This window comes from Pseudonaja textilis, chromosome 8, assembly GCF_049901715.1.
Source record: "Pseudonaja textilis isolate UNSWEBS1 chromosome 8, rPseTex1.2, whole genome shotgun sequence".
In the NCBI taxonomy this organism is placed as follows: domain Eukaryota; kingdom Metazoa; phylum Chordata; class Lepidosauria; order Squamata; family Elapidae; genus Pseudonaja; species Pseudonaja textilis.
Genome location: NC_141997.1, coordinates 38,110,308 through 38,182,396, shown reverse-complemented (window position 1 = coordinate 38,182,396; position 72,089 = coordinate 38,110,308).

The window sequence follows — 72,089 nt, the reverse complement described above, 5'->3', positions numbered from 1 at the left end:
TTGACAATATATAGTAGAGTACCCGTATATTTAATTCATAGCAATTCTTTTTCTTCAATATGTACTTATGCAGAAGATCTGTGATTTGGATGGTATTAGTTTAATCCACTGTCTCACAGAGACTCTTTGGGGTTAAATTTCACCCAAACAAGGACTGAGTTAAGTTCAGTACAATCCATTAATTTAGGCCACATTTTTCTTGCTAGGTTTCAGCATGGATTCATACTTCTTAGCTGAATTGGGTTATTGTGTATAATCCCCTAAATGCATTAAATGTTATCACAACTGACCTGATGAAAATGAGGAATTAGAGCTGCTGGTGTCATATCCTTGGGCTGGACATTTAAGACATAATTACAAATCTATAGGTTTTTCTATTTTTTTAAAAAAAAATACAACCCATTTCTTGCAATATTTGAAAGCACAATTTTATGCTTCATTCAAATTGTTCTCTGAGTGTCTCATTTTCCCATGACTGAAATCAACTATCTTTTTGTCGGAGAAAATCTTTTTAAATATATATCATTAAGTATATCCTGGGATTATTTTAATGTCTATGTAAAATCATTTAATAAATTTTAAACTGGATTTTCTCCAATATGATAGTCCTCAAATAATGATCCCAGCTGAGCCCAGAATTTCTGTTGCTAAGTGAGACATTTATTAAGTGAATTTTGCCCCATTTTATGACTTTCCTTGCCATGGCTGTTAAGTTGTTCACTTAGTGAGTAGTTGTTAAGTTAGTAACATAGTTGTTAAGTGAACCTGGATTTCCCATTGACTTTGCTTGTTAGAAGGTTGCAAAAGGTGATCACATCATGGGGGTGTTGCAATGGTCATAAGTGTGAAAAACAGTCATAAGTCACTTTTTTTCAGCACCGTTGTAACTTCAAATGGTCACTAAATGAACTGTTGTAAATTGAGGACTACCTGCACTCTGTTCAGTTTAACAATGTGCTGGTATTAATAGAAGGATAGTAACTATTGATACCAACATTGCCTGTGAATGATTTGAATTGCAGTTAAATATTATGTCCTTTAATGCTTGGCAAGCCAGAAAATTGATAATTAATTTATTCTGTATGAGTCTAAAAATAAACCAAAAAAGGTCACTTATCAAGTAATATTTTTAAAAACCAGTGGAAAAAAAGGATTTCTAAAACATGGTCCATGAAAACTCTGTCCATCACCAGAATAGCAAAAGTTGGGAAAAAAAAAACTTTTTTATACTGAAACTGCTGTGATAGTTGATTATGATGTGAAGTAACTTGTTTTGCCTTCAGAAACCTCCTCCTTCATCTCCTTCTTAAATTCTATGAAGTCATAAAAAACCAAATCAAAGCTATATTGTACTTATGAATACTTTGGTCAGGTACCTACAAACCAGTAAGCCATAACATGGTTGTAGGTCCTTATATTGCTTTTAGAATCATACAATTAGATCTAGTAGGCAAAAGTTCAGTATTTTAGGATTACTAGTTGTCTCCATCATTCAGAGATCCCTCATTTACCCTAAGCCAAGAGGCTAGAAGTATACAAGCAAAACATTGTTATAGCACTTTTTTCATTAGCTAGGCAAGGAGATGAGACAGGGTTCTTGAAGCCAATTTACATGTGGGTTATAAATTTACTAGAGCCAGTGACAGATTTTTGTCTGAATTCTTTGTATCCATGCAATGTCAGGAACTATAATGCATAAAAATGACCAATACACCAATGTAAAAAAAAGACTCTCTTTTTTGGAAGATAGTGGCCTACTTAAATCACTTTGTCCAGATCTGTTTGTGAAAGTTCAACATTCTTCCAGAGTAATAAAGAAATGTCTTCTGGCGTGACACTCAAACTCATTCCATAATAGTGGGTTCAAAGCCTTTATCCCTACGCATCTGAGTTTCATCCTGGCCATAGGAATAAAATTACTCATTCCATCAGTTTAACATAGATGATTTAAGGTCAAGAATTGAACAGAAAAATGGCTTTCATTGCAGATGCAAAAGAATTCTGATAAAAACCAGCTACTGGAGAATCTTCAGGATTTAAGCCCAGGTCTCATTCTTCAACTTCCCCATGGTAAGAGACACTTTGCCATCAATTTCTTAGTTTTAATCACTGAAGGGAATTACATATTCTGGTCTTGCTGGTTTAAACTTTCCTACTGAAACATTAAACACAGCCAGACACACTAACACTGTCGATTTTCACTCTCAGTCAATTGAATCTGATCTCAGTTACTACAAATGACTTGACTTCTTCCAAAGGAACACTTTCCGAAGCTGTAAAAGATGTAAGGAGGTCAAGCAGTCTTTGGATAATGGGCTGCAAGAAATATTTGGTTCAACACTTCTTTTTAACTCTGTTGCAGTCTGATCTTCATTTTCAGAAATACTACTTTGGGGGGGTGGGGGTGTTGTAATGTAAGTACACGTAGTCCTCGATTTATGGCAGTAATTAATCCAGGAATTACGGATGTAAATCATGTCGATTGTTAAGTTGTCCCTCATGTGATTGATCTAATTTTACAACTCTTTTTTGTAAGTCATGAAGTGAAGTGGTGGTTGTAATAGCAATACCAGTAGCACCTAGACTTATCTACTGCTTCATAGTGCTTTACAGACTTCTCTAAGCAGTTTACAGAGTCAGCATATATTGCCCCCAACAATATGGGTCCTCATTTTATTTACAGAAGGATGGAAGACTGAGTCAACCTTGAGCTGTTCAGAATTGAATTCCTGGCAGTGGAAAGAGTTAGCCTGCAATACTACATTCTAACCACTGGGCTGCCTCAAACATGACAGTCAATAAGCAAACACCATGATCGTTAAGCAAACAGATTGTCTGCAATGGGAGTTTTTGTTTTGGCTGCAACCCAGAAGCAAGAGAAGTAAACACTGATTTCTGACCTCCCCAAAACCCCACCTTTGTAAATCATGTTCATATAACTTCAGGACGCTGCAAAAATTGCCAAAATTTCTTACCAAGTGCTAAGTGCCCAAAATGTGGTTTGGTGACTCTGAGGGTGGGATGGTGATTGTCAGAACTTCAAATCCAGATTGTAAATAGCTTTTTGAGATCAGTTATAACTTTGGACAGTCCCTAAGAAACTGGGCATTAAGCAAGGATTAAGTGAAATTTTGCAACTCTTTAAAGACTAGCAAATATTCTAAAACTCTTAAAAAGAATAACTACACATCAATCAGCCTGACAACCATGCCTAGAGAAGTTTCTAAAACAGATCATTAATAGATCAATTTGAATAAATTGTAAGAGCAATGAAGAAATTATAAGAACTCAGCAGGGATTTGTCAAGAAAAATATCCTCACATTAAAAAAAAAAAAATCAGGTAAGCCCCTGAGTACATTGTGGGAATGATGTAGTAAAACATTTACAAGGTTCACCATGACATGCTAATTAAGAATTTGTTAAGTGTGAGCTAGAGGCCATGACAATTAAATGGGCACAGAGATATTTCAAAAAATATACTACAGCAAACCAGAGGGATATATTGAATGGGGTGCTACAAGGTTCAGACACGAATTCAGTGTTCTTCAATACTTTTTCTTAATAACTTGGATGAAGAGGTAAAGAAAATGTCTATCAGATTTTCTGAAAATACATATTTGAGTATAATTCCCCAGAAAAAATTCAAATAATCTTGACAGGTTAGAGAAATGTGATTAAATCAGCAGAATGAAATTTAACACAGAAATGTAAATATCCTTATTTAAGAAACAATACAGTTTAATGGAATATTGGCTTGGGAATAGTACTTTGGGAAAAGAAATTTAAATAATAGCTAATTGCAGATTGAATTGGCAGCATGATATGTCTAGAAAACAAGCAAATATAATCTTGGGCTGCATAAGTTATAAATATATTTTTCAAAATCTTATAATGTACTGATTTATTCTGCATTGTTCAGATGTCATGTCACGTGTTGAGTCCAGTTTTCATAGCACAGTTTTAAACAGACATACTGAAACAGGTAGAGGTAATGTACAGGAACTAGAAGCAAGATTCTATGAAGAGAGATTGAATGATTTGGTTATATTTATTCTTGATGAGAAAAGGATGAAAGGTTTTAAATAAATGGAAGGTCAAGATCTATTATCTATCATTCCAGTGTGTGTGTGTGTGTGTGTGTGTGTGAAACTATGGCATACCTCTAACCTTTCATTTCATTGACTTATCTCTCCTCCACAACAAAAGAGTTTCAAACATAGAAGGTCTCAAGGTAAGACAAAGGAGTGGAAGAAAGAATTAGATAACTCCTGTGCTAAGCAATATAAAGAGATAAAATTATTTAAAATTCAGAGGGATGGCCACAGGGGTGGAATTCAAAATTTTTAACTGGTTCTGTGGGTGTGGCTTAGGTGGTGGATGTGGCTTGGTGGTCATGTGACTGGGTGGACATGGCTTGGTGGTCATGTTATTAGCTGGATGTGGCCAACTCAATATCACTCACATCGAGGCACGCATCTCCTCCCCTGGCCTCTCATGACTGTGGGGATGCTGCAACAGTCATAAGTGTGAAAAATGGTCATAAGTCACGTTTTTCAGTGCCATTGTAACTTTGAATGGTCACTCCACACAATCAAAGTACCAGCAAAGGAGGGAAAAAACTCCAGAGAAGTTCCTGAGACAGGAAGTCCAATCCTGCCAAGAATGTAATAAGGGTTAATGGAGAGGCAGTTTCTGTAAGCAACACCAAAATGTTTCCTTCCTTCCTTCCTTACAGGATTAGGTCAGTAATTTCTTCTAAAAACTGGTTCTCCAAACTGCTCAGAATGTTAACAATCGGTTCTAGTGAATAGGTGCGAACTGGTAGAATCCAACCCCTGGACAGCCATTATATTAAAAGTCATTTTGTGTATTTTTTACACAGAAAATTTGGGGAAATTATTTTAAATGGCTGAATGAAAATGAATGAATGAATGAATGAATGAATGAATGAATGAATGAATGAATATGGTTGTACAATTTTATTCAAGTATGGAACAATATTCAGCTTATTAAGTTTGTCCATATGATTTCTTTAGGCCTTTCATAGTTAGTCAATTATAGTGCTAGAAGAAAAATAAAACTTGTTAATGGGCAATCTTGTCAATTGAAGGCAGTCAATAGGGAAATAGGTTTTCAGAGAAATGCCTTAATGTCTCTATTTTCCTTAAACTGCAAATCTGATTTTAAATTTTAAATTAAAAATGGAAAATGGAGAAATGAAAATATATAATTTTGCAATGTTGACTACTTTCATTTGTTTTCCTTTGTTAATAATGAAGTGATAAAAGTGTATTGTATCACAGTAATGGAACACTGCTTAATAGTAAGTACAATGTTAGGTTATTAATCCTTTGTTGAAAGATATGAAATAATGTTCTCTTTTATGCAAATGTTATCCATATTTTACATCCCCTCAAATTTAGAAGCAAGTAAACTAGTCATCATAGTTTATAGTCATCAATAACATGTTTATACATAAGGTGTTCAAGAGAAAGAATTATGTTGTATCACGCAGACAGCTAATTCTTCAGTAGCAATGGTTATTTAACAAGGTTATTTCTTGTTAAAATCTTTCCTAAAGCAAAGAGGAAAATTAACTCCCCTTTGAGCCAGATATTAGCTGACTTTCAACTAAGAACAATATTGATTAGTTGACGGTAGAGAAGAGAACATCTTGAATATTTCGGAGGTCATTATAGTCAGTAGACCTCAACCTAGTCCATTTTCTTTCATTTATCTGCATTTGAATTTCTATTTGAAATGTAAATTACTCCTCCCTCTAATCTAAAGAAAATAGAAAATAAGATGATTCTAGAGAGAGAGAGAAAAAATTGGGGGATCAATATGTTAAGAGGCTGATAACTACCGTATTATAAAAAAATATTCTTAACACTGAAAATCCACATGTGGAATATGGTGGGTAGAAGATCTCTAATATCCAATTGTTTTAAATACAATTAGTAACTATTACACTGGAATCTCAGGTTCTAACTTATTACTAATGTTGTGTGAACAGAAAATATCCCTGCACACCGTTTATTTTAGTACTACCCAGCTCTGCCTTATTTTTCTGTCAGAATGACATTCCTATCTAGAAAGTAATGTGTTAAAAAAACAGGAAGAGATAGCTTTTGTTAGACAAGCCCTTGCAAAATTTCTTCTCCAGAGGCTAAAGATAACCATACCTTTTCTTATTCAGCCATGTGGAAAATTAGCAGTCAGACTGTCAGACAAAAGTCAAATGTGCCCATTGAAGTAGCACTACTTATGGTTTTAAAAATATTCAGAAGTTTTGGGGGTGGGCTTGAGGGCAAGGGATACCCATAGAGATGGCAGTATTGCTGCTGGGAAAGATAGCAAAGAAATGTGACACTGTCTCTGATTTAAATTCCAGGTTGTAAGAACAAGGTCATTGTGCAAGAGAGTTAGACCAAGTAAGCACAAGCAAAAAGCATCTTAAGATGTCTCACTCAATTTTCAAAAGCTGCAATGTGTTACACGAGCAATGACTGTCATTTTCCCATGGCTAAACATGAATAATAGAAAGTTTAAAATGAATTCTTGGTAGTGTTATGATTTCTGATGACTGTATGTAGATTAATTCTTGCCCTTGAACAGGATGGAATATGCTGGAGAAAAAAAAAAAAAAACCCAAAGGGCTGTAGAATATCTCCTCTATTTCTTATAATCAGAAATGATGGCAAGAAACTTCATTAGCCCTATATACATGGCTAGTATATAGGGAAGATTGGATTGGTGGCCCAACAATATTTGAAGCAATCAGATTCCCTACCCTATTGTAGAATATTGCCTAGGAAAAATGGAATGAACAGCAGATACTGTATTTTTGGGTGTGTAAGATGCACTCCCCCCCCAAAAAAAAAATAAATAAATAAAAGTGGGTAGAAATGTCTGTGCATCTTATACAGCGAATATGGCTGAAGCCCTGCCCACCCACTGGCCCCCACCCTTCTCCTCTGCTTCCCAGCAATTTACCTCCTTGCAGCAAACAGCAAAAAACCTGGTCAGTTTCAGCACAGCCTGATTTAGCACAAGCAGTTGATTGTCAGTTGGATCTGTCTCCCGACGATTAGCTGTTTCAGGATTCAGGGATCATTGCCTATGGCTGCCTCCCTGTGCCCCATTTTTGGCCTCCATATCCCATTTTCAGCCTCTGCGTGCCCCATTTTTGCCCCATTCTGATCCTCACCACCTGGAATAGGCCAAAAATGGGGCGCATGGAGACCAAAAACAGGATACAGAGGCTGAAAGTGTGGTGCACAGAGAGGGTGGTGATCCATGCAGACTGAAATAGCTGATCGTCGGGAGGCCGATCCAGCCAACAATCAGCTGCTTGTGCCAGTCAGGCTGTGTTGAAGCTGACCAGACTGTTTACTGTTTGCCGCAAGGAGGCAAATTGCTGGTAGAAGCAGATTTTTTTTCCTTGTTAGAAACGCTAGGTGCATCTTATACTTTGGAGTGTCTTATAATCCTAAAAATATGCTATTTGATTCTAACTCCTCTTGATCCGCATTGCTAAGTTTTTGATAATTGGCTTGGACATGATTACCAATATTTAAAAAATCCAACTTCCAACTGAAATGATATGTTGAACTACATTAGATGCTGTTACATGGCCAGCTATGGAAGGTGCCATTCCTTTTCTGTGTTAAACAGAGATCCACAAATCAGCTGAACTAGGGACATAAAGAACCATCATTCTGCACCTGAGGTTTACCTATGGAAATGCCTATTTCCTGGCAGTCTACTGATCAGGTGACGGTAGAGCTGTTTTGGAAGCTGAGGAGCATGGCTTTTTTTTTTTTTTTGTAGCAAAGAAGGTCGCTGTGATGAAAGACAAAGTAGGAAAGCTTAGAGCAATTCTCTTAAGCATTGTTTGAAGCAGGAAAAACAATATTGTGGCTAATAAGTCCATCTGGAAACTGGTGTAGAATTCAGAAGCTTTGCAGTTTACATGGTTTTCTCATAGTACACTGCTACTGAGTAAGTTTCACTGGTTTTCACTTTCCTTACAGGTGGTGAAAAGGTGCCAGTTATCATATTAAAAGCCCCAAATGGCATGGATACAGGTTATTTGTGTGATTAAGTCTTTTTGAAGGTATCTGCCCCAATTGACCAGGTCAAATAGCTTGGATGCATTCCAGGTTCTTTCCCTTAAGGATAATCATCTTATGGGACTTAGGAAGCACAACTTCACAGTGGCCCCTGCCCTGTGGAATAGGCTTCTCCCTGAGATCAGGCTCTTAACTTTCCAGCAGACCTGAAGGTGCTGGCTTTTCCACAAGCATTCTTGGAATTGACCCATAGGGCAGAGAGATAGGGGAGAAAAGAGGGAGAGGGAGAAAGGGAGAGGGAGGGAGGAAGGAATTGGGAAAGAGAAAGGGAAAAGGAGGGAGAGGGAGAGAGTGTGTGGTATTTTAATATTTACTTTTTTGATGCATTTTATTTAAAAAAAACAGCTCTTTTTCATTCACATTGACTCCCTGTCTTCCATCAATTAAAAAAAAGATTAAAATAAAATGCTGCTAGTATATCATTAGAGGGAAGTAAATTTTCATTTGAGAACCAGGCCAGGACAATAAAATCTACTGCTTAAGTTCAGTACCTTCTCTCATTATGCTGCATTTCACACTCCATATACAGTTTTGCTTCAATTGAGCTGGAAATGCCCTTTTAGTCTTACTACTGTCATCTCAATTGCCACATTCTTGAGTAAGTTGTCTTCTGGGCAGATCTCTGAATCTCTTGCTTGGCAAAGGAACAGAAGTGCTATAGAAAAGAGGATAAAATATAGCCTACATAACACTCCAATATTTGGGAGGGAAGTTAGAATGTCTCCAAGTTTCCACAACACTCTTCACCATTTTGACATCTAAGTGACAAAGTTTACATCTATCGCTCTACTCAACTCTGACAAAATTGGTGTCATTTCAAATACCTTTATGGTATTAGGAATCTTCAGAGTCTGGTCAAACATGCTTGACCATGAATCTTTGGGAAGGACCTCAAGTACATGGTTGATAAAGATTATATAGATGATTTACATGCAAGGAAATATATAAAAAAGTGCATTAGATATTAGAAACGTCTAATCAATTTCATTTATTCCTGTATTACTGAGAAACCAAGAAGACTTATATTTGTGGTTGCAGCTGCTAACACTTAGTTTTTGAGAAATTGAACTAATGGCTAGTGCTTGGTTCTAATAGCAATAGCACTTAGACTTATATACAGCTTCACAGCCCTCTCTGAGTGGTTTACAAAGTCAGCATATTGCCCCCAAGAATCTGGGTCCTCATTTTACTGACCTCAGAAGGATAGAAGGCTGAGTCAACCTTGAGCCTGGTGAGATTTGAACTGCCAAATTGCAGGCAGCTGGCAGGCAGCAGAAGTAGCCAGCATTACTGCACTCTAACCATTGCACCACTGTGGCTCCTAATATTAGCTACATCCTGCCATAGCATGGATAGATAGTTTCTACTAGTGGGTTAAGGCACCAGGCTAGAAGAAGATCATGAATTCAAGTCTTTAGCCATGAAAACCTGCTGGGTGACCTCTCTCATCTCAACCCACCTCACAGAACACTTGTAGGGGAGGAATAGGAGGAGGAATGTGTGTTGAACATGTTTGCACCTTGAGCTATTTGTAAACATTGTAAAGGTGGAACATAAATAAACAAATAAATCTTAACCTTGTACTGTGCCTGTAAGTAATCAACTTCTTCATCTGCAGAAGAAATTGAATCGGTATAGTTAACTAGGATTCTATCTGTGACTTAACCCCATACATGTCCCAAAGATACTTTTCCAAAAAGCAACTGGACTTTCTTTGTTTTTCCTTGAAAACATTTAAGCTTCTCATCCAAGAAGCTTCTGTGGTGGAGAATGGAAGGATTTACAGTATATGCCTTGCAGTCATCTTCCTGAGAGTTGTTGAGGCTGCTTGGAAGTGTATATGTGCCCTCAGGGTCACCTGAATTAGAGTGCAAACTGGTGTGGAATCTTCTTGGAACTGCTGAAAGGATTGTCTTGTAAGCAGGAGATAAGTGGTGTCATGCCCCTCCCCCTTGAAGAAACATCTTCAAGGAAAAACAAAGAAAGTCCAGTTGCCTTTTGAAAAAACACATTTGGGACAACCATGACCTAGATGATTGAAAATCTCCATACACATAACCCCATACATCTTTCATATTCCCAAATCAGGTGTGGGATACAATTTTTTAAACATCTGGTTCTGTGGACGTGGCTAGGTGGTGTGGTCATGTGACTGGGTGGGCATGGCTTCTTCTTCTTCTTCTTCTTCTTCTTCTTCTTCTTCTTCTTCTTCTTCTTCTTCTTCTTCTTCTTCTTCTTCTTCTTCTTCTTCTTCTTCTTCTTCTTCTTCTTCTTCTTCTTCTTCTTCTTCCTCTACCTCTACCTCTACCTCTACCTCTACCTCTACCTCTACCTCTACTTCTTCTTTTGCAGCATCCCTCTGTGCTCCATTTTTGGGCCTCCTAGGCCTCAGGGAAGCCTTCCAGAGGGGTGTTTTTGCTCCCAGAAATCTTCCCTGGGGCCCAGGAAGGCAAAACATGGAGCACAGGGGGGTGCAGCACCCCCCCCCCGCATGCCCCTTTTTGCCTCCTGGGCCTCAGGGAAGCCTGCTGGGCAAAGCAGTAAGACAGCAAGGGGGATCCCGGCACAGCTGATCATCAGAAAAAGCTGATCATCAGGAGGGAAAGAAAAAGATATACCTTAAGGAGTGATTGGGCATGGGGCAATGTCGCACATGTACGATAAGAACTGACTGGACAGGGCGGAGAGGGGAGGAATGGGCAGAGAGGGGCAGGGCCAGCCAGAACTGCACAGAATCATAACAACCAATTCTACAGAACTGGTCTGAATTGGTAGACTCCCACCCCTGTCCCAAATGAAAATCAACTTCTAAATTACCTCATTGGCTGCCTCATAATTTAGCAAAGCCCCATTGTAATAATTTTGTGGGATTTTTTTTAAAAAATCAATGAAATATCTGGCTTAGAATTCCTAAAAAAATAAATCTAAGAGATGTAAGTGATAATCCCTGTTGTATTTAACATTCACAAATCAGATAAAGGTCCTACCACAATAGGGGAAAAATGACACCGTCATGAATAACACGTGAAAATACATACATAACCAATTCAGTTTCTTCCATTCTTTCTTCCATCCTATTGTGAGGATGTTATTTCAGAAAATCTCACATGATGGTCATAAAGGCAGGAACCCTGGGAAAACTTAATAAGTCATTCCTGAAAATCAAGTGATACAACAAATCAGACAATAAGGATTGATACCTTTAATACACCTTACCACTACAGTCAGGCTTTGAGCAATCACTGTGGTCATTGACCCTTGACCTTAGCCATACATGTAGTCCTTGACTTACAACCAGAGGTGGTATTCAGCAGGTTCTGACCAGTTCCGGAAAACTGGTAGTGGAAATTTTGAGTAGTTCAAAGAACTGGCAAATACCACCTCCGACTGGCCCCGCCCCCATCTATTCTCTGCCTCCCAAATCCCAGCTGATCATCTGGGTCTTCTTTGGTTACCCTGCACAAGAGAACAGAGCTGGAAAGCAGGTTAGTGGGATGGAGAGGGAATGGGATTTTGCAGTAAATGGGATGGGGGTGGGGATGGGATTTTCCCCCAGGAGTGGGAATGGAGATTTTGCAATATCCTTCACTGCCATGGCCACCAAGCCACACCCACCAAGCCACATCACACCCACCAAGTCACACCCACAGAACCCGTAGTATTTTTTTTTTAATACCACTGCTTACAACAGTTTGTTTAATAAATGTTCAAAATTAGAATGGTACTGGAGGGAAATTCAATTAAAATGTCTCATTCCACAACATAAATGTTAGGCTCCTGTGTGGTCATAAGTCAAGGACTACCTGTATTCATGAACTTTGGTGGGTCTACTTTGGTTGAGCTGCAGGAAAAAAACTAGCACTTTACTAAATGTTAGCACCTTTTCAATATTTTTTTTCTCAAGTGAATAATTCTTGTTTGCTTGGAGCTGTGGTGTGAAGAATAAACACAACTAGCAAGATGTCTCAGCAAGAGATGTAGTTTTGCTTTTGAGCATTGCAAAATTAGTTACTATTAAAGGTGTAAATTATTGACTGTGTGTGATTTCATTCTATCGTCTCTAGGGGTTGTGACAATTTTCAGTAAAGCTCTCTTGCTACAGTATTGATGCAGAATATTTCAGTTGTAAGATAGGTGTGCATTTGGTGAAAATGGCACATCTTGCTCGTTTGTTCTGTTCAGAGCATCCAGCTTCATAAATCTTAAAATATTGATTTGAAATGATAGTGAAAGCTTTATATTGATCTTGGTTTTCTTTTTTTAAAAAAATCTGAACCATGTAATAGCAAAGGAGACAATCTGGAAATAGAGATCTGTGCAAAACACACACACGCAAACAGACACATTTATAAATATTACATGACTATTTTTAGCAGCACTGAAAACTCCTTTAGCATTTATTTATTTGCAAAATGTATGTCCCTCCCCTATCTACGACTCTGGGTGGCCAATTTTCCTAATCAAAAAGCAACTCTTATTCCAAAATTGCCTTTTCTGTCTTTAAGTAGTGTCAGCATATAAATAGGTTTCACTGATTACTTAGCATAAATGAGTCCTCTTCTTCACTGTTCATTCACTCTAATCATTCATGTAAATAGACCAGGAAGCAGTGATGGTTCAAATGGCTTTGTTTGCTCCTATGAGTTTTGGGAATTGGATGTAACTTATGAATGCATAATAGGGCTATGCAGAGCTTCAAATGAGGGATTTACTTTGATGGAACTTTGAATAAATTCTTCCAGCCAAATGTCTGCTTTACCTCTTTGAAACAGTTTGCTTTTTTTCTAACTGAGAAGTAGCTAACTGAGAAGTTAGCTGTGCTAACTTCACAGGTTTGTACTATGATATAAAATTAAGAGGAGTGAGAAATAGAGAAATCTCTAGCTGTAGAGAAATTTGAACAAACATTTCTCCTAAGGCCCAAATGAAACGATTTCTTAGGCCGGACATCAGCCATAACATGTAACAGCTCCAGCATGGATGGTGGGATTTCTGAAGTAATCCCAAAGATACTGGGACATAATATACTTAGATTTCAGCAAGGCATTCAGCAAAGTAGATGACAACCTACTTTTTGGTAAGCTAGAAAAAAGTGGGATGGATAGCATCACCACCAGATGGATTTACAACTGGCTGACAAACCATACTCAATTAATAGTCCTTAATGGGTCTAAGTCTACAAGGAGGGAAGTAAGCAGTGGGGTGCCACAAGGTTCTGTCTTAGGCCCAGTACTCTTCAATATCTTCATTAATGGGGTCTCCAACCTTTTGGACTTCAGGGACCACCAAACTCATAATTTTAAATCCTGGGAACCACTAATATGAATTTTGACTGATGATGGCTTGCTGATGTTGGTGGGAGAGAGAGAGAGAGAGAGAGAGAGAGAGAGAGAGAGAGAGAGAGATCTGATCTATCATCTCTCTCCCCCATCTCTCTCTCATACACACACACAGAGGCAGGGATGGGATTCAAATTTCTTAACAAACAGTTCTTAGGCGTGGCCTAATTTGTGGGTGTGGCTTGTTGGTCTTGTGACAGGCTGGGCATGGTTTGTATGTAAATATTATAAATATTTATGTAAATATTAAATTTTATAATAAAACAAGAACAACTTTTACCCCAAATCAGGCAAAGCAGGCAGGCAGATTGAGTTGATCACAGAATCATACATTCATTCAGAGATCTGTGTTTCTGCCATCGGTTACCAGATGAAGGAATAGAAGGGGAACTTACCAAATTTGCAGATAACAGACAGATAACAGATAATCAGTTGGAAGGGACCTTGTAGGTCATCTAGTCCAACCCCCCACCCTAGGAAGTTTTGGGAGCATCATCATTTGAGTCTTTGAAGAAGAGATTGGACTACCATTTGTCAGAAATGGTGCAGGGTTTACCACTTGGGTGGGGGGTTGGACAAGATGACCTACAAGGTCCCTTCCGATTCTGATTATCTGTTATCTGTTATCAAAGTGCTCTTTCAAGAGGCTACTGGACTTACTTTGGTTTTCCTTAAAGATGCTTTGTTTCTCATCCAAGAAGCTTCTTCAGTTCTGAAGCACCTTTAGGACAATCATGATCTGGATGATTGAGAGTCTCCCTAGACCTTCTGGAGTCATATCACTCAAATTCTGGCTATGCAGCTGCAGAATCCATAAGATGACACAAATTTGGGAATAACAGGCCCTGTATGGAAATATTTATCAGGTACTTTGCTGGTGTTCATGAGAAAACAAGTAATGTCAAAGGATTTTCAGCTGCTTGAACTGAAGTTGGTCAGCTCGAGTTTTTCCCTGTGCATGTTAAGGGACCCTTGTGAATCTCTCCCCTGAAAGATGCTATCTGTGCGGAAATCTTCAATTTCATCTCTTTATTATGATTGCCTCATCATCTATTGCATTTTGGCATGTGATGGATACATCTTGCTTGACACCCTGGCTACATTATAGCTGCAGGGTGGGCTCTAAAAGCCTGCAGCTGAAGCAGCAAGACAGGAACAGCAAGACAAAGCAGCAAGACAGGAACATCAAAATACTCATTTCACACTCTCCCAACCAGTGGCAGCTGACATGCAGTAGAGAAGAGTCAAGAGGTATGAAACAAACCCAACTTTCTGCTTTTATCAGTTGAGAAATGATGCCAAGTGAAACCTTCTGCAACAGTGGTTCAAAATGATTCAAAGCCACATGACTCGGTTTGTCAAAACAAATCAGGTGTGTTTCTTTGCTTCGGTGAAGTGAATAAAGTTATCCCCAAAGTTTAAATAATTTTATGAAAAAGAAACCACTAAGCATATCATGTGGCTAATGTTATTTTTTTTATCTCCCTAGCATTTTCCCTGAAAGTTCAGGTACACTTTTTTTCTTTGTTCAACAGTGTTGATCCATTGGCTGTGACAAGAATTGACTGAGTGGTTTGTCACCTGACTTTGATGAGAGAGAGAGAGAGAGAGAGAGAGAGATTTTCATGACTTAAATAACTAGCGTGTAGAAACCTCTTGAGAGAGAGACTGGCCTAAAATTACCCTGCTGGCTTTCAATCTATGAGAATTCTCAATGGTCTAGGTCATGATTGTCCCAAAGGTCCTTTTCCAAAAGTTGAGTGGATTTTTTTGTTTTCTTTTTTTCGTTGAAAACATTTTGCTTCTTATCCAAGAAGATTCTTCAGTTCTAACTGACTGGTGGTGAAGGGAAGGATTCTTTGTAGTCATCTGGTCATTAGCTCTCTGAGAATAGTTGAGGCCACATGAGGGTTTAATCTGTATCTTCAGAGTCACCTGAATCAGAGGACAAATGGGAAACAGTTTTGAAGACAGCTAAGTTCACATTTTGGACAGAGACGAAAAGAGGGGTAAAGGAAGCCATCAGTATTAAAATTGAACAGTTCTCTCTCAACTGAGTGGGGAGGGATATGACACCACCTTTCCCCTATCTATCTAAAAGGTGTTTTTTCAAGAGGCAACCAGACTTTCTGTTTTTTCTTTGAAGACGTTTTGCTTCTCATCCCTTCAGAGCTGAAGAAGCTTCAGGGATGAGTAGTGAAACATCTTCAGAGAAAAACTAGAAAGTCCAGTTGTCTTTTGAGAAAGCACATTTGGGACAACCATGATCTGGATGACTGAGAACCTCTATAGACATGTCTCCTGTGTATGACATAGTCTTTCAGCAGTCCCGAGAGAGTTCTACGCTTATTCGTACTATGATTCAAGTGACTTTGAAGACACAGATAAACCCAGTGTTGCAATTCAACCGGTGTAACAACCAGTTTGGTGAGTGCGCACTTTGCACGCATGCTCTACATTTTTTTAAAAAGGCCATTTTCAACTAAATTACTTACCCTCTGCTGCATTCCCAGTGAGTAAAACAGCTGATGCATGGCAAACTGCTCTGCTGTGAGAATAAGCTGTGCTAAGAAACCAAGAAATAAAGCACAGGAAACAACAGGGGCGAGTGGGCAGGGCCAAATGCTCACGGAGCTACCAGTTTGCTTGAACTGGTCCGAACTGGTAGAATCCCACCACTAGATAAACCCCTCCAAGTAGCCTCAATGACCCTCAGAGAGCTAACAGCTGACCTTCAGAGTGCTAATGACCAGATGACTACGAATAATATAAATCATTCCATTTCCTCATCGGTCATCTAGAACTGAAGAAGTTTCTTGAAGGAGAAGCAAAATGTTTTCAAGGAAAAAAATAACACCAAGAGAGTCCAGTTGTTTTCTGGAAAAGTACTCTGTGACCTGCTGGCTTTTGTGCCTAAGGCAGAACTAGAACACATTGTGACCTGATTTCCAACCTGATGCCTTAACCACCAAACCATACTCTCACATATGTGAACATGACTTATATCATTGTAATTATAGGAAAAGACCTGCTTTTTCAAAGCCATGTTAGTGTATGACAATGTTAGGAGTGGACATTTTAGAGATAGCTTCAGTGAGGTTAGAAAAATGTTATATGCAGAAAATGGCACAAGGAAAACAAAAACAAAAATAAAATGCAAGTTCAATGAAAAGAAACAGAAAGTGATTTCAAGCAATGTATAGAATGTCAACAAAATTTGATGAATATCTACACCAAATATCATGCTCTTGAAACAGTATACCAATAAGAAAACAGAACCAATCAAATTAAAGAGACAGCCACAATATAACAGGATGCCCTAGTTAGCAAATGCCATACTACGAAAGCTTGAAGTACCATGACTACAAAGGGAATGCAATTGTAAGCAACTTTTTAAATTATGAGATAAGCTAACAGTGAAAATATTGTAAATACAACATCATCATGTGACAATGACAAAGTATCCTAATTATAATAAATGAGGGTGGAGCATCACTTCTTCCTAAACATGAAACCCAAAAAGACAAAATGCATTTTTTTTTGGCAGAGGAAAGCATATGAGTGCAATAGCTAAACAGCCAAAATGTCACACTTTGCCACACTGCCAACAACACAAAAGGAAGGAAGGAAGGAGAGGAGAGGAGGAGAGGAGGAGAGGAGGGAGGAAAGCAAGAAAGCAAGAAAGCAAGCAAGCAAGAAAGCAAGAAAGAAAGAAAGAAAGAAAGAAAGAAAGAAAGAAAGAAAGAAAGAAAGAAAGAAAGAAAGAAAGAAAGACGGGCAAAAATCCAGCATGATTTTCCAGCATTTGGGGTGCCTTGTCTTTGTGAAAATTTAATTAGGAATAATATTGGTGGGACAACTCACCATGGCCAACTTACTGTGGGACAAGCTGGCCATGGCAAATTGTCATAGACCTGAAAGTGGATACTCCTGTCTTGTTCCTTTCTATATTTCAAAAGTCTTGATCAATGTTCCATTCACAATTATTTGTGCTTGTTTTGAAAAAAACATATTGATTGCATCCATGTCGTTCTTGCCAAAATCCATATCTTCCAAAGTTTGAATCAGATAAATTCAGTTTAAATTGTTAAAAGCTTTCTCTGTATCAAGAAATATTAAAACAAGCTATTGTGTGCTTCCAAGTACTCTAGTACATTCATAACATCTCTAATACTAATTATTAATTGTCTCTTAAGTAAAAATAAAACACATTAATCTTTGTGGATAAAAATTTGTAAAATATTTTCCAGCCTTCAATTTGAATCATTGTGAATACATTATAATCACTTTCAGTAATGATATTAGCCTATATTTTTTTTGCCAAAGTAAAACCCTTTTACTTTCTGTCATCTAAAATAGAGCTCATCTTTTTGTTACAAAGGTAACAAAAGCTCATCTTCAAAATAGTTATAGTAAGAATTTGATTAACCCACCTCATATAGTATCTCTATCTTTATTTGTTACTACACATTACTTTTTAATAGCATAAAAATGCTCTTGTTTTAATGATCCATTCTTCATTCATCTTTGAGCATCTGTTAACTTTGGTAGATTTTGTCTCTTTAAATGTTTATCTGCTCTCACTGGTCACTATAAATTCCTCATTTTGTAATTTTAATATCATTTTCTTTTTATTCTTTTTTCTCAGTCTATAAGCAAGCCATTTCCCTGGTCTATTTGCTGACACAAAGCTCCTTTGTTTAACAAATTCAATTTTATTTCCATTGCTCTCAACATTAGCACAGAAAGTTATGCTGTAGAAGTTTAATTTGCTATAAGATATTTTTCCTCCCCAGAGATCTCATTAGTTCCTCCTCTTTTATCTTTGTATCATTTAGAATATTTTGCATATTTTCTTTTCTTGTTCAATTTATTGTTCTGCTGAATAAATTGTCCTCACATGAGTACATTGCTGGCATTCCATATCATTTACTATCTGTAACTTTATTGGGATTATTCTAAAAAATTCTATAAGATTGTTTTTACATTCTTCCACTATTATTTCACATTGGAATAATATTTCATTTCAACTCATCTGCACATTTCAGCTTTCTTCTTGCATATGTATTAAAGTCTGGACTATGGACAGAGAAAGGCTTTGGCAGTATTCCAACTTTGTTAACACCATGGCCAAACTTTTGGAAGTCCAAAACGTATCTGTTCTGGAGTAAGATCTGTATCTTTCTGAAATATCAGTATAAGTAAGTAGCAATAGCAATAGCACTTAGGCTTATATACTGCTTCACAGTGCTTTCCAGCCCTCTCTAACTGGTTTACAAAGTCAGCATATTGCCCCCAACAATCTGGGTCCTCATTTTACCCACCTCAGAAAGATGGAAGGCTTGAGCCTTGTGAGAGTTGATCTGCCAAATTGCAGGCAGCCAGAAGTCAGTAGAAGTAGCCTGCAGTACTGCAGTCTAACCACTGCATCACCAAGGTGCAGTGTTACCAAGTAAATATAAGTATAAATTACCTTTCAATTCATTCAACTGACATATGGAAAAAATATTGATCATTTGAAGTATATTTTGGGTAACTTCTTTTTCATCATGTTAATCCCTTTTGCTGATGTTTTGTTCTGTTGCAGGCAAACTGTTCCATTTCAGTCTTGGGCACCACTTTTCATATGACAGCCCCATTAACTTTCTGATACGTCAAAAGAAAAGCACAATTTATTTTCACTTGGAGGATGATATAATCATTTTTGTTGCAATGGTGGTTTTATGTACAAACAACTCAATTTTGTTCTTTATTTAAAGCAGCAGACATAAATATTTTTCTTAACAAAAAATTGCAATGATGCCCAAGTGACAATGCATGTACAGTAACACAATCCCATAAATGCAGTGATTGGCTATTTGCATCTCTACCTGTAATAACATTACAGTAGGCTCTGAAATTTATAAGTTTATATCATTGCCTATGTTTCATCATTTGCCTTCTCTTGATCTCCTAGGAAACACTTATATAAACCAAATGTTGGTCCTTTGTGATGTATGCCATGCCCTAGTATATAACTTTATATACTGCTGTTGGTCTCTAGTCTCATATTGTGACTGGAGGGACAAATACACCCCAACATATGATCTTTATATACTGTTGTTACTCTTTAGCCCCATCTAGTGGCTGGAGAGACAAATAGCAAGTATATTATTTGAAGTTGACCCCACCTCTTTACCTATCAGCCTGCACTCTCAAAACAAGTGCACACTGGGAAGCCAGACTTCATTTCCTTTAGTATTTGGAGGAGGCAAAAGCGCAAAGAAGAATCAATCTTAATCTGTACTACATTGTCATCCAAGGACAAACCCATATCCCCCACACAAAGCATCACTGGTGAGATTTAAATTACTTGTATTTATTAATTGTTAGGTTTGCAGTAAATAAATACTGTCTATCTTGTATTTTGTCCTCATTGTATGCATCCCTATTTTCCACAGTTCAACCATATCCTGTTCTTTCAATAAAGCATTCAGATCTATGCACACAGTCTGTTTTAAGAGCTGCAGTGGCACAACGATAAGAATGCAGTACTGAGGGCTACTTCTGCTGACTGCTAGCTGGCTGCAATTTGGCAGTTCAAATCTCACCAGGCTCAAGGTTGACTCAGCCTTCCATTCTTCCAAGGTGGGTAAAATGAGGAGACAGATTGTTGGGGGGCAATATACTGACTCTGTAAACTGTTTAAAGAGGACTGTAAAGAATTGTGAAATGGCTTATAAGTCTAAATGCTATTTCTGTTGGAGGATTAGGTGGATTTAGCTGCATGTTGAGCTGCACAGAGACTAACATGTGGTGAGGACAGAAAAATGTATACATTTTCATTAATTTCAACTTGATGAAGGATATTTGTTTTCCAGTAGGAAATTAGAAATTATAGGAATTATAAAATCCACTGAATTTCTAAAGCAAAAGGATTCCTTGACTGAAACTTGATTCTCAGTTACCCCTCCAGAATTTTTTTGGGGAAATAATGTGATAATTTCTATTGTTCTATCTAGGTTTCTTTTTAAGTTATTACTCTACCCTATTGGAACTTTCATTTCTTCTGTTCAGCTGTGTCCAATTCTCAGAGATAGCCTACAAGAATTCCTGCAGTTTTCTTGACAAGGTTTTTCAGAAATGGTTTGCCATTGCTTTCTCCCTACGGCTGAGAAAAAGTGACCGAATCAAGGTCAGTCAGCTGGCTAAGATGGGACTAAAATGCATGGCCTTCAGGTTTTTAAAGGTAAAGGTTCCCCTTGCACATACATGCTAGTCATTCTCAACTCTAGGGAGTGGTGCTCATTTCCATTACAAAGCCGAAGAGCCAATGCTGTCCGAAGACATCTCCATAGTCATGTGGCTGGCATGACTAAACACCGAAGGCACACAGAACACTGTTATCTTCCCAGCAAAGGTGGTCCCTATTTTTCTACTTGCATTTTTTACATGCTTTCAAAATGCTAGGTTGGCAGAAGCTGGGACAAATAACGGGAGCTCACTCCGTTACGCAGTGCTAGGGATTCGAACCGCCAAACTGCTGACCTTTCCGATCGACAAGCTCAGCATCTTAGCCGCTGAACCACCACATCCCTGTTTCTAGCCTGTCTTAAACACTGCAGCAAATGGAATTTCTTGCCCTACTTAGTAGAGTCCATCAAAATGAACATCAGATGGATTTAGCTTTGCTTTTGTTTTTGAGAGATCAGGCAAAATTGTCTGTGGTTACTTTCATTCCTTTTTCTTTGACCGCTTCATGCTTTCTAAAACATCAGATGGTTTATAGGAGGAACTGGAGAGAGGCACTCTAAGTAAATTCCCCTTGCTTCTGTGTTCTTCATCATGCATGAGATGAAACATAAATGTTGGCTTGTCTTATGATGACCCTACGGGATGTATTACTCTGACACTTTAGGATTATAAATCATATCAAAAGTCCACAATAGCTGATTCTCTGTTGTCAACATTTGCTTTTCAATTCCTTGGGTGGGGGGAGGGGGTGATAATAAAATGAGACAAGGTTATTGCTCATCCCCTCCTTCTCCCCTGTGATTTTAATTGTTTGGGGGATTAGAATACTTGAATGGAACGCCTCTAGTAGGCTGAGGAGTTCTATAAAGGCATTGCAGTATATCAGCTTGTGTTAGATGAGCTGCCTTAAATAATAACAAGCTTTGTAGAACAGCTATCTCTATCTTTCTAGAATGTAGCTCTTTCCTTCTCCCACTCTCTTTCTTTCTCCTCCCCTCATGGAGGGGAGCATGAAGAATTTGCATTTTATAACTTAATTTAGGTGAATAATTATCTGAGGTTTAAATTGTCTAGATTTAATTATCTGAGATTATCTGAGATTTAAATTATTTGAAAGAAATCTGTTGAAAAGTGAATATGGTGGTTTTTGTAGCATTAATTTAAGAGGTAGATAGACAAACACACTGGAGAAATAGGATTGCATAGGTGCATTCCTTTCCTGATAAACTGAGCAATTTTAAACTTAGAATTAATTCTCTCAAGGATAATCAAAATCTGGAAACAGATATTATAACTTCAGCAAGATAACAGGGACATAGCCTTCCATCTGTGACTTTACTGATGAGATAGATAGCTGTATTTTATACAATGAGAAAGTTATACCATTCATATTGTGACTTGGTGCTTAAATAAGCTGTGAGAATGACTCTAATTTCAAGTGAGATAGTTGCTGGGCCTCTTTACTTGGACTTTGTGAGAAATGATGAATAATCTTCAAACATATTAGCAATTCTACATATAAAAAAGAGAGAGTGAAATGAAATTATAGTAGAAAGTCTCTATGAAAGATGCATTTTGCAATTACCTTAACAATAATATTCTATAGATGTAATCCTGAATTCATTTACAGTAATAAGTTCTACTGAACAAAATAAAATGTTTTTTTTTTTCTGGGCATAAAATATCAGAGAAACTTAATTTCAAGTTTTGAAGAAAATGAGGCACCACGATTCAGAAGGCAGAAAGCTATATGCTTTCATTAAGATTTCAGTTAATTAATCATTAATCTCTTCATTTTATGCATATTCCATTGAACTGCTAAGTTAGCTCTTGAGTCATTTATCATTTTGTAGAATAGAAAGAAAACTGCTAATCCCAGGCACAAGGAAAGATGCATTAGTGAAATCAGCCCATCACAAATACATCATGGTTCTGTAATTATGAATTCAAATGTTTCCATTCAAAACAAGATAATGATACTGGAAAGCCAAATTGCCATGCCCATACGTAGGTTTGACAAAGTGATTTCATTTTAAATTTATACAATGTCCTTTTTTTTTTTTTTTTGCAATGCCATTAAAGTGTCATTTTCTTTTTTGTAAGGTCAGTCAACCAGTTATTTTCTGTTCTTCCTTTTTTGAGTGGTATTTTTCTCATTCTGTTTTGAATAGAACCCAGCACCCGTCTGCTTTAACAGTTGAGTGGTTTTTTTTCTCTCTCTCTCCCTCAACAGAGATTAACCGGGATTAATATTAGTGGTATAGAGTTTAATAGTTTCTGCTCACTTCAGACATTTTAAAAGATTAAAGCAGCCACTAATGTATTTCCACTAATGTCTTGAAGCTAATGTTTTGATCAAAAATTGAAATGGGATTTGAAAAGTTTAAATGGATTGTGGATTTGGAGTTATATTCAGCATATGAATTTACCATCCATTCAGGACATAAAATGTGTAAAAAGCATATTACTTAGTATGCATGTAGTTATTTCTAGAAAATCATCATACATCATAAGTAAAAACATTAAAACTAAAGTTTTTCTCACAGTATGGAGACTTCTGGACAAGCGGTTCTGTGTCAGCAGTTCTGGAGAACCGGTAGAGGAGATTTTAAATAGTTCAAAGAACTGGCAAATACCACCTCTGACTGGCCCTGCCCCCTTCTATTCTTTGCTTCCCAAGTCCCAGATGATCGGCTGGGTCTTCTTTTGTTGCTCCGCACAGGAGAACAGAGCTGGAAAGCAGGTTAGTGGGGTGGGGAGGGAATAGGGATTTTACAGTATTCTTCCCCTGCCATGCCCCCAAGCCAGGCCCATAGAACCGGTAGTAAAAAAAAAAAAATGGAATCCCACCATTGTTTTGCTCTATTGTATGACCTTGCTGGCTACAGCTGTTAAATGAATCTGGCTTCCCCACTGACTTGGCTTATCTGTTAGTCGCAACAGGGGATCATGTGATCCTGGAATTATCATAAATATGAGCCAGCTGCCGAGCATCTGAATTTTGATTACGTGTTCATGGGGATGCTTCAATGGTCATAAGTGTGAAAAATGGTCCCATTTTTCAGTGACAGTTGTAATTTTGAAAGGCCCCGACACAAAGGATTGTCCCAAAAGTACATTTTCCAAAAGGCAACCGGACTTTCGTTTTTCCTTGAACACGTTTTGCTTCTCATCCCAGAAGCTTCTTTCCTTCTGAAGAAGAATGGAAGAGGCTTCTTCAGACAGAAATGAGGACACTCAGAAGAAGTATAAAGCAGTGACTAGTCAGATTTAAATTAGGATTAGAGTTCACTATTGCTATAATGTAGTACTGCTAATACAGAATGCACAAAGATGTTGCAATCAATGTAATAAGGTTAGGTGAGAATGAGACAGAGAAGCAATTAGTATAGATCAGTACTGGCATATGATTCTTTGATTCTTTGCAATTTTAATCTTGTTAATATATTCTTGACAATCTAAAAGCTTAATAAATTATCACAAATAACCCAGAAAACTTCTAGGAGGTCCTGATTTATCACCTGTTCATCTTTTGTCCTAATATATTCATACCTAATAATAGGGATTTTTCAAAAGTACAATAGTAAGACTAGAACTCAGAGTCATCGATAAGAACCAAATTCTAGGAAAAAGTTACAAAGAAATGTCTTTATGGAGTGAAGCCTTCCTCAATTAAACCAAGACTGGACCGCAATCACTAATTTAATTCTAGCTTTCTGACTTGATACAAGAATAGAAGCAAATATCCAGCACATCAGAGCAAGAAATTGAAAAGGTCAATCAATAGAACAAGCCCACTATTTAATATTGTGAATGAAGATGTACAAAATATTACAGGAAAGGTAACACTTTAAAAAAGTTACGTGCATCAACTGGTCTGTTCATCCAATCTGATTTGGCAAAATGGATCCACATCTAGACACTAGAAGCACATTTTCTCTATAGCATCCCCTGCTTTCTGGAATGAGCTTCCCCAAAACATCCAAGCAGCTGCATCCACCTGGTGTTTTGAAAAATCTGGCTATTCAGCAAGTAGTCTCTTCTTCCTCCTCCTCCCCTTTCCCTTCTTCCATTTATTTATTTATTTGTATCCAACCTATATTATTTTTTACAAATATTTTTTTTTACAAATTATTTTACAAATAATACAGAATCACCCACCTGTAGCTAAGGTGGAACTAAAACTCATCATCATCCTCTTTTAACAACCCCATAATTCCTTGAGGAATGGAGTCTGGGAAACTGAATGGAGCTGAGTTTTACTGGCTGGATGCCCTTCCTGTCACCAACGTAGAGTTTTTTTTTAAGCAGATATATTCCCAGCTTGCCCAGAGAGAGAAATATCTGCCTCTACCTAGGATCAAACTTACAGCCTCCTGATTGTGAGGCGAGAGCTCCACCTCTTGGGACTAGAACTCATGATCTCCTATATTCTAGCCTATTGTCTTAATCATTAGTCCAAACTGCCTCTCTGTCCAGGCAATAAATCATCCTAACTCTCTGTAACCCAATCCTATTGTCTATATTTGGAGAAGTGCAATGGTAAAATGATTGCGAGTAACAACAACTTCAGTAAATAAATGAAAATAAAGTAGATAGGGGAATGTGATATATTGGAGAGGGAGAATTGTCTTCATGTCATTTCACATCTTTCTAATGCATATAAAACTCCTAGGAAATCTTTCAGGTCTGAATGAGGGGATCCAAATCATTCAGTGAAATATTCATCTCTTTCAAGCAGAAATAAACATGTTTTACATTTAATCTCCCATGGCAAGAATCAGATTAATTAAACATTGTTTTTCCCTGCAGCTGCATGAAGAGTATCAGGTAGGAAATTATCAGAATTTTTTTATTAGCTTACTAGTTTTGGCAAAAGTGGTTCCTCGACACTCATCCATCAGTTTCTGAAACTTCACAAACCAGCTGAAGGAATGACATTCAGAGGAAAGTACAAACTGGAGACTCTATTAAGGTGGAAATTAAAGAAAAACAAAGAATGCATACATTTTTAAAATCACATTGTCATACTCTTGACACATAATCCATCCTTAAGTCGGCAGAATGCAAAGTGTAGTTATGTTCAGCAGAGTTTCAATCTCCCAGCAAATGCAGGAATAATCATGATTTGATAACATGAGGAGTTCTAGCAAACATAACATATTGTTGGAAGAAATGTCCACCTGCGTTCAGTTCCAAGTGGGAAGAAAGACACTGTAAACATGGAGGCTGATTGGAAACATAGTTTAATGGTGGACAGGACCACATGGTTTGAAGTCCTGGGTAGCGGACCACATGGAGTGGAGAGCAAGATAGATTCTGTTGGGCTTTGAACTTGTCCCGTTTTCAGCCTCCGCACATCCTGTGGGGCACATGGAGGCCAGAAAAGGGGCATGTGGAGGCAGCAATAGGTGGTGCAGACTGGAACAGCTGATTGTCGGTATTATGGGAGGCACATCCAACCGATGATCATCTGCTCATGTTAAATCAGGCTGTGCTGAAGCTGACCAGGCTGTTTGCTGTTTGCTGCAAGGAGGCAATTGCTGGGAGGCAGAGACCGAAGGGTGAGCAGAGCTTCAGCAACGTTCGTTGTATAAGATGCACAAACATTTCTTCCCACTTCTTTTGGGACGGGAAGTGCATCTTATACACTGAAAAATATGGTACTTATTTCAGGAGCAATTTCATACAGAAGCTTGTACATTGAAGTGCCTATGGATATGGCACTTCAAGGGTCTGTTTTTTAAATAAAATAACTTCAGCAATAACAACCCAACATTCATTTGACTGATATGATCAACAGATCTCTGTTGCAGTTTATTAGTGCAAGTGAAAACCAAAGGCTTCCTTATCTTGCAATATCTCTTAGTTATAGCTTTGTTTCTGTTTTCCTGTGTAGCAGCATTAATTTCTGCATTTCTGAACTGTTCTAAAACACAGATGTTTTTTGTAATGTTATTGCATAGTTAACCATAGAAAAGATTACTTTTGGTTGTTAAATATTTTATCTGGCTGCCTGAATTCCAGAACAGAATATATATACATACAATATATTCCCGAAAGGGCAAAGATTAGTTTATGTGTATGAAAAGAAACCAGATCTCTTGCCTACTGAACAGAGTCAGAATACTTCCTGAGAAAATAGCAAATGGCTTCAAATTTGTGGTGAAGAAAATTTCACTCTGTGTTTCTCTGTTGTTAAGAGATATTTACTAAGTTCCGTAAATAAGCTCAGACACGCTTGACACTTGTAGGGTTCATTCACTGCATCACAAAATACCTTGAAAAATAACTTCAAGCCTCTGAGCCTAGGGCAGGGAAACACTTTCCATTTCGAAAATCCTTAACAAGCCTCTGGCAAAATCGGACTGATACAGCACCAACAATACTTCAAGCCTCTCAGCCTAGGGCAGGGAAACACTTTCCATTTTGAAAATCCTTAACAAGCCTTTGGCAAAATCGGACTGATACAGCACCAACAATACCTGTTGTGGAAATCATGAGAAAGAAAGAAAAAACAAACAAACCTGCATCTTTGTTTTTGATATGGCAGAAAATAATGATTTTTCAGTGGTCTGGTAGGTGAAATTCAATTAGCCCTGCTTACAATGATGAGCCACGGTGCCACAGTGGTTAGAGTGCAGTACTGCAGGCTACTTCTGCTGACTGCTGACTGCCTGCAATTTGGCAGTTCAGAGCTCACCAGGCTCAAGGTTGACTCAGCCTTCCACCCTTCTGAGGTGGATAAAATGAGGACTCAAATTGTTGTGGGCAATAGGCTGACTCTGTAAACCACTTAGAGAGAGCTGTAAAGTTCAAAGCCTTTGTTGTCGTTGTACATCATGTATACAATGATATTGGTTTAGCCTCTACAGGTGCAGTCCATACAGGTATACATGAATAAAATAAAGAATGCTCCTTATACTAGTAGCTAGGAAAAAGAAAATTAGTCATACATTTCCATATGTATGTCATATTCTGTGCAACATGTATAGTACACTGGTGTATTGTCTTAAATCATGGTATATACATATAAAGCAGAGGTGGTATTCAGCAGGTTCTGACCACTTCTGGAGAACCGGTAGCAGAAATTTTTAGTACTTTGGAGAACCGGCAAATCCCACCTCTGACTGGAGATTTTACAGTATCCTTCCCCTGCCACACCCACCAAGCCCACAGAACCAGTAGTAAAAAAATTTGAATCCCACCACTGATATAAAACACTATAAAGTAGTATATAGTAAAGCAGAACAATCAACCAATAGAACACCTTGCTCTCGGAAGTTGTGGGAACAACATCACTTGAGACTTTCAAGTTGAGATTGGACTGCCATTTGTCAGAAATGGTGTAGGGTCTCCCACTTGGGTGGGGGTTTGGACTAGATGACCTATAGAGTCCCTTCCAACTCTGATTATCTGTTATCTGTATATAAGTCTAAGTGCTATTGCTATTGCTACAGTGGAAGTTATAAGGAGGTAAAAGATTATGAAGACATGAAAGATGGCTACAGAAAGAATGGAAGCCTAGTTTGTCTTCAAATCTTGCATTCTTGGGACTGAATGGCAGAATGCAGGTAGTCCTTGACTTACAACCCTTTGTTCAGTGGCTGTTCGAAGTTAAAATGGCACTCCAAAAGTGACATACGACCTTTTCCACAGTTGTAGCATCCCCATGGTCACATGATCACAATTCAGAGGCTTTGGCATAAGCTGTATTTATGACAGTTGCAGTGTCCCGGGATTAGGCGATCAACTTTTGAGACCTTCTGACAAGTAAAGTGAATGAGAAAGCCAGATTCACTTATCAACCACACTACTAGTAGCAGTTTGCTTAACATGTACGTAGCAATTTGCTTAACAACTGTGGCAAGAAAAGTCATAAAAAGGGGTAAAAGCAGTGGTGGTATTCTACCAGTTCAGCCCAGTTTGGCCGAACCGGTAACTCCAAGGATCATCCCTGACAATCACCTGCCCCGGGTCTATACTGACCTTTATTTCCTGGTTTAGAAGCTCAGTTGCTTTGTGTGGCACAGCAAATTGCCTCACATCATCTGTGGAAGACACAGGATTGCAGGAGAAGGTCAGGAGCAAACCCTTTGCATGCACACAAAGCGTGCCCACCAAGCCACACCTACAGAACCAGGGGTAAAAAAATTGAAATCCACCCCTGGGCAAAAGTCACTTAACAACTGTCTTGCTTAAGACCAGAAATTTGGGCTCAATCTCGGTCATAAATCAAAGACTACCTATACTTAATTCTAAGTGAAAAAGAGGTACAGGTTCATTGGAATAAAGCTTTGATTCCTTGGTTATTTACAGGAAATGTTCCTGGCAGCAGTAGACAATTTATTTACTGTTTCTTTGTCTGATGTTCAGTTTTCCAATCTAGCTTCCAGCACCAGTTTTCTCCAGAAATTTCCCAACTTCATTCAGACCTTGCTTAGGCTTTCCAGCCCATTAAGCTAAAACAGGTGTTGTCATTTGCTGACATTAAGCAGCCCTTGCTTAAAATTAATTTACAATACTTGTTATTTAAAACGTCACAATTTATGTTTTTTTTTGTTTAACACATTATTACCAAAGCATGCTCCTTACATGTATGTTCTGCATAAATCATTCTTTCCATCCAATGATATTCCTAACCTAAAGGCATTCCTGCAAAGATTTGCAGAAGTAAAATATGTTACCATGGAGCTGAGTGTACCTTGGCTTCACATCAACCAGGCTCCTAATAATGATAAATCAATATATAACTGCAGGAAAATGACACCATTTGGAGTGATTTTGAGGCAGGTGGATCTTTTCTAGAGAGATGACTTGATTATTGGACACTAGTTTTAAAAACACAATTTCACTTTAAGTCTACCTCTTATTATATCAGATATAAAGAAAAAAGATTCCAGCAACAAAGGAAACTTTTTATTGCAACCAATAACCCATTTTGCTTTCAACCCTGATAGCAATTTAAGAGTTCCTGAATCAAAACAATAAGAAGATAAAAGGGCTATCTCGAACACTGGACTACTTGGGAACAACAACAAAAAAACCCGGAAACATTGATCCATAATTTTAATATGAGTGTTATCATTGTCTTGTTCAATACACTATGATTGAGAGTTCAGCTTCATGTGAATTATATCACAATACAGATCGTTTTCAACTTACGATCACAATGGAGCCCACCATTTCTGTTTTAGTGAATTTTGCTCCATTTTATCACACAGTTATTAAGTGAATCACTGCAGCGGTTAAGTTAGTAACCCGGTTGTTAAGTGAATCTGGCTTCCCTCTTGACTTTGCTTGTCAGAAGGTCAATCACGTGACCCCACATCATAAATATGAGTCAATGGCCAAATGCCTGAATTTTGATCATGTGACCATTGGGCTGCTGCAACTGTTGTAAGTGTGAAAAAACATAAGTCGCTTTTTTCAGTGTCGTAACTTAGAATGGTCGGCAAATGAACTGTGGTAAGTCAAGGACTACCTATACTGCCAGACGGATTATACTCACTGTGATGACCCAGGGTGGGATACAAAATAAACAGAGGCACAAAAACAGGTGAAGCCGCTTTAATTCCTTTAACTTGGCTTTAAAACTCCAAATATCCTTGACTGGAGACAAAAAAAAAAAAAAAAAACTCCCCCACAAACAGTTGCAAGAAGGAGGACATGCTGTTTTAACTAAAAATACCTATAAATTATAACTAGAAAAAACAACACAAACCACACTGAAGCAATTAAGGAAACCAGGCAAGATAAGGGCTTGAAGACATCCACAGATATCGGAATACACACTGTGAAGGATGCCAAACTCAGGTAAGACGGACAGACTAGAAATATTTTCATGTTTTGTTTCCAGCACTGGCTTATGCACAGTCTGTCCTTTTAAATAGTTCTCACAGCTGCAGCCCATGAAGGGGATCAAGGTCCTTTCCTCCCCCATAGACCACGCCATTCATATTTCTCCCTTATCCTCTCCTCTCTGCGTGCCCTAGGATGGAGAGGGGATGGGCCTGGATCCTCCTCTGACTGCCCAGCCATCCTATGCCCTTCCCCAGCTTCCTCCACAACCTCCGGAGCCACACGTCCACCGTCGGCTGTTCTTCCTTTCCCTTGGAGTCAGTCTCCAGTAGGGGTATGACACTCACACTATCACAAGGAGTTTTGTTTCAGATAGCAAAATTCATCCTTTGAACTAATCACATAATGTTGTCAAATATACATGAGCAGATTTTCAGATTTTGGTAGTGATCATTTTCAGTATATAATAATCATGCTTATTGATGAGGAGGAGGAAGAAGTTGAAGATGATGATAGCGGTGGATAAAACCCTAAAACATGAAACTACACATAATATAATTAAAGGTTACCGTAAAATTGTTCATTCTACCTACAGATAATGTCATGATAAATTCACCACCATGATGCATACAGTAACATTTCTGCAAAAACTATAGTTTCCAAGTTTCCTAAATATGGTGGGACTAAAGAAATGAGAAAAATGTGAAAAAATGATAATATATTTATGGGGTTTCCCATATAAAATTATTATTGTGGAGCTCAACTCACAGTAATAACTAAACAGAAAAGAGCAATTTTTGTGTAGGTGGGATTATATGAAGACAGATGAAATCAAGGAATCCAGGAAAAAAAATGGAAAAAGAATATATAAAATGTGAAGATCAGGTATTTAAATTGCTAAATAATGAAAAAAAATACTTCAAATGTTTTTCCAATGTTTATATGTGCATTAGTTGAGATAATAAAGAGAAAAAAAATATTTTGACTATATCAACTGTACCTTTGCTATATATACTGTGTTACCTAGTGGTGAAGATGCTTGGCTCCCATTCAGAAGGTTGAAAGTTAGTTGGAGGTGCTTCTCTCCTAAGGAATAAAAAAAAGATATCTGCTGTGAACTCTTTGTGGTGTCAGGAAGGGCATCCAGCCAGTAAACACTCACCTCCATCTAGTCATCCTGAGTCTACCCCAAATTAAGGGATTCAGGGTCATAAAAAGGGAGGATTTGAGGGGAGTATATATCATGGATTTGAGGGGAGTACATATCATGGCTTTGCAGTGTGTGTGTATGTGTGTATCTAAATCACTCAGAGAGGCAGGAACATATTATACCCAGCAGATCTAAAAAGAGAATGAACAGAATTGATCAACCTGTTTTGGAGGTTTGTCAAGTCCTTTTCAGATATTCAAACATTGTAAAATGGAGAGTAAGAGTGTGGAGTGATTCACCCTACTGAGATTTTAAATTTCTTATGTTTACCTAGAAAAAATCAATTTGAATTTTTTTCTCTCTCTCTCCCTCTCTCCTTCCCTCCCTTTCTCTCTTAGCAGTGTTAATAATATAAACTTTGTGAACTGCTTAGAACCTTGAAATCTGTGATTGTTGCCAGCTATATAGAACTCCTTTCTTTGAAATGTAACATTATTCTCATCCTATATGTAAGCAAGGTCAGATTGTCATGCAAGTAGCAAATTTTCATGACACAGACAAAACACACATTGCTTATTTTATTTATTTTATTTGTCAATCACTTAAAAGATAATAGGTATAAGTATAAACATAGTTATGAATACATGGATACATATAAGAAAACAATAATAATAAACAATAGGACAGGGATGGTAGGCACGTTGGTGCATGTATGCACACCCCCTAAAGAACTCTTAGGAAAGGGGTGAGGTCGATAGTAGACAGCCTAAGATTAAAGTTTTTGGGGTTTGGGGAAGAAACCACAGAGTCAGGTAGAGTATTCCAGACATTGACCACTCTGTTGCTGAAGTAGTATTTCCTTCAATCAAGTTTGGTGTGATTAACCTTGAGTTTGTATCTACTGTGTGCTCTTGTATTGTTATGGTTGAAGTTCAAGTATTCATTGACAGGTAGGACATCGCAATGTATGATTTTATATACTATACTTAGATCGGACTGAAGGTGGTGCAGTTCTAGGTTTTCTAGGTCTAGAATTTCAAGTCTGGTGGCATAAGGTATTCTACAATGAGTAGAGGAGTAGATAACTCTTCTTGTGAAATATTTCTGGACTTTCTCAACTGTGTTAATATCAGATACGTAATGTGGGTTCCAGACTGATGAGCTGTATTCAAGTATTGGTCTAGCAAGTGTTTTGTATGCTCTAGTTAGTAGTGTGACATTACCATAGAAAAAGCTACATAGGATTAGGTTAACAACTCTTAATGCCTTTTTGGCTATGTAGTTACAGTGGGCTCTAGCACTTAGATCATTTGAGATGAGTACTGCAAGGTCCTTGACAGAACAATAACAATGTTACATTGTTTATGTAACATTCTTTCTGTGTTCAAAGCAAACTTTGAAATACATGTCAGATAGCTTCCATTTATGCTGGTTTATTGAAGTATCGAGATAATACATATTCATTTCCTATGTTTAGAAAATAAGAAAAGTTATTCTCTTGCAATAACAGGGGCAATTCACAGGTCATCTATGCTCTTAATATGGGTCAATGTGTTGGGATGAGGCCAGGCCCGCCAACCTCACCTCCAGACATAAACAGCCTCTACTAATTATTTGAAATGCCCATATGCCTTAAAACAATGTTTCTCAATCTTGGCCACTAAGTGGTGTGGACTCCCAGAATTCAACTCCCAGAATTTCTCAGGCAGCACAGCTGGTTTGGAATTCTAGGAGGTGAAGTCCACACTGTTCAGAATGGTCAAAGTTGAGAAACATTGCATTTAGAATTTTGCATAATTTACAAGACAGCTTTGTAACAATATATTGGCATTCTTGGCTTGGTTTGCTGGAGCCTGTTGATCACTCTATTGTATTGTTGAATTTGTTTTTGGACTTCTCTAATAATTTAGAGGTGAGGTTTCTACTGTCTAACCTCAGGTTATGGGGAACTTAATGTGAGCAACCACTTGCTAGTGACAAATTACAGATCATTTAGACCAGGGGTGTCAAACTCAAGATCAGATCTGGACCGCAGGGTACTTAGACCTGGCCTGCAAGGCCACCCTGGAAACAGCAAAGGACAAGCCTGCAATGCAGCCCTCCCAAGCTCCATTTTTTTCCGGCAGAGGGTTGCAGGAGGCCACCCCAGCTGAAAACAGAGCTCAGGAGCCCATTTTTGCTGGCAGAGTGCTTGGGCCACCACAGGTGCCCTTCCCAACATGAGAAACATCATGCTCTCCATGCCCAGCTTGGTCATGTCCAGCCAGGTTTTCTGAGGTCAAACACAACTTTGATGCGGTCCTAAATGAAATTGAGTTTGACACCCCTGATTTATATTGTACATACAGTATATTTCGTTGAATATAATCATATTTCTCTGTTAAACTGGAAGGACAATAATAGAAAGACGTTGTTCTGTCCTAGGCTTCCTTAGAAAGCATAAAACACAATCCTAGTTCTGGCAAAACCTCTTTTATTTCCACAGTGGTGAATTACATTCATTGACAGTTTGCAAGGCTTCACAAACAGTCTTTCAGGTGAATGTTTATAAACACCCACCTTATCACACTTGCAATGCTGCCAGAGAACTAAGTGCCAAATGCAGGGCAAGGCCAAACTTGACACAGAGTGAAACAGAACTTTTAAAAGCTTGAATTGACCATATGAACTAATTGCTTCCTGCAAAAGCTCATGTCCCGTTCACTCCTCTTTTATGTCTTTTGGGAGGGGCCAATCATCTCCGAGGCATGGCCTTACTACTGAGTAGACTCTGCTTTCTCAATTGTTCTTGCCTTATGGCAGTCCCGCGCAAGTGCAGGCTGGGCATTGGTTCCAGAAACTCCCCCACCTCACTGCTTTCTGAGTCTGAAGGCAGTTGATGACTGCCAACCTCCCCGGCCCCATCTCTGCCTCTGATGCAGAGTCCTTGTTCAAGCCTTCCTCAGTGTCCAAGACTGGCCCAGATTCCCCAACCTCCTCACTACTGTCCGACTCTGCTGCAGCTCAATCAGCCACCAGTGGGCCACAACAGACATGAGGAGAAAGCATAATGACATCATAGGTTTACTCATCAGCCTATATAGTCATGCAGAAGTTTGTTTTGTCTTATTCTCCTATGAATTTGCAATTGAATATTAATAAATAACATTTGCATCAAATAAAATGCAAATCTACTGTACATACATGTTTCATCGAAGCATACACTGTTATATATTTTGGAGGAGGTCTGAGCCAAGAATTTTACTTTAGCATCTTAGAAAACTACAAAGACTGATGATTAACTACATGCTGATCCATGTATCAATCAAGGAAATGTCACAGTTTTACTTAAAAATGAATATATAGCCATCTAAAGTTAAACGCAATGACAAAAAAGAGAGAGAGAACAAAATGTGCATTGTGATATTATGACACATATTCTGGCATTTTCTCATCTCTGGACACTTAGCAATAAATATCAGAGAAGACCATTAAATATGCTTAATTTGACTTTTAAATTTTAAATAATTAAGAGTGCCAATGATGTATCCAGGATTTAAGCATATGGTATTAAAAAGTCCTGTAAAAAGTATGAAAATTCATGTTGAGATGGAGTTAGTTTAAATGTTAATTAAAATTGACATCATGTGGGAGATCCGTGACAAAGATCCTACTGTGCTTTTTCTCTAAAATTTGTAGCTGTCCTCATACCTGGTTGCCCCTGTAAAGCTGTGTTCTGAAGGATGAATCAATTTTCAACACCTCAGTGATAAAACAAAAATATTACAAAAAAAAATAATCTTCTCTTCCTTTAGAACAAATGGAGAAATTGAATTTAAATGAAATGCACTGTTCAAAAACTATAACATTTAAAAAGTTAAAGTTAAATCAAATTAATTCATATTTGCATTTTTACACAACTTATTTATATAAATAATTGAAATTCCCTTTCTCCCTCAAATGAAAAGAGAAATGAGGAGGATGTATATAATGGAAAAGGTAGATTATTAACATATAAAGTGACAAAAATACAAATTTATTTTTAATTAACAATAACAATTATACACACAAGCACACACACACACACACACATATTTATGTGCTGGTAATCTACCTTTTCCATCTTATACGTCTTCCTTCTTATTCCTCCTTTTACATGCATACATACACACATTTTATTTAGCTATGCCATAGGCCATTTGTGTCGGTAATTGATGAATAATACTTGACATTGCCTTCTTGCTCTTTATATTCAGAAAAAAATCCTTTATGTATATGGTTTTAAAGATTTCCAAGCAATAAGAAAATAATTAAGCTGACTCTTCTCTTTTTTTCAGGGACAGAATGAAAACCAAGTAGTGTTACATGACTGCCAAGGAAGGGATATGAAGATGGTTTATTTGATCAAGGTTAAAATAAGATGTTATTTATGATAAGCATTAATTTTCTCTGACACTGGAAATATGATAGTTTATCTCTACCGATAAAAAATGGGATATGTGATGAAGAGATAATTGATTGTAAATTAGGGGGTGGGGAGAGATGTGGGAAAGAGAGAGATAATGTTAAAACAGGGAAAGCATATATTTGTGGCTAGGGCGGTAGTATGTCCTTTCCAATTATGTTTTTCCTTGCGAGCTAAAAGCTATTATTTTTCCAGCATTGGAATGTATAAACAAGGTTTGCTTGATATTTATTTTAACCCCAGTCCTGGGATGATGGATTATTTGGAAAATTTCCATAGATGTCCATACTTGCTAAAAAATTATTGCATTATATCACAAAAATATTTTCAATTAATTTTCAAGATGCAGGGTTTAAAAACATATATGTAAATTAACAAATTAAGGAAACATTTCTTAACGTTCAGTCTGGAGTCTTTGACTATATTAAAAAAAGAGGAAGCATGCAACAAACTAAGTAATAGTTCCTAAGACAATGCCTTTTTAAAAAAAAGACAAATACATTTGCAAGGCAAAAGAAAGTGGTCTATGTAAATATTTCATTTTGAAGACCTACTATACAATCAATTTGTGTTGAGACCCTTTTAAAGGATTAGTGTACATAATTACAACAATGTAGGTTGTTTCGCCCCCTCATTATTTTTAGCATAAGCTTTGCAAACAATCTTTGTTCTCAGCTGAAAAAAGTTTAACCACAAGATAATTGTGCTCCAAATACACAACAATCCACACTTCAAATATCAAAATGATCACCTGGTGTTTTATCTAAAGCCATAAAAAGGAAATTAGATATAATTTCTGACAGTTTCACTTTCACCTGTGTCAAATTCTCCATTCTTTTATGAAGTCATTAGCATTTTTATATTGTAAAAATGAATAAAATAAATTTTCCTCCTCAGAAATCAATTACCGGAATGGCAAAAATCCGGAAGGGGCCATATACCGCAAAACACCTGTGAATGGATCTCATTTGTGTGTCATACAAACTTGCATTTCTCACACATCTCCTTTGGATATTTTTTCTTAGTGGTGAAATGTCAAAAATGGACAATTTGTTTTCCATATCATAACATTATCATTGATATCAGAACTTTATTTGGGGTTTTAGGTTCCCCATTATCATGGAAGAGCTTATTTTCATGCATTGAGATTTATCATCATCATCATTTTAGCCATCTATCCACTCCAGGATGAAGGCCTCTCCCACATGTTTCCAACCAATATGATCCTGAGTTTTCCTTTGCCAACTGGGCTCACAATGCTTGCTGGTGTAGTGGATCCATCTTGTTTTAGGTCATTCTCCTGGATGCTTTTTATCGAGTGGGATCCATTCTATGTTTGGCTTGGACCATCTGATATTAGTTCTTCTTTCTATGTGACCAGCCCATTTTTATTTCAATTCTTTTACCCTCTTGATGATATTGTCTATTTTTGTTTGTTCTCTAATCCATATCCAGGTCTTTCTATCTTGTCTTATAATGCCAAGAATGTATCTAACCATGGCTCTTTGCACCACTTATAGCTTTTGTATTGATTGTGAGGGTAGTGCCCATGTTTCACCGACGTATGTTGGAGCAGGTACCACACATTTTCTCTTCTGGCATAAGGGGAGGTTGTTCTTGAAAATTATGCTTCACTTGCCAAATCCCTGCCAACTACATTTGATACAATTCAATTCAATTTATTTTATTGTATCCATTGGCCAAGCAGTCGTGGTATCTTTATCTACCTGTTGAGGCCGAACCGGTGGCCAAAAAAAAAGCCCCTGAGGATTAGCTGAGAGGAGAAAGAAGAGAAAAGTGCAGGATTGGCCCTCCCACCCACCCCTGCACTATTCTCTTCATTATCTTCTCAGCTGACTGGTACTGCAGGCCGTGTTAGGTGCGTGCACATTAAGTCTGCAATCACACACACGCAATCACTGAAACAGTAGTGGAACAGGTAGGATCCCACTGCTGCGCCAAGGTATATGACAGTGGTTTACTACATATAATTTTTCTCCAGATATTTTTTTAAAAAAATATTTCTTTGGTGAATTTATTAAACATAGCCTGGTTCTTTTTCAGGTTTATTTTTTTAAGCTGAATGTTTCTCCTGTTTTGTGCAGCTCTTGTATGTGTCTTTGTAGCTCTTCTGGGTCTTGTGAGAAGAGAATAATATCATCTGCAAATCTGAAGTGATTTCAATAGGCGCCATTGATTTTCATTCTATTTTTGCCCAGTCTAGTTTATAAAATACTTCTTCAAGGCAGGCTGTGAAAAGAATGGGTGGCATTGTATTGTATTGTCATATACCTCATTCTATGTTGATTTCCACTTTAAGATCATTAAGACAAATTGTCACCATTGTTTTCTCACATATTGATTGTAGTAAGATTATTCACTACAATGCACCTCAATGTACCAGTGGTGGGATTCAAAAATTTTTTACTACCAGTTCTGTGGCCATGACCTGGGCATGGCAGGGAAAGAATACTGCAAAATCCCCATTCCCTCCCCACCCCACTAACCTGCTTTCCAGCTCCGTTCTCCTGTGCAGGGCAACAAAAGAAAACCCAGCTGATCAGCTGGGACTTGGGAGGCAGAGGATAGATGGGAACGGGGCCAGTCAGAAGTGGTATTTACTGGTTCTCCAAACTACTCAAAATTTCTGCTACTGATTCTCCAGAACTGGTCAGAACCTGATGAATATCAGCTCTGATAAACACCTTCTTTTTATCCATTCATTAGGTATCACCTCACAACTCACATTTTTCATTATATTTTAGCAAGACCCCATAGTTTTCAAGTCCACTTTTCTATTTATTCCTTTTCAGTTCCTTTACTCTTAAATGTGTTATGCTTTTTCCCATACTAGGTATTACACTGTATGTTCTTTGACATTGACCTGTTGATTTGAACCTAAGAATCATGGATTCTTATGGTGTGATATAGATAATGCATCATCATCATCTTTCACTCCCCTCTCTTTCTCTCTCTCTCATGCCTGCACACACACGCATACAAAAGAAAAAAAATATATATTAATGTTATATAAATGTACAAAGCTTTTTTATGGAAATAGAAATTGTACAATAATCAGTGGAAATGCTCTCATCATTGATGTGCTGCAGTGCAACAAGTTTTTACCTTTAAAAATAGGCTGTTAAGAACCTAGCCCAAATACTTTGTAATTATTAATTACTCTGGATAGTAACAGGACAATCCTATAATGGATATTCAGTGGAAATCTGATTGCATTGCCTTGAATTTCTGTGGAAGATCCTTGAACTTTTCTTAAGGGAGGAAACAATAATATAAAATATTTGAGCATAGCCTTAAGACTGATCAGGCTATATATCAGCAGCCCATACAAAACATTGAGCATTGTTAAATGGCTTGTTTATTTTCTGAATTTTGTTGATATTTCTCAGTTTTCTTGTCAATGCTTATAAAGAGCTTACTGATGGCCAATACACAACGGGTTTGGTTTGGTAAAGTCTGTGTTGTTTGTTGCCCTTTGCCAATTTGTTTATGACTAAGAAAACAATTTTTGTATGTCAATTTCTGATTAAAAAGGGAGTAGACCATACGGTTACCAATAATAATCTGGACTGATGATTCTCTGCCTTGTAAAAGTAAAGGCTTCTCTGGTTTCCCATAAGATTTCATTTATTCCTGTTAAAATAACAATGATTGTGAATAAATGAAAGGAAAACACAGAGAAGCCATAACACAATTCTTGCTTGGCTTTGATTAGAGATTTCCTAATGTATTCCTTGGACACACAAGGAATTTGTCTTGGTGCAAATGCTTTCAGTATACATAAAGGAAAAGATACATTCATCAAGAGTCAAGAATCATAAGGTACAACACTTAATAATAGTCATAGGGTACAATAAGCAATCAAATCATACTAGGAAACAGATAATATAAATCATAAGTCCTTTTCAACTCTGTTATTCTATTATTCTGTTACTGCTGTATTTTCCAAATTTTATTGTTTGGGGGAGAGGGGGCAATCAAACATGCCTTTACATCTTTTTTTTTACTCTTGACAACTGCCTGGATATATCCCTGCAATTTTCTTGACAATGTTTTTCAGAATTATTTTGCCATTGACTGCTTCCCAGAGAGAGGCTGAGAAAAAGTGACTGTCACAAAGTCACCCAGACAGACTACAAAGGGAAAGGTCTTCCCATTTGTAGCCTGATGTCTTAACCATTCCACCAAATTGGCTGTCTATATATTCACCAACTTTTCCATTAGAACATAGTTAAATCTTGAAGAAGAAGAAGAAGAAGAAGAAGAAGAAGAAGAAGAAGAAGAAGAAGAAGAAGAAGAAGAAGAAGAAGAAGAAGAAGAAGAAGAAGAAGAAGAAGAAGAAGAAGAAGAAGAAGAAGAAGAAGAGGAGGAGGAGGAGGAGGAGGAGGAGGAGGAGGAGGAGGAGGAGGAGGAGGAGGAGGAGGAGGAGGAGGAGGAGGAGGAGGAGGAGGAGGAGTTGTTTAATATAAGACACTGGCTATATAAATGACCACAAATTGAGTATTCCAAAGATATTGTATTCAAAATGGGGAAACGTCTTAGATGTTTGTGAACATGATTGCCAAGAGCCTTTTGCCTCAATCACTTAAGATTATTTCAATGTCAACTGAAACTGAACTGTCAGTTCAGTTTAAACCATAAAATATTATAATTGACCTTGATATATTATAAATAATTCTATCAAAGTCAATATACATCTCCCATTCTTCCAAAATCAGGGAATTGGAAGAACTATTACAAAAAAATCCTAAACCTAGATTATCAGATAACAATAGCATGCCCATGTTTTTCAGTGGAGATTAGGCCAGATTCCATTCTCATCGGGGATTTTTATATCATTGTGGACTCCCAATAATGCTGCTAGAAAATTGGATTGAACAGTTTCGAGAAGGATTAAGTCACAGTAATTACTGTACTCCATATATCAACTGGCTCATGACCTTGTGCTGATTATTTTTATTGCAGCAGCTTCTTATTATAGCCATTGAGATTTGTTTAGTGCAGAATAACATTTGTTGGCCCTGGCAATGATCATTAGATTGATAAAGCCAATAGTGAGTCATTAAATCACTGGATTGAATTGATACTGGACCTGATAATTGTCTGAACAGGGTGATGAATGTGAGGCCTTTGAGAAAAAAATGAGCATTTTTTTTGCCGTAGTTGATAACTTGTCTTTCTTTTCCAAAATAGACAGATGGAGCTCCATATTAGGCTCATTTGTAATGTAGAGAAGGTTGTTTTATTAGCAGCATAGAAGAGACAGACAGATAGACAGACAGACAGATAGACAGACAGACAAATAGACAGACTATGATAGATAGATAGATAGATAGATAGATAGATAGATAGATAGATAGATAGATAGATAGATAGATAGATAGATAGATAGGTAGTAATAGCACTTAAATGTATATACAACTTCACAGTGCTTTACAGCTCTCTCTGAGTGGTTTACAGAGCCACCATATTGCCCCCAACAATCTGGGTCCTCATTTTACTTGCTTACTTACTGTATATTTCTTTACTTACTGGTAGGGAAGTGCCCTCATCATTCAGTGTGGCTTATAGGTTTGCAAAGAATACTCTTCAAGGCCCTTAATAATTATTAATCATAATAATGACGATGATCTGATCTGACAGGTATTTTCTTAATCTTAATTTCTGGCAACATTTTCAGAAATATTTTGCTGTTCTTCCTGTAAAGGGCTAAGACATAGTGACTAGTCTAAAGTCACAATGCAGCTGCCATGACCTGCCATGGTTTTCATACTCTTAAGTCTGCGTTGTTAAGCACTGGACCAAAGTGAGACAAGCCACATAACCATTAAACAGGTTTTCGGCATCAGAAGAGTAGTAGAAAAGTGGAAAAAGAATTGAAGGGAATTTTCTTTGACCACATAATTTCTAATGTTTAAAAAGTACATGAAAATTTGCCTATCAACAACTTTTAAATACTGTATATATGTATCTCTACAATTTAAATGATAAAGAAATGCATTGTTTGTCCTTTAAAAAACAGAATATTGCAAAACATAATTGAATTGGTTCAGAGTTATAAACAGGAATGAAGATTGCTAATTCAATCTTCTTATATTATAATTTCCTTTGAAATTAAGATTCCATACTCTAGTATTAATTGAAAGCATTAAAATACTTGCTAATACTTTTAAAATTAATATACACAAAACAATTTAGAACTTTACACTAAAGCATTTCTAAGATCCAATTTATAATAACAGAACATCCTTAGTTAGTGTTTAGATAAATGCTTCATTCATTGATTGGTTTGATTTCCACAGCTGTCCTTTCAGCAAGTGACTCTGCATGCATCATGAATTGTAAAAAAGGAAAATAATATAACATAAAATAAATATATATGATTGCCAATTACAGCTATTGCAATGAATGTTGATACAGCCAGGAAACAGAACCCTTAATACACTTGGCCCCTCAGACCCAGGCACATTATAAGTCTTCAGGTCCTTATAAAAGCCATTAGAGTCAGAGTCATCTTAACCTCTGAGAATTTTCCAGACGGTAAGGGCTAAACTCTAAACCAAGGTTGTCATACTCAAGATGTGGCTTAGATGTGGCCTGCAGAGCTTCCCTGGAAACAGTGAAGGATTTTCCTGCAGTGCCTCTGCCAGTGAAAACTGAGCTTGCTAGGGCTGTGCGTAGTTCTCCCAGATGCCATTTTTGGCTGCAACAATGTCCTGTAGCCCTCTGACAGCGAAAATGCATGCGGCCCTCCCAGGCTCCCTTTTTGCTGACAGAGAGCTGCAGGAAATTGAGCTGCAAATCATGCTCACCCTGGCCATGCCCACCCCAGCCATGCCTGCTTGCCTCCACCCAAGGTCAAACACAACCCTGATGCAGTCCTCAATGAAATTGTGTTTGACACTCCTGCCCTAAACCATCAGATCATCTCAGCTAGTGGCCTCATGTACAGTAAACGTTAAATAGGAGATGAGAAAGAACTGAGCTTTGGGGCAATTCACATAGTAGGATCTGTGGGATCAATCTCAACATTGACAGCAACTGAGCCTGGGTGAAGGAAGAAAATCAGTACAGCACAATGTCACCCAACTCCAGTTCTCGTAGTTGTGCAGAATTATACCATGATTGAGGTCTTTGAGTGTCACTGAGAGGTCATATCGCCCATATCCTATTCTAATCAGAGGTCATCTAAGAGTGTGACCCATAACCCATTCTGAACCCTAGCTGAAAAGGGTCCAGGTTTTGCTCATTGTGCTACTTCTACAATAATAGTTATTCTCTCACATGGATAGTTTCATACCATACTTACTTACTGTATGTTTATTTTCTTACTGGAGGGAAAGTGTTCTGAACACTCAGTGTGGTTTTAAGGTTTTTCAAAGAACTGCATACTCTCCAAAGCCCGTAATAATTGGTCAGATGATGTCAGCTATTTTCTTAATATAGGATAAATTTTAAGAATACTAATTTGTACACAGAGAAGTTTTATTTTTAAAATAATTCATAAAGTATGATCAAATCTATACCTTATATTCACTTAGGGATTTCTTTCTCTCTTGGGGCTTCATTTATATCTTATACATATTTCATTTCTCAAGATGATCTTTAAAAATTGTGAATCAGAACTGAACCTGATAAATAAAATCCTGAACTAGTTTGAATAATGCAGCTTTGATGGAATAAACAATAATATTGGCTCTACATTTTCTTGCACTTAAAAAGAGTCAGGTGACATAAGATAATGGGATGATTATTCACTCAACTTACATAGATGTTCTGTTCTACAGGTTAACAACTACAGTATTGGATGAGCCTCAGACAACTTTTTTTATTTTACAATTAAGGGTATAGGCAGTTAACTGTGCAAATATACAATTGTAGAGGAAAAGCAAGTATATTAAGGAAAAGAAACTCCACAAGTAAATAATATAAAAGACATATTAACTATCAGTAGTCACACAAGCACAGAAAGTTATTTCAACAAGCTATAGCTTTATCTGAATTCTTCAAAGACCTTTCACTGTAGTTTTGAAGAGGGTTAATTTTAATAGGACTATAAAACAAATGCAGTAATTGTTGCAGACCATAGCCAAAGAATCACATTGATAATTCAATTTACTACAGTAAGCTTTGATTGGTGATTCCTAATTTTCAGAGTTGTTGTTTCTATTTTCCACCATTTTCCACCACTATTTTCCATTAAGAAAATTTGTAATACTGATTGGAGTAGGTGTACATTTATATAAATCTGTGCTGGGGATCTATGTGGTTGACAGAGTTCTAAATTTGTCTGTTTGCAACCAAGCCTTTCATTTTATCTAAAGTTAATTTTATAAACGACAAGTAGATTTTGGCCAGTTGATATCAAATATTCATAGAAGTAGAAATATGAGCATTGATTTATCCACTTCATTTACTTTCAATTGTAAATCATTTTATGATTTATAAAATTAATTTTAATAATTCAGTAACTTTTCCCAGATGCACACCAGTAGTTCTCATGTAAGAAAGATTTCTGTGTATGCTATAATTGGGAATTAATTTTTTTCTCAGTGCCACTGTATGGTATGCTGGTTAGTTCTTGTCTCAATGTGCTTTGCTTCATTAACTGTTAGCAATTGCTCATTTTAGTGTCTAAGCATGTCATTATTTTATCAAATAACTGTGATGAATAACTGGAAGACAAGATAATTTTATTTTTGTTTTGCAGTGTAAAAGAAAGAACACAGGAAAATCTCCAAAATAATGCTTAAGTTTGTTTAGGTTTTATCTGGCAGTTGAATTAATAAAGGATTTATTTAGGCAAAGGAATGACCAGAGTAACATATATATTCAGGGGATTCAAACTGAAGTAGATTTTAAGTTTCTTTGGCCAAAAAAAGAAAAAAAGAAAAAAAATCCATAAATTGTAAATTCATTTTTTTCTATTTTATGCAATTAAGTGCAATTAATTAAGAATTAAGTGAGGTCAGAGTTGGCTCACTGTCATGGTTCTGACCAATGCCCTAATTAAATCATGAACCTCAGGCCAAGCTTCAAAAGATATCCAGTTATTTATTAGGAGCTTCATGTCGGCATGGACCAAGTGGAACAACTCTGACCTCAGTTTGCGCTTTGCTATGACCTTATTTCCTCCTCCCCCCAATATGTGTCATCAATCACATTCCCCAATGAAGCCATTTCACGGGTTGTAGAAGTCATTCCCTCTGGCCACTGTGGGTTTCCATGGAGATGACCTTGACATGCCAACAGGAATGTGCTTTGTTTTGACTGAAAGCTCCTTTATTCAACTGCGAGGTTTGATTCTCCATCCCCCTTGCCTATGGCAATTCGAGAGCAGATCAGGAATGTTTTGCCAGTTGACATGGTCATCTTTTCTAATCTTTTAGCTATTTTTCTCAATCCTCCTTCTCTTCCCATCTCTCTGTTAATCATAGAGTGGTTGTTCGATGTTCAGCTTTCCTATCTCTCCTTCTTTTGCAACACTTCTAATTTCCAAAGGTAAAGCACATCTACAGGTACACCACCACCCTACCTATCTAAATCTTTCTCTTTAGGAAAGACATATTATATTTCCTGTTTTTCCCCCTTCTAAAACTGCATTCCACCTGCTATCTCATCTCTGGACCCCAGGGATTGTTCCTCAATACAGCTTAAATGAATGCTATTTCCCCAATGATTACCTTCTCCTTTGATACCATTTCTCTTTGACAGGCTTTCACTGCACTGCTCCTCTGAAAAATAAATCCAACTATTTTCTCTGAGGATGTGTGGCTGCCTTTTCTGAGATCCATATTCACTCTGGGATGCATGTATTAAGTATTATTAACCAAAAGCTTTTGTTTGCAAAGCAGTTCCTGTTGGACTGTCCCTGAAAACGAACCCTATTGTTTCCAAAAATAAGTATGTTTGTATGCTTTTATTGTCATCCCATTGGGAAGTGTTAGACAGACTTCACTCCAACATTTATCTTATCTTGTATCAACAAGAAGCAAAAACCAAAACAAAAAAACAACAACCACTAAGCAAGATCCATACCAAATTCTTTCACAATCCCATTTATTTATGAAATCTACAGTCATAGACCAAAAAAGGCAGCAACAGGAATTAGATACAGCAAGAGTAACAGTTTTCAAACAGATGCAAAAAGGAAAAGGAAGAAAAATGAAAAGATATCTTGATTGATTATTAATTGAAATTATAAGCCTCCCAACTCCATCACCAATCTGGAAGGCATACAATATGAGGAACACAATACAAAAGAATAAAAAAAAACCACCCTGAAAAAAATACCAAAAGAGATTAGTATAGATGGTGAATGAAAAGCTGTAAAATGTTTGGGAAGAATAGCTGTTGATAAATGCATTGTTCAATCTTCTGCCTACTTTGTTACCTGTCATGTGTCTTGATAAGATTCACACAATTTGAATCTGATTTTTATTTTCGGTATTGTATGCTATTGTGTGCTATTTACAGTGTCATAAAAATTCTCTTTATATGTATTTTGATCCAGTTATATGCCAGTGAATTATGCCACATTTAACTAGCTAGCTTGCTTATTAGAATATTGTGGATGCTTTGTCAAATCTTTTAAATGTCTTAAATTTAACAGCATTCCCACAATATATTAAGGAAGATGCCATTTTTTAAAAAAAAAATAGACAAGGATAGACTAGAAGATTTGTTGTAGCACAAGTATTTATCACCCTTGGCAACTTTAAGAGTTGTGTACTTCAACTTCCCAGTGGGTGTTGAAGTCCACATGTCTTAAAGTTTCCAAAGTTGAGAAACACTGTTATAGCCTATACAACAATTTCTGGGAAATGTTTTTGGATCCTTCCTTCAATAATGTGGAGAACAATTCATTTGGCCCACCTGATTTAAACTTATTCTATTTGTATGGAATTGAACACTGAAATCTCATAAATACACAAAGAGGCACCATAACATGACCAAAACTCTGGCTTTTAATAATTAATAATGATGCCATAAAAAAACTCTTTGCAACCTTCTTTTAGCATTGCACTGAGAATAAGAGTAAGATTATATTCTCTTTTGTTGTACAAAATTATCAGTTTAGGAAAATTATATGACTGAATCTTAATTAAACTAAAAAAGACAAATACACATTTGTCAATGCCTAACTTATTTTACCCTCCCCTTATCTCACCCTTCCCTTTTCAAAACATTGAAATTGATATTGAAATGAGTCAAAGAGAAAGCTCTTTGTTGAAGAGCCAAGCAAGAATTCACACAATCCTTACAGAACTTTCCAATGGTTCTTTAATGTAGAAAATCTTAAGGCTTATATCCTAATCTGTATGATACTTTAGATCAAATGCTTATGGCACCACCCAAAATAGACTTTAAAAGCTGAAAGTCTTTCTGGAGTTCTTTGTCTATGTCTGAGAAACACAATTTCTATTTTTTAGATAAACGGAAATACAGGACCCTAGAGAAAGTTTTTTTTTCTTCATATCTGAGATATAACTACATAAATAAGCAAGGAATGAAGTAAATAGATAGCTGGCTATCAAGATAAGCAGTGTGTTTTTGAGAGAACAAAGGAGGGAGAGGGAGAAGGAGAGAAAGGCTGAGCCATACATTGAGAATGTATAAATGAGCCTGCATCTCCAAAATATCCATGCATTTTCTTTCCCCCAATGTATGGATAAATTTGAAAGTCATCTAGAATTCTGCCTCATGGCTCTCATAAATCTGGACTGAACAACTACAACCAAGGCACTTTCTATAAGCAAACATTTGACAGTTATTCAGAAGCCAAATATTCAGACAAACTACTCCTAAAACTAAAATTTTACAGAATCTCTGGACACCTGCATAACTGGATAGAAGCATTCCTGTCAAACAGACAACAAATGGTCAAAATTGGGCGCGTCCTATCAAATTCTGTACCTGTTATGGTCTGTGACAGAGCTATCAATGCCAATTGTCACAGCATGTTATTTTATAGGGATATTGATTATTATAAAGGATACTGAACAAACATTATTCATACCGTACAATGTGGGGGGAAACTCGATTGCAGGAAATACGACTTCATCAACAGAGTGGTCAATGCCTAGGATACTCTACCTGACTCTGTGGTTTCTTCCCCAAACCCCAAAAACTTTAACCTTAGACTGTCTACCATGGACCTCACCCCTTTCCTCAGAGGTCTGTAGAGGGCGTGCATAAGCGCACCAACATGCCTACCATCCCTGTCCTACTGTTTCTTTTATTTTTCTTATATGTACCCATTTCATGTATTCATAACTATGTTTATACTTATACCTATTATCTTGTAAGTGATTGACAAATCAAATAAATAAATAAAGAGCAGTCAGGGTTGATCTCCTCTAGCACTGACCGGTTGGATTGCCTTGCAGTCCAAGGGAGTCGCAGGAGTCTTCTCCAGCACTATAGTACAAAGGCCTCAATTCTTTATAGACATATAAATATTCTTCATAGATTCTTGAAACTCTATGTTTCAAGAGTTATAGGCATAACCTTTTAAGGCTTCAAAGGGTAGAGAATCTTAGATTCATCCTTTTTATCTGCCTTCGTTGTATATCAATAGATTTGATCTCCCTTCCACTCTTGTCTATTGTAGTCAATAGCCAGTAAGCAGGAGCATGTGCAGACATCTCAAATACATACATATGTCACTCTTACATTAACTTTTCAGTGAATATTTCTATGAATAATATCTATCTTCCTATCATTTCAATATTAAACTACAATTCTTCTGAAAGTCTCTCAATCTATAAATTTTGGGACCACTATTCACATTGCAAGATCCTCTACTAAAAGACACAATTTGTGATGAATGAATAAATAAATAATATAGAAGAACAATAACCATAAACAATAACCCAGCTTCCTAAAACCCATTTCCCCCAAGGGTTGCTGATGATGCTGTATGGTGCTCTGTTCTATTAATTTAACAGAAGACATGATTTTCCATGATTCTTTTTAGAGAACATAGGATGTAGAATAACAGAGTTGGAAGGGACCTTGGAGGTCATCTAATGCAATGTCCTGCTTGAGTTGGAGAATCTATGCCACTTCAGACAAGTGGCTGTCCAGTCTCTTCTTGAAAGGCTTCAGTGTTGGAGCCCTACAACTTCTGAAGGCAAGTTGTTCCACTGGTTGATTGTTCTCACTGTTAGGAAATTTCTCCTTAATTCTAAATTGCTTATCTCCTTGATTAGCCTCCATCCATTGTTTCTTATCTTGCTTTCTAGTGCTATGGAAAGTAGTTTATGATCACTCATCTCTATGGCAGTCTCTCAAATATTGGAACACTGCTATTATATTACCCCTAGTCCTTTTCAACAGACTAGAACTCCTGCAATTGTTCTCCATATGTTTTAGCATTCAGCCCCCTAATCATCCTTGTTGCGCTTCTTTGCATTTTTTTTCCAGAGCCTCAACATCTTTTTTACATCATGCTGACCAAAACTGGATACAGTCTACTAAGTGTGGTCTTACCCAGTTATTATAAAGTGGTACTAATATTTCACATGATCTTGATTCTGTTGATGCAACCGAGGATTGCATTGGCTTTTTGGGCTGCTTCTGCATAGCCTATGGTGAATATGATGGTGTTGCGTAGTTTCCTCTTCAGATAATCCGTATAATTGCAGCTAATGAACCATGGCTTATGCACTTCCATTGCATGTACATTTTTGTTAATCCATTGCATCTAGAAAGCTGATAAAAAAAGCAACAGTTGATGGAAAAGCAGCAACAAATGAATTTTGAACTATTTGCTTGTGTTTTATTAAGGCTGAATATAGGCTATTGGGATGTGTTAGCTTTGCGGTTGTCATCTCAGGTTTGTATATCTTGTATGATTGCTTTCAGTCATATAATATATAGTTTGTGCTGCTTTTTATTTATGGAACACTTGGTGATATTTCATACACTACCTTGTACCTAGCTATGGTAGCTTAAAAATATTTCATTGATTTTTTTTCCTGAATTGTCTTTTCTATCCCCTTTTGGTGATCTTACAAGATAGTCCATACCACCTTCAATCAAACAATGACAACAGTGTTATTAATGTCCCAAAGAAATAAAGCTAGTAAGGGGAAACAAAGGTAAGCAAAATAGGATGTTTTTTTCTATTCCTTTGATCATCTCCAGGTTCTGAGAAATAAACAGCATTTCAGAAAAACATGTCTTTTTTCTTTCTTTACATTTTTAAAGAACAATATGTCAAAAAATAAAATCCAAGGAAAATAATACTGAGGTTTCAGTTGGATGTGTAGAAATTGCTTCACTTTTAGCCTCAAAGCTTTGCTTTAGATCACAGGTATCAAATTTGATCGCTTCATGATGTTTTTTGCCTTTGCAGAACCAGAGTAGGCTTGGTCTGTACATGACACATCCAGCCCATGGGCCACCAGTTTGACAGGTTTGCTTTGGATGTTGTAGCTTAGACTTTATATCTACATAGTAACGGCAGATCAGGATTTCCTTCTAAGAGAGAAAATTATGACTCAAGACAGCCTGAAGCTGGACACACTGGCCTCTGAAGCCAAAATGATGTCAAAATGATGTTGTCATGCAAATCACACAAACATGTACTTTCGTGTCATTTATACAATGAGTCATGAATCATGAAGTGTCATTTGCTCTTCCATTGACTTCCATCACTTGATGTTCTTCTACTGCTGAGCTCATTAATATTTCAGTTTTATGAGAATACTTTTGTCAATACCCTGAAGTGAAATATATCTCCTTATTTTTCATGAAAAGTTCAACATATAGCAGATATTTTTTTCATATGAAGACTCCAACCCTACTGGCTGGAGATTATGGGATCTGAAATTCTAATATTTCTGAAGGTCATGAAGTTGGGAAAAGCTAATACATTTCATTCAGAAAATATTTAGGCAGATGGATCATTGGTGAGATTTAATATAAGGCAGTTTGCTATGTCTTTCCAATATTTCATGCTGCCCTCATAACAAACTTTATCAGACTAATCCTTATTATTTTTTCACTGAAGCAATATTTTCTTTTTGGTTTAAGTTTGTTGCTGACTTACAACAGCCTACCTGTGACAAGATGGAAGGTCAAAATGGTTCACTGGTGTATCAAACATAGCTTGTATGAAGTCCTTTCGTGTGATTTAGTTACAGTACATGCTAAGATTCTTGGGAATTATTGTGGCATTAAAAAGAGGACATTTACATTTAAATTAACCCAATATAACAACAAGGAAACTGGTGGTGTCAGCAAAATTATCATTGTTTTTCTATCAGAATTCCTGGATGCAAGGATAAGTTTGGCCTTCCTATCTTAATGTCCTATAGAAATTTGCTCTGTGCATAGATATTTATTTCTCAATGCTTTTATGAAGTTTCATTCATGTAATTTAAAAATTATAACAAAGCATATCATACTGTATAACTGATTTGAAAAATCATCAAAATGATCAATTATATCAATTAGAAACATTAATAATATTGGTAATAATAAATATTATCACTATAATGCATGACCCTTAACCACATCACAATACAGATTATTGTTGGGACTGAAGAGGATTGTGTGGGCCCCATACTTGGATCTGAACTTTGAAGATAAGGACCCAAACAATCTGCTTCTTCTACTACATTCTTTAGTTAGTCTTCAACCATTATTTGAACCACCTTCACCCAAAAGGAAGGTTGACCAGTAGACACCATTTGCCTAATTCTTCCAGCTCAAGGAAGTTCCTGTAAAAGAGACAGTGAACCAACATTTTTTTGAAGGATACCAGAATTGCCCTCTCCTATTATGCAACATTTGCAAACTATTCCTCTAAAAACTTTAGCTTTGTTGTATTTATTTCAAAATGTAGAAAATATTGAAATTACACAAATCTCTCTCTCTCTCTCTCTTCTCTCTCTCTCTCTGACTCTCTGTCCCTCTCTCCATCTCTATCTCTACCTATGCCTCCTTCTCTGATCTATTGTTATTTGCTTTGTGACAGTTAATCCCTGAGGATAATCTGGAAGAATCAACTCTTGCAGCTTGAATTTGCCATGTCCTTGTTGTCTTAAAAAAGTGAATACTCAGCTTCTTTATTAGTCGTACTGGCTACTAAAATGCTTCTGGACTCAATTAGATGGTTTTGGTAGTTAAAGTTCTTCATAAACCTAGAACCAGTTGTTTTGGAGACCTTTTTTCCTTATATCATCCCCCATGCCTGCTGTTCATCCTGGCTTTATGTTCAAACTTTAAGAATTGCATACAACAGAGCAAGAAAAATAAATATATAATAAAGGGTGTGACAATGTGTAGGAAATAAGACATGAATGTGTGTTTCATGTATTTATAGATAAATGTGTGAGGAACGCTTAAGCCATGATCCGTTGTGTTGATTGTGAAACTAATAGATATTTTGTCTGCAGTTGATGTCATTGTGATGGCTGAGAAATAAAATGATTTGTAATCAGTGTAAGATAAATCATTTTCCACTGGTGTCTTTTCATAATTCTCTATGGATTTTTTTCTATTTTTCTTTATTCATATTCAAAATATAAAATCTGTTTGATACTTTTCCATACAATGTAAATATAAAGGTTATCTTCTTGTTGACAATAAATCAGTCATTATTCTCACCGCATGATTGGTTTTTATAGCCCTCAGAGTTGTTAAGTAGACTGTAATATTTTTGTGGCTGAGGAGATTGTTATTTTTTTATTTTTTATATTTATTTCTTCCTTCTTCAAATGCTATACAATAGCTTTTTCCTATATGACTGGGAAAATTCAAATAGCAACAGGTAAGAGAAGTAAAGAAGAATATTTATAGCTCAGGGTCAAAATGAAAAATTCTTGATGCTCTCTGAGCTTGATTTGTTTCCTTGCAAGCATCTCATCACCCAAACTAGGTAACATCATCAGTGTTAGGACTGATAATGTTACCTAGTTGGGTAATAAAATGTGTGCACGAAAACAACTAAGCTCAGAGAACATCAATATTAGCAATATTAAAATGCTATCTGTTTATTTTTTCATGACTTCTGAAAGTTCTTCAAGATTATATATTTGACCTTGTTCTTATGGACATATAAATGCCACCTCTCTGTGACAGTAATAAAGATTTGATCTGAGTGTTCTGTTGTATGATAGATGATCATATGAAAAAAAAAACAAATTTAAATTGTAATTCTAATTTAAAAATATGAACTTTTGATAATTCTCAATGATATACATTAAGTATATGCTGAGATTCTCTGATCTAATTTATAATGGTCCATGTATGTTTGTGTTTTCAAGTTACTATGGGCTGGTAACTAAGTCTCTGCAGTTTTCTTGACATAATATTGGAATTGGTTTGCCATTGCCTGCTTCATAGGACTGAAAGAGAGAGACTGGCTCAAGATCACCCAGCCAGCATTGTGCCTAAAGCTGGACTAGAACTTATGGTCTCCTAGTTGATAATCCAGTATCTTAACCACCACATAAAAAAAAGCTTTTAAATCTAATCTGAATGTATAACTTTGCAAATAAATCAATCCAGTCTGAGCATCTCCAACATTTGATGTGATTTGATGTGAGAACAACAAAAATGAAGTTTCATTCTCTTGTATGCCACATTCTTATTTTCAGACTGTTTTTCTTTTTCTTTATAAAAGCTTTTCAGAGAAGATGATTCAAGAAGATCACTGTCTTATTCACATACAGCTGAGGAGGTGTCTGGCAGCTTGCTTTTGATCCACGACAGAAAATCTGGAATGTGACCAAGAGCAAAGATGACTGACCCAGATTGGATCCTGCAAAGATATTTGTTCACGAAGAGTGGTAGAACTTTTAATTTCAAGGGAGAGGAAAAGAATAAATGAGCCTCATGAATGGGGGGAAGGCAGTGGAAGCACCAGATATAAATACATCTTATTGAAATTGTGTCAGATGTTGAAATCAATATGTGCTATAACTCTTGCCTTGTTTTCCTTGGCTCTTGATCTGCTGCCTGATTTTCATCTATTGATTAAAAAAAATCCTGGATCATCTGGAGGTCACCAAGTTTGATTGTTGGCTGTTAAATGATATTTAATTCCAACCATGCCATGCAAGAGCAAAACCACAATAGGTGCAAGCTATTTATCTATTTATGATTTATTTGTTTGTTTAAGCAAAATGGGATGAAATTTTCAGGCAGACTGAAATAGATGGGATGTGCCAAATTGAAATGGATATCCTGGGCTTTGGATACTGTTTCAATTTGTGTTTTAATAGGGAGATATATTTATTGTGTGGAGACAGAAAGAGAGGAAATTGAGAATGGGTTTACTCATATGAGCACACAACAGATATAAACCTAATTTTAATCCACTCCAAACTTGATTTCAGGAAGTACAATTTCAGTAACAGAGTGGTCAATGTGTGGAACTCACTACCTGATTCTGTTGTCACCTACACAAACCCGCACTCCTTTACCCTCAAACTAACCTCTATTGACCTCACCCCATTCCTAAGAGGTCTGTTAAGGGGCATGCATAAGCGCACAATCATGCCTACTGTTCCTGTCCTATTTTCCCCAATTATAAGTTCCTATTTCTTATATTTAAACTTATGTTTATTCTTATTTCTATTATATTGTAAGCTTTTGACGAAATAAATAAAAATAAATAAAATATGAGTAGCAATAGTACTAGCACTTAGACTTACATACTGCTTCACAGTGCTTCTAAACAGTTTATAGAGTGAGCATATTGTCCCCAACTGTCTGGGTCCTCATTTTACCAACTTTGGAAGGGAGGAAGGCTGAGTTAATCTTGACCTGGTGAGAATTGTACTGCCAAATTGCAGGCAGCCGGCAATCAGCAGAAGTAGCTTGCAGTACTGCATTCTAACCACTGCGCCACTACAGCAGGTAACTTGAAAGTACCTCATCCACAAAAGAGAAAAAAAAATTAGTCAAGTACAGTAATGCAGTAAGTGTTTTTTTTTAAGTTTTATTGTTTTTCAAGACAAACATAGACAACAAAACATAAAAACATCAAGCCATCTTCCATATACATACATACATACATACATACAGTGTGTCAGTTAGTTTACAAATTGTTTTGTGCTTCCACTTCGTAGTCTTCAATTACAATTACATTGTATATATTCTCATATTGTCAATCAAATATTCCTAAATACATTAATATCATTATTAATCAATCATTTCATTATACTATTATTCATTCATGTTTTACAAGCTAATCCATATTTTATTTAATTTGTTTTGTGACAGTTCATATTATCATCTCAGATCTATCCTACAATCGTATAATAGATATAATTTAAAAAAATACATTTTTATGTATTCATTATGTTCTAAAAATCTACATATTTCATTACCATGTTTTATTATCTAACCATTGATAGAATAGATCCCAAATTTTATAAAATTGTTTATCATCTTGTTCTCTGATTTCAAATGTCAATCTACTCATTTCAGCACATTCCAATATTTTCTTAATAATTTCCTCCTGTGATGGTATTTTCTCATTTTTCCAGTTTTTGGCAAATACAATCCTAGCTGCTGTTAATTCATTTACAATCAGGTATTTCAATTCTTTACTATATATTTCAGGTAAAATTCCCAATAAAAATATCTCTGGTTTCAAGTCTATATGCTTTTTTGTCATTTTTTCCAGCCACGTGTGGATTTTAGTCCAGTATTTTTTAGCATCCGCACAAGTCCACCACATATGAGCCAGGTGTCTGATGACATTTCCAACATTTTTCGGATTTATTCTTGAACATTCTTGCTATTCTTGTTGGGAGGAAATGCCACCTGTAAAACTTCTTATACAAATTTTCTTTATATGCTGTTGACAATGTCATTTTATAATTTTGAGACCACAATTTTTGCCATTTCTCCAAATCAATCCCATATCCAAAATTCTTCCCCCAAGCAATCATTGTTTCTTTAACTTGTTCTTTTAGCTTAATTTCTAATCCATACAACTTTTTAATCACCTTTTCATCAGTACCTGTCAAAATCTTATCTAAATCAGTCAATTTATCATGGAAACTTTCTGTTTTAGAATCTTTATCATACCTTGAATGTAGTTGCGCATATGAAAACCAATTCATCTTTATACCTTGTTCTTCTAATTTTTGCATAGATTTAAGTTCACCCTTTTCATTCAATATTTCATCATATCTAACTGTTTGTTCCTTTTTATATATTATAGGATAGGAAAAAAGCTTCAATAGTCGATAGCCAGACTGCAATTTTCAAATAACATTGCCTTTTAGTCTTCTTCCAGTTTAACCACAGAGACTCCCGTATATAATGTGAGTAATGCAGTAAATGTTTTGATGTTGTATTTTCCATAGGGTATGGAAAAAAAATGATTCTTAAAAGAATGTCTGTGGAGATTCTCAGTTGCCCAGAACATAGTTGTCTCAAATGTGCTTTGACAAAAGGCTTGTTTTCTCCTTGAGGAAGATGAATAAGTTTTGCTTCTCATCCAAGAAGTTTCATCAGTTCTGGCAGAAGTAACTTTTGAGCATTCTACATCTAATCACCAGTTACTAACACTTCTCACAGAACTGCTTTGAATGAGAGATTGAGTAACAGTGCAGTTAATGCACTCAACATATCCTTCAATCCTTGCATTTTTTAAAATCATACTTAACCAATATAATGATTGGGTCAGTCATTAATGGTCTAATTGCAAGTATTCAGATTTGCTCATCGGCTTCTCAGTCAACATTCCCTTTTTCTCTATATCCATGCTACTATGGCATTTTATGAAGTGGTTCAGTGGCTCAGTAGTTTAAAAAATGCCAAAGAAAATCTACACTTGAATACTTCAAATCCTATGACCGAATGATGGAGTGACCTCCTGTCATTTGCCTCCATTCCTGCAACCTAGCAGTTTTAAAGCAAGTAAATGAAATTAAATAAATAAGGGCCACTTTGCTGGGAAAGTGTTTTGCCATAGGCTTTGTGCTGTGCATTGATGCATGTTTTGGTTTAAAAAGGCAGCTACAAAAGAGCAATGTATTCTCCTGTTCAGTATGCCTCCGTTTCAATGAGGAAAGGGATAAAAAAGAAAAGAGATAGAATTAAAAAACTATATCTCAGTGAATGTGAGGTTATTGCTAACTTTGAAAAATGTGTCTGAATTATTTAATTCAAATTAATGTCCACTTTAAATGGAGAAAAAAATAGTCATTTCTAAAAAAAATAGTTTATTAATGAGTTTTCTTAAAATTTATGCTCAACCATTTCCAGAAAGATCCTCCAGGTAGAATAGCAATAGAAAAATAGCCAGATACTAGGATGCTGCTATTCCTAAAAAGATCAGAAGAGCAATATTCAATTAATCAACTTGCAAACCTATGTTGTATATCCTAACCATTGGAAACTTATTTCACAATTCTTTAATGGTAATTTCCTTTTGCTTTTCCAATAGATGCTATGCCAAAAAAGAAGGCTAGTTAGTCACAAGAGAGGCTCTTCATTTGAAAATATATTTAGACAATATAATCATGAAAATAAATAATTAGAGAAGATTCATTCCTAAATCGCAAGTTGTGCAATGATTTACCAATTACATTTTCCTTGAATTTTTTTTTCTTAACGATCTGCAGCATAACATTTATTCTTGACTAGCTTTTAATGAGCCCCATAACTGATGACTGGCCATTACTATTTTTCCCCTCTTTGAATAGCAAATATTTCAGTGTTCTTTTCCCTAAAGAAATTGATATCTTGAAGACTGGACTAGTTAATACTTTTACTTCCTCCAAATTTTCAGAGAAAATTAAATTATTATTAAAATCTTCAAGACATCTGAAAGTTTTAGGTGCATTTGTGTTAATAATGACTTCTTCTTTTAGTATGCACAACAGAAATATGTGTCTCTGGGTATAAATGTTAAGAATTCTCATGCCACTGATTCCCCTTTCCTGTTTTTAAATAGTTTGATACTTTAGATTCTTTAATAAGTGAGATTATGACTTCCAATTTTGGATAACTTGTATTAAGGGTGGGATTCAAATTTGTTAACAACTGGCTCTGTGGTCATGGCTAGGTGGTCATGGCTAGGTGGTCATGGCTAGGTGGGCATGGCTATGTGTCTGCGTGGGCATGGCTGCTTCTTCTTCTTCTTCTTCTTCTTCTTCTTCTTCTTCTTCTTCTTCTTCTTCTTCTTCTTCTTCTTCTTCTTCTTCTTCTTCTTCTTCTTCTTCTTCTTCTTCTTCTTCTTCTTCTTCTTCTTCTTCTTCTTCTTCTTCTTCCAGCCCCCCCCTACACACACCCCCTGGGCCCCAGGGAAACTTTATGGGGGTTGTTTTTGCTGAATGGAGCGTGGGGGGAGCATGCAGAACCACCACCCATATGCCCCTTTTTGCCTCCTGGGCCTTAGGGAAGCCTGCTGGGCGAAACAGTAAGACAGCAAGGGGGATCCTGGCATAGCTGATCATTGGAACAGCTCATCATCAGGAGGGAAAGGAAAAAAAAAGAAATACCTTAACACATGTGTGATAAGGACTGACTGGGTGGGAAGGGAAGGGGCAGGCAGAGAGGGGCGGGGCTATCCAGGGGCACAATTTGCCGGTTCTCCAAACTGCGCAGAATCATAACAACCAGTTCTATAGAACTGGTCCAAACTGGAGAGTCCCACCCCTGCTTGTATAAGCCACCTTAATCATCTACTAGAAAGAAAGACAAGATATAATTTTTGCTGCAGAATTCTAAAAACAGAATGATTGGGAACATCTGCTGACAGTCGTAGTCTTCTCTGCGTTGCAAGAAGCAGGGGATTGACAAAATCAGAGTAAGCTGAATTGTTTTAAGACAGGGAACAATTGTTTTATGGCAGGGGAAGTAATCTTTCTTTACAGATAAACTTGCTTGTATAGACACTGAATTGAATGCCAGTTGGGCAAAGTGAAGTGAGGTGAGCAAAACAATGCCTTATATTTAACGTGAGATTGTTTGAGCTACTGAAACCTGAGAAAGTAAATAGTATGACTGTTGGGTATATGGATACACCAACCAGGTTTGGGTTGAATAAATATGTAAACCTAGGTTAAGTGTTTTGTAGCTTTAAGCACAAGAAACTGCAATGTCATTGTGGGTGCGGTTGCAGGCAGTAATATAGGTAGGAAGGGAAACGTAATAGACCCTGCTTCTGGATGCACCTGGTTCTGTTCCTGGTCTGCTGCCTGCTGGAACGTCTGTCTGCTTGCTTTTGGAGGCTACTGTGCCAGATACCATTTCAACTGAACACAAAGACTGTTTGCTTGGTGAGCTGAGGATTCAGCGTTGTCTTTGAGAGAAAGGTATCGGGAGGAGAAGATTTACAAGCAGATAAGGACATTGTATTTACTGTTAATGGACTTGATAACTGGATGGATATACTGGATAATGATATATGGACTGAATGACACTTCTTAATCTCTGTGTGAATTAAATAACTATTTAAAAACCACAAACAGTGTTTTTGTCTCAAGTGTGTGTATACTCTTGGGCCCAGCCTCACTCTCATTTGGCTGCCTGGCTTGACTGCTGCTGTGCACTCTGCTCGGGGGTTTATCCCCAAACACTAACATTGGTTATGGGCCCAGCAGAGTGCACAGTCTAACTAACCAGGATATAGCAGTGAGAGCTGGTGGGAGTTGCACATTACTGTAAATACAAACTGTTTGTTAAATAGTTATTTTTCACAAGAGCAATGGCACAAGTAAATTTGCCGCATCTGTCCATGATAGCCAGACTAGATGGAACAAACTATGTTTCATGGTCAATGAAATGTAGTTTACTGCTACGAAGAGAAGGTTTGTGGGACATAATAACAAACCCACCAGATGTATCCAACTTGGATCCTACTGTTGATGAGGATGCCAAAAAGATACAGGACTATAAGCAAAAGAATGAACGAGCTTTGTGCATCATAGGACTGACTCTCTCAGACCAGCAACTCATTCATATCCGTGGAGAGGAGAGTGCTGCAGACTGCTGGGAGAATCTTAGAAGGATTCATGTTCGAGACAGTGTAGGAGCTCATATCAATCTTACACGGAAGCTGTTTAGAACACATCTTGAGAAGAATGGAGACATGTTAACTCATTTAAACTGTATGAAAAGCATTTTTCAAGAATTGCAAGAAAAAGAGCTTATATTTAATGAGTTGCAACAAGTATACATCATATTGTCTTCTTTGGATCGAAGCTATGATGATTTTGTGACTGCATTAGAGGTATTGCCAAAAGACAGTTTATCAGTAACTGAGATAACCGGCAGGCTATTAGAAGAAGCCACAAGAAGGTTTGAACGTGACCAGCTGAGAGAAGATAAGCCTAAAGAAGAGAAATTATCTTCAAGGCTGGAAAGAAACCAGCTGTGTAAAGTAAAGCACCCGGAAGAAGAGAATTTATCTTCGACGGCATACACAATTAAAAAGTGTTTTAATTGTGGAGGCAGAGGACATTTGGCAAGATTCTGCAGGAAAGGAAAAAGCCAGAATTTAAAGAAGCCAAACAAATCCTTTGAACTGGCCATGTTTAGCAATTGTGATATTAAGGATAATAAGTGCATACTGGAAAGAGATAACAAAAAGGTAACTGCAGCTTTAAATGGAACATTATATGTCTTACATGATAGTAAGAAAGGGGAGGCACAGACTGTATTTAATAATATCAAGCCTCATGATGAATGTATCCATTTATTGCATAGACGTTTGGGGCATGTGAATTTTAAAATGCTAAAACGTACAGTAGAGTTATCTGAAGGAATAAGGTTAAAACCCTGTGATAAGTATTTGCGTTGTAATGTCTGTTGTGAAGATAAGAGTAAAATAATGCCTGCAAATAGGCTAAATGGTTTCAAAACTAAAGAACCTTTAGAAGTAGTATTTGCAGACATTATAGGTCCAAAGAAACCAAGTATGGGGGGTGCTCGATATATACTGAGCATTATGGACCATTACTCTAGATATGGGTTTTGCTACTTTAATGAAAAGCAAAACTGAAACATATCAACATTTCTTCAACTGGTTAAGGTTTGCTGAAAGAAAAACCAAACGGCAAATTATAACCCTGGTGACAGATAATGGCACGGAATTTGTTAATACCAAATTCCAGAATAGGTTAAAGGCAGCTGGAATAGCTCATAAGACATCTGCACCATACAGACCACAGCACAATGCATTTATTGAAAGGCGAGGCCAAACATTGCAGGCGATGACCCGTACTATGTTAACTGATTCTGGGTTACCTGATTCTTTGTGGGGAGGCCACAATGTGTGCTAATCATTTATTAAATAATGTTGTTAACTCAACTACTGGTGAAATACCATTCACCATGTGGCATGGCAGGAAGCCTGATTTGAGTTACCTGCACACATTTGGTGCACCAGCATGGGTGCATATCCCTACACAGCTCAGGCGTAAAGGGCAACATAGAGCTAAACAATTATTCTTCGTTGGTCACCAAGCTAACCATAGGGCATATAGATTTTGGGAGAAAGGCACATCTAAGGTGTTATGTAGTGCCAATGCCCAATTTCTAGAGCACGTAGGATGGGATAAGTTAGAGCAGGATAGCAATAACGAGGTGATTATTGAATCATATAGAAATCCCATTAAGTATCCCTGTAACTTTAAAAATAATGTAAAGGAAGAAGTACAGGATGAAGTAGAGCCCCTAGAGGAAGAAATAGCTGAGGATGAGGAACAGGTAGTAACTCAACCAAGCCCAGTAATACCCAGAAGGACTACACGTATTTCTAGACCGCCTGATAGATACCAGGCTAACACAGTGTGCCAGGAAAATAGAATCCCAAGTACTGTGGATGAGATTAAAAGATATCCTTCTAAAGAGAAAGAAAATTGGTATGCAGCAATTAATAAGGAATTGAAATCCTTGAAGGATATGCAAGTTTATGAAAACGTGAGATTACCTAATAATGAAAAACCCATTGGCTGCAGATGGATTTTTAAAATAAAAACAGATAAGGATGGAAACACAATCCATAAGGCAAGGTTAGTAGCCCAAGGATTTAGATAAAGTGCAAAAGACTATGATGAAGTATTTGCACCTAGTCTTAAAGCAGCAACTTTAAGGGCAGCATTATTGTGGGCAGCAAGCAAGCAATATATAGTTAACCATCTTGATGTGGAAACTGCTTACTTGCATGCTCCACTAAGACATACTGTGTATATGAAAAGGCCTAATGGATTTAAAGGAGACAATAATAATAATAATGATTGTTGGTTATTAAAGAAGAGCCTTTATGGTCTTAAACAATCGGGCTATGAATGGAACCAGTATATTGTAAAGGAACTGACCAATATAGGGTTTAAAGCTGGTTTAGCCGACCCATGTCTATTTAAGAGAGAAAAGAATGGGAAAGTATCATTATTATTGTTGTTTACTGATGATATTGCTCTGATAACTAAAACTAATGATGAAGCAAATGAAATAATAACATCATTAGCTAAGAAAATAAAAATCAAGCAATTAGGGGAGATAAAGAGATATCTAGGATTGAATATACTGAGAACACAGAAAGGTTTTAAGATATCTCAGGAAGATAAGATATCTAAATTGCTAATAGATTATAAGATGGAACTTTGTAAGCCTGCAAAGACTCCAATGAGTCAGGATATTTGCAAAATGGATATACAAAGTCCCAAATGTGATAAGGAACTATATCAATCTTTGATTGGTAGCTTATCATATATTAGCAATTGGTCAAGGCCAGATATTGCTTTTAGTATTAATCAGCTGGCACGACACAATAATGATCCGCTTCAATGTCACTGGATAGCATTGAGAAGAATCCTAAGATATCTTAAAGGAACATTACACCATGCACTGTATTTAGAACCAAAAGGTGATCTCATATTGAGTGCTTATGCAGATGCTAGTTTTGCAGCAGAAAGAGATACTAGAAAGTCGACTTCAGGAACAGCCATAATGCTGGGTAAGACATTAATAGGCTGGAAGTCTATAAGGCAACAGCATATAAGTTTGTCTACTATGGAGGCAGAATTCTCCTGTTTATCTTTATTGTGTACTGAGTTAATTATGTACAAACAAATGTTGAAGGATATGGGTATAACTGTAAATTACCCCATAGTTGTACATGAAGATAATCAGGCAGCAATTCAAATGGCCACTAATATTGCAGTTAAAACGAGAAGTAAACATACAGATTTGAGGTATCTTAATGTAAGACAATCTGTACAGAGTAAATTGATACAGCTGGAGTACTGCATGTCGGAGAACAATGTAGCTGATCATTTTACTAAAGCCCAAGGTGCTATTAAGCATCTAGAGAGTTGTGAAAAATATGGGTTTAGAATGTAAAGGCATTACATATTTATGTCACCCAAAAGGGGAGAATGTTGGGTATATGGATACACCAACCAGGTTTGGGTTGAATAAATATGTAAACCTAGGTTAAGTGTTTTGTAGCTTTAAGCACAAGAAACTGCAATGTCATTGTGGGTGCGGTTGCAGGCAGTAATATAGGTAGGAAGGGAAACGTTAGACCCTGCTTCTGGATGCACCTGGTTCTGTTCCTGGTCTGCTGCCTGCTGGAACGTCTGTCTGCTTGCTTTTGAGGCTACTGTGCCAGATACCATTTCAACTGAACACAAAGACTGTTTGCTTGGTGAGCTGAGGATTCAGCGTTGTCTTTGAGAGAAAGGTATCGGGAGGAGAAGATTTACAAGCAGATAAGGACATTGTATTTACTGTTAATGGACTTGATAACTGGATGGATATACTGGATAATGATATATGGACTGAATGACACTTCTTAATCTCTGTGTGAATTAAATAACTATTTAAAAACCACAAACAGTGTTTTTGTCTCAAGTGTGTGTATACTCTTGGGCCCAGCCTCACTCTCATTTGGCTGCCTGGCTTGACTGCTGCTGTGCACTCTGCTCGGGGGTTTATCCCCAAACACTAACAATGACTTATCCCACTTATGGGGCTATACCCATATCATTATTGAAAGACTGGGCAGAGCACATATGGATGATAACTCCAGGAGGTGATACATGTTCCTTTGAGGGATTCCATGATGCCCTCTGCTTGAAAGAGATACTAGTGGGTCCTATCTTGAAGAAACCATTTCTTTATCTGACTCCAACTTTTCCTTTAAAGGGAGGTTATTGAGAAGATGGTAGGAGTTCGGCTGCAAAGACTTCCAATGGAAATAGATTCTGGATTCTTTTCATTCATGATAGAGGCCCATTGATGAAACAGAAACAACATTGGTCACTGGACAACAGAGTGGGAAATGCCTGGAATACTCTACCTGACTCTTTGGTTTTTTTTCTAACCCCAAATACCTTAACCACAGACTGTCTACTATTGACCTCACCCCATTCTTAAGAGGTCTGTAAGGGGCATGCATAAGTGCACCAATATGCCTACCATCCATGTCTTAATGTTTCCTTTTATTCGTATCTATTTCATGTATTAATAATCATGTTTATACTTATATATATTATCAATGCAGCCCTTCTTGGCCCAAGATGCCCTGGTTACAATGATTCATGCCCTCTATAAATTTATAGTTGGACTATAGATAGTCCTCAGTTGATGATGGTTGTAAGGTGCAACATCACATGACACATCATTTAGCAATGACAACTTCAGCAGTCCCTACTGCTGTTGCTAAGCAACAATTGCAGGTGATTAAGCAAAGATCTCTACACAATTTCTTGCTGGCTTCCAAGGAACAAAGTCAGTGAGGAAATCAGAAGGTTACATGTCCCAGGCTGATGGGCAAGTGCCTGCTGCAGGATATGAGAAGATGCAGGAGGATGTGCAAGTGACACACAATTATCTATATATATCATTATCTATTTATCATTATCTATCTATCTATCTATCTATCTATCTATCTATCTATCTATCTATCTATCTATCATCTGTCTTTTGTTGTTGTTGATGATGATGGTGTTAAGGCTGTTGGTTGGTTTGTGTATTTGTGCTAATTTGCTCATTTATACTATCCAAAATTGCATAGATTGAGGTAGTATGTAAGTATGTATATATAATGGCAGAAACCCCATTCGGTTAGCTGTGCCTACTGCTATATAGTTTTCCCTTGTTTTACCTATCTTAACATCAGAGTAAAAGCCAAGCACTCATATCTACTACATCACATTTGTAAACTCTTATTATAATCAGACTAGGGAGGTATATGAATGTCTGATATTGCCTTTTCTCTGAAATAGGTGAGATTCAGAGGTATGTATTCATGCTGCTCCAGAACCCAGGTGCCATTATGGTATTGCTCTACTGAACTACTTCTTAAGCAACAGTACTAAATTTAATCTGATACAATCTCCCTCAAGTAAAAAGTTCTATCTTCTTATGACTCCTGCTGATCTACATTAATTAGTTTTGGGCTTGGATTGTTAATTATTTCTTCTTGCTTTATAAATGCACAGAAATGAATGAGATAATTGTTGCAGTTAACTGGTTGTAAGAGGATAAGGTGTTACCAATAATGTAAAGTGTAACCAATGGAAAAATTCTTCTAAAATGCATAATGTGACTCCATAGGCTTGAGTAGGGATGCACTTCATTTAAATCCTGTGAACTAATATTATATGAGTTAGAAGCCCAGCAGTTTGGGCTTCCTTCAACCAATTTCATAGCTGTGGTACAACAGAGATATAATCACATTTCTTATTCTCTAGTTTCAGTTTCTAAATCCAGACAAGCCATAATGTTTGTTTTATGATAAAATTATTATGATTTTTCTCTCTTTTACACACAAAAACTTTTTTCTCCTGTAAAGGTATAATCTTAAAAAGAAAATTCAGATTCTCCCTCCTTCTTTCCAGTGACTATATCTGCTTCATTTCCAATTTCTCAAAGGGCCAAAATGAAATATTTGCCTGCTTGAGCCAAACAACAGTTGGTCTTCATTCTCAGTTCATACTAACTGTACCATCAACGTGGTGTTCCTTCATCATTGTTGGTGGAGAGTACTCTCACCATTCTTGTTGGTCAGGTTAACATTGTCAGGACAGATCAGCCTTCTTGCCAGATTATCTGCTAATGCTTTGAAACATTGCTTACCTGAAGTGGCCATCACAGTTTACCTAATGATGAAATGCAGGTTAATTCTGAATCTCCACTTACCCACTATTGCCCACAATTCCTCTTCCAGTTTAGACTGACTTACCTTGTTCTTACTTCTGGTGAGAGAATACTTTGATTCTAGGACAAGGATGGATAACCTTTTGATTTCTAAAGGCCTCATTTGGAACTGGTAATGGGAAAGGAAGATTATACAAGTCTTTTCTTTTCATATTTCATCAGCAGTGGTTAGAGTGCAGTACTGCAGGCTACTTCTTCTGACTGTTGGCTGCCTGCACTTTGGCAGTTCAAATCTCATCAGGCTCAAGGTTGACTCAGCCTTCCATCCTTCCAAGGTGGGGAAAATGAGAACCCAGATTGTTGGGGGCAATAAGATGACTCTGTAAACCTCTTAGAGAGGGCTCTAAAGCACTGTGAAGTGGTATATAAGTCTTTAGTGCAATTGCTATAGCATGAATGTGTTGCTGTTTTAGTTGTTCACATGCATTTATTGTTTTTGTCTTCTTGCTTTGACTAATTCCTGCTTTGGAGAGGGAAAGGAAAGGAAAGAAGATATTCATTGAGTGAATACATTAATGAATAAAAAATACACAAGAGGGATAACATTAATAGGGTGATCTACAAAAAATCTTTCAGATTTAAATCAATTGCTTGACTATGTATCAAAACATTTTGTACCTTTCCAAAACCTTTAAAAATATTTGGTTGTTGGACATGGTTGGGTAAATTTAGATATCAAAAAAGGATTGGAGTCATGCACTGTAAATACACACCACAAAATATGCCACAAAATATGCAGCAACTCATACTGTTCCCTATCAGGTTAGCTGATGTTACTGATCTCAAAATGTAATTCAAACAATGTCACTCTAGGGCAAATCTGCTTTTGTGCTTCAGTTTAATTACTAACTTCACAGTATTTTAGTTTCATATTGAATAGTGTTAGTGAATAAGTAAGCAACATGCAAATAAAATATTCACTGCAGGGCAAAGAGTAGGGGTCTTGTGTAAGTGTTCAGCCAGGATTTCAGATACAAAATACCCTGTTCTTTCCTTTTTAATACTATCTAAATTCCTTGTTACCAAAGACAAAGGTTTCTTCACTCATTTCTGGTTCTGTCAGTTCATTACAGAAGGGAAAGCAAAGAGATAATGACCTCAAACTGTGCAAGCAAACAGCTTGTCATAAGGAAAGTCCTTCTGACCCTCAAATTTTCTAAAATCATTTTACTGTTTGGCTTTTCAAATAATTCGATACAGAGTGTACAATCAACTGTCACTTAAGCTGCCTGCATATCTCAGACTGAATTGGATGCAAGGTATTGTATGGATTTTATAAAAATCCAGTTTCTTGGGTTGTGCAAAGAAGCATGACATTCCCTGACTGGAAATGGAAAGCTTTTGATGTAATGAAGCCACCAGAGTCCAAATGAAGACTTTGTATCTAGTAGGCAGAAAGTGATGGGAATTTGTGTCCACATCTTATATAGCGATATGGTTTGTGCTTCGTCCCCATTGCCAGTCATTTTCACTGAAGGCAGAAGGTGTTGACATTGTACAGATGATCTGAGGTGTACCTTTGGCAAATTGATTCTGGAAGTTATAATAGGAAAGAAGCCTGGAATGATGCTTAATTACTAAGAGAACACCCTCTACCTCCTCCTCTTGTCTCCTAATATGGTTCCTAGTATGAATTGATTGCTTATTTGCACCCTATGACTATCATTAAGTGTTGTACCTTATGATTCTTGATGAAAGTTTCTTTTCTTTTTATGTACACTGAGAGCATTGGCACCAAGACAAATTTCTTGTGTGTCCAATCACACTTGACCAATAAAGAATTCTCTTCTCTTCTCTTCTCTTCTCTTCTCTTCTCTTCTCTTCTCTTCTCTTCTCTTCTCTTCTCTTCTCTTCTCTTCTCTCCTCTCCTCTCCTCTCCTCTCCTCTCCTCTCCTCTCCTCTCCTCTTCTCTCCTCTCCTCTCCTCTTCTCTTCTCTTCTCTTCTCTTCTATCTCTTATAAACACAATGAAGTTATTAGTTTTCCACTGTCTTCTTTTTGCCTCTATTTCTACTTTATCTCTTCTTTATGTGAGTAGGATTTGCATTGTTGTCAAATCAGTTGTTCTTCCAGTTCTCCATCCCTCTTTCTTTTGTTCTGTTTGTCCTTTCTGTCAACTCCTCCCTACTTCTTGGACTTTTATTACCGTTTAGCCATGCATTCCAATTTCTGTCTTGACATCCTTTTATTTTGTCAGCAAAGATTTAACACTAGTAGGAAGTTACTGTAAGTCACCAAAGTTTTCCTTTTGGATTTATCCAAGTTAATTTGATAGAGAGGGCCAGGAACCATAATAAGTAGAATACTAAATATTTCTATTACTCACTTCTCTATACAGAATTGACATATAATATACCAGGTAGTCCTTGACTCACAACCACAACTGAGCCCAAAATTTATCTTGGTAAGTGACAAATTTGAATTTTATCCCATTTTATGACTTTTCTTACCACATTTGTTAAGTGAATCACTGCAATTGTTAAATTAGTAATGCCATTGTTAAGTGAATCTGGTTTCCTTACCAACTTTGCTTGTTAGAAGGTTGCAAAAGCTGATCACATGACCCCAGGACACTGCAACCATCATCAATATGAGCCAGTTGTCAAGCATCTGAATGTAAATCACATGACCAGGAGGATGCTGCAATGGTCATAATTGTGAAAAATGATCATGTCACTTTTTTCAGTGCTGTTGTAACTTCAAACAGTTACTAAGCAAAGTGTTGTAAGTCAAGGACTAACTGTATATAAATATTTTTATATTTATATTATGTATATTTATATTATTTATATTTATATTTCTACATATTTGTATTTCCTCAAAAATAAGACTGGATCTTATATTAATTTATGCGCCAAAAGATGCATTAGAGCTTATTTTCCAGTTAAGTCTTATTTTGGGGAAATACAGCACTAAATGGCTGGCAATCTTAACTGGGGCTTATATTTTGAGTAGGGCTTATATTACGAACATCCTGAAAAATCATGCTAGGGCTTATTTTCTCATTGGGTCTTATTTTGGGGGAAATACAGTATGTATATAATCTTTATTGCAAGAGAAATATCTAGCTTGCTATGATGCACTTACCTGTTCTGCCCTAGGCTTCCTTAGAAAGCATAAAACACAATCTTAGTTCTGGCAAAACTTCTTTTATTTCCATGGCTGTGAATTACATTCAAGGCTTCACAAACCGTCTTTCAGGGGAATGTTTATAAGCACCCACCTTATCACACTTGGAATGCTGCCAGAGAACTAATTGCCAAACACAGGCCAAGGCCAAACCTGACACAGAGTCAAACATAACTTTTCAAAGCTTGAACTGACCAGACAAACTAATTGTTTCCTGCAAAAGCTCACATTCTGTTTGTTCCTCTTTCATGTCCAATGGGAGGGGCCAATAATCTCCAAGGTATGGCCTTACTCCTGGGTTGATCCTGCTTTGTTATTTGTTCTTGTCTTCTGGTAGCCCTGCACATGTGCAGGCTGGGAACTGATTCCAGAAACTCCCCCACCTCACTGCCATCTGAATCTGAACGCAGCTGATGACTGCCAGCCTGCTCTCACCCCATCCCTGCCTCTGATGCAGAGCCCTTGTCCAAGCCCTCCTCAGGCTTCAAGACTGGCCCAGGTTCCTCCCAAACCTCCTCACTAATGTTTGACTCTGCTGCCAGCTCCACCAGCTGCGGGCGGGCCACAACATTACCAGAAGTCAGGATGTAGGAGATGATATGATTAATACAACATCTTATACTTAGTTACATCTAGGAGAATATGTTGCTAAGGACATAGTGGCAAAGTAGCTAGGGGATATCAGTTGCCATTATCAGTGTCATTTGTAAAGTTTATCTGAATATATCACTGGGCCCCTATATGTAATGAACATTTCGGTTATGGCAATAATGCTGCAACAGTGATTAAATTTCACACCTCATGTATACATATATCAAATTATAGTCCAATTTTTTTTTTGGCATAAATAAGATATGCGTTGCTTGTTTAAAGAAGCATTAAGTTAAGAAGTCTGGAAATAATTCCAATTAATCGTTTTCAGATTTCGAGGTGATGGTGAGGAATCAAGGCATGGTTTATTAATTTTTATAATAAATTAATCAAGAGCAAACAAACTACATACACATGAAAGTAATTTTGTCCTTTCTTTTTTACATGATTTATTTGACCTAATGAAGTATGTGATGCCAGGGAAAAAGTCCACATGATGTATTTTTGTATGGAGTAATATTTGATGCTATAGGTGGTTCTTGTTTAATGACCACAATTAGGACTCACAAATCAGTCATAAAGCAAATTGGTCACTAAGTGAAACCTAAACTGTGCTTATAATCTTCAAGTTTCATCTGCTTTATAGACTGTGGAGATCATAAATGAGAAGTCTGGCCATAAAGTTACTTTTTCATCACCATCAAAACAAGTTGTTGCTAAATGAGGCAGTAACTAAACAAGGACTGGGTTTACAGAAAGTTGCATGGATATCTGTTTTTCCGTCTCAGCTTAAAGATCATTCACAGAAGGGACATTTTATTTCTTTCAATAAAACTGGCTCCACCCTTTCCAGCAGATTCTCCTGACTGAAGTATCTTTTCATCTTGACTAATGACTGAATGAAAGATGTTGCATTTCCTTTCATCCACTTTGGCTTGGCCTAGTAAATCAGAGATCACCAAGAAGAGGGGATAATTTCATGATTTATGATAATACCAGTAATAACAATTGTGAGGCAAGACAGAAAGGATAGAACCTGGGGAGAGATGGAGGATGACCCACAGGTTTGTTTATTTTCTTACCTGTCTACCTTAACTGACTCATATGTACTGTAAGGTCTGGCAGTATGCTTAAGCCAAAAAATGAACCAAAACAAAGACTTAAACAGATGCTTGCAAATCAAAGAAAGCAGACTTTTATTCTTTGACCAAAGTTAAAGATCTGGAAAGAAGTTCCTAGCACATCACAAGAGACATGGGAGGAAAATTCTACAAAATACAGAAAAATGCCCTGTTCTTCCTATACCTTTAAGATTCTTACAAGTCAAGTAACTGCATTGGAAAATTCTCTAACTTAAATTTACATCTTTCCCACAAAAGACAAATCTCTCTCGACAATGTTTACCCTTAATTATCTCTTCTCCTATTGTCCATCTAATTGATCACAATTGATCATTTAAGGAGGCTATTAACAGCCTACTTCAAAAGTGTGGATTCCTCCGAATGGAGGTACGTTACATTCCCAGAGAGGTACATTTCATTCCCAGGGGGTGATGCTGGAGTGAAATGTATCAATCCAGGAAAACAGATGGATTCAGATTGATTTAGATGTGACAATCATGTGTCTTAATAGGAGAGGGGTGTAACTGATTACAGGCATGTGTTTATAATTGTTTTTCAGCAAGGAAATCTTTTTTACAACAGCAAGGTAACAAATGTCTATAGAATAACTCTCTACTTAATGCTATAATATATTCTCTTTATTTATTATTATTACTATTCCCTTCAGTGTGGTGGTTGAATGTCCTAGGCTCATGTGATCACCTTTTGCAACTTTCTTACAAGCAAAACCGATGAGGGAGCCAGATTCACTTAACAAGCATGCTACTAACTTAATAGCTGCAGTGATTCATTTCACAACTGTGGCAAGAAAGGTCACAGAATGGAGCAAAACACACTTAACTGCGTCCCTTAGAAGCAGAAATTTGGGCTCGATGGCAATCACAAGTCAAGGACTATCTATACTAGCCTGGCCAAGGGTAGGTTATATTGTATGATTAGTTGATCCCCCCGCCCCCCCCCACACACACACACCCAGTC